Consider the following 57983-nt stretch of genomic DNA (forward strand, 5'->3'; position numbering starts at 1 on the left):
AAAGAAAGGGAAAGAGAGAAGAAGGGAGGGAGGAAGGAAGGAAGGAAGGAAGGAAGGAAGGAAGGAAGGAAAAAAAGAAACACAGAACCTTGACTTACACCATAAACAATAATTGACTTGAAATGGAGGGTCAAAGACCTAAAATCTTTGTGACGTTGGGTTAGCCTGTTTTTCAGATAGGACACAAAAAGCACAACCCGTACAAGGAAAAAAATCAATAGATTGGATTTATCAGAATGAAAACCTTTTGATTTTTAAAAGACACAGTTTAAAAAATGGTAAGGCAAGCGGCAATGGGGTAAGAAATATTTGCAAAACATGTATCTGATAAAGGACTTGGCTCCAGAATATTAAAAAAAAAAATTCTCCCCACTTAATAAGAAGACCAACAACCTGATTAAACACTGGGCAAAAGATTTAGAGAAACGTTTCACCCATGGGTGTAAACAACTGGCAAATAAGCGCATGAAAAGATGTTCCACGTCACTCATTACTGGATAGACATATATTAAAATTACACTGAGATACCACTGTACAGCCGCTAGAAAAGACTGATTCTACCCTGTGTTGGCAGGATGAGGAACAACTGGAGGTCGTATTTAGTTCATGGGAATGCAAAATGGCACAACCACTTTGGAAACCAGTTTGATAGTTACTTATAAAGTGAAACATACTCTTCTCTCTCACAACCCTGAGATCAAGACCTGAGCTGAGATCAAGAGTCGGACGCTTAAGCAACGGAGCCAACCAGGTGCCCATGAGGTTAAACATATTCTTATTATATGACCCAACAAACCCACTTCTAGGTATTTACCCAGGGGAAGTAAAAATAAACACACGAAGACATTTATGTAAATATCCACAGTAGCTTTGTCTATATTAGCTGCAAATGCAAATACTTAGATGTCCATCAAGTGGTGAATGCATAAATACATTGTGGCTTATCCATACCACGGGATACTATTCATCAATAAAAAGGAACTTCTTATATAGGCAACAATATGGATGAATCCCAAAAACATTATTCCGAATGAAAGAAGCCAGACCTAAATGATTATATACTGCAAGATTCAATTTATATGAAATTCTAGAAAAGTTAGAACCATGGTGTCAGAAAGTAGACTGATGATTTACAGGGGCTAGGGGTGTGGGTTTTGCTACCAAGGAGCACAAGGGGACTTCTTGGAGTTCTAAATCGTGCTTCTTACCGTGGTTCCAGAACTTCACACTTTTGTTAAAAACTCATGGAATTGTTCCCTTTAAATTAGTGAATCTTATGTGAATTATGCCTTAATAAGTCTGATAAAAGGACACCATTAAGAAAATCAATAGGCAGGCCACAGATTTAGAGAAAATAGTCAGAAAACATATATCTGATAAAGGACTTGTTACCAGAATATATAAAGAGCTCCTATAATTCAATAATAAAAAGGCAAGCAACTCCATTAAAAATAGACAACAGACTTGAACAGCTACTTCAGAAAAGAAGATATGTGAATGCCAATAAGCACACGAACCATTGCTTGACATCCTTAATCATCAGAGTGACGCACGTTACAACCACCACACACCCACCAGCATGGCTAAATTTTATTTTATTTTGTTTTTTAATTTTTTTATGTTTTTATTTATTTACACAATCTCTACACCCAACATGGGGCTTGAACTCATGACACCGAGATCCAGAGTCGCATGCTCCTCCGACTGAGCCAGCTGGGCGCCCCTAGAATGGCTAAATTTTAAAAGCCTGACGACCACCAACTGTTGACCAGGCTGTAGAGCGGCTACAGTGCACACACGTTGCTGGTGGGAACGCAAAAGAATGCAACCACTCTGGAACACGGTTTGACAGTTTTTTATAAAGCTCAACGTACACCTACTCTTTGGGTAATTCCACTCTTAAGAATTCGTGTGCTTGTCTGATCCCTCCTGAGGCTGAGCAGGACGGACTGAGTCAATGCGGGCCTCCCGTGGCTACTACCATCGTCGGGTTAGTCGAACAAGAGGAAAGGAACATTAGCTCCCGGCAGTACGGAATGAACAAGGTTGGAGCTGAAGACCTCAAGTTGTGTGCTTTCCCCCCGTTGACCGGATAACTAGAGCTGTGATGTCTGCGCAGCGTGGGGTTTTTATTATATTTATCTAAAGATGTCCCTGCTTAGTAATTAACGTGTGTGTGCACATGCGCCATGTGTGTGTGTGTGTGTGTGTGTGTGTGTGTGTGTTTAAAGCTTGGTTTTTCTCAATACATATTGAAAGGTTTTTAAATCGTTTTGTATCTGGTCAAGTTGAGATCTTTTAAGAACCTCGTTTTTAATTTGTAATAAAAGTTACAATTTGATTTAAAAAAGTCAACAAACAGCAACACCTGTTAATAAAGGTCTTCAGTAATAATAATAATAATAATAATAATAATTAAAAAAAGAGATTAGTTTGGGGTGGAGGTGGGTAGTGGGATTGACCGGGAAGGAACATGAGAGAATTTTCCAGTGAGTTGGTAATGTACCATATTATGACAGGGACGTGGGTTACTTGGATAAAAGATTTATCAACATTCCACTGCTAATATTTGTACATTTTAATGTATGCAAATTTTTCTAAAAAATAGCGATGTCAATAATAAAAATTGAGTGGGTGAAAATGTAGGGGAAATAGAGAGAATGGCACAGCTTAATCATTGTTGAAGTGGGGTGATGGGTACCTAGGGATCTAAATTATACTATTATGTTTACATCGCGTATTTTTGAAGTTTTCCATAATAAAAAGTGAAATAGAAGGGAAGGAAAGGATAATTGTGCCTTGCAGGGCTCTTGTGCGTGTATGTGAGACAATGCTGGGGAAAGGGTTTTGTAGGCTGGGAAGTACATTTTGACGTGAGCTTTCTCCCCTTGATCTGCCTCCGTCTCCCTCTCATTTCTGTTCTCTGGTTCTTGCTCTCGGCTGCATTCCAGCTTCATCGTTCCTGCTGCTCTCTGTCCCATCCCTTGCCCTTTCTCACCTGCCTGGCTACCTCCCCTCCCCGCCCCACTGCCCTTTGTCCACCCGTGGCTCCTGTGGGCTGCCGAGCCAGGGCGCTGGGGGCGGCCGTCTGGGTCAGGGCGTTGTCTCGATGTTGGTGGCTGCAGGGCCAGTGCCCTGCTTCGGGGAGATTATGGAAGGCGCCACTTCTTGCCTTTCTCCTCTCCTGCTCCCGCAGCTCTGTCACCACCCGCCTTCCCCGGGAGCACCTGCTCTCGCTGCACACTGCCCTGTGCGTGCCAGCGCTCTGTAACAGGACGGACAGGCTGCCTTTGCCCAGACATGTCTCCTCACCCGGCCTCCCTGAAAACTGTCCGATTTGAGGGGAATCTGAGCCGGCTTCCCAGCCCTGCGCCCCGGTCCACCTCCTTCCCGGAGCCGCCCCGCCCCACCCCGTCTTCCTTCCATCGAGGGGTAACTGCCTTATGCTTGTTGTCAGTGTTGTTCTTGCCACCAGCCAGCTGAGAGCCTGGCACGGCTCCGGAACCCTCGTGCTCTAGGGCAGGACCCAAGATGCCTACAGTCGGCTCTCTTTTCTTCTGTTCTAACCACCCATTAACTCACCAGGAATTCACTGAGCACCCACTGCGTACTGGGCCCTGACTTAGACGCTGGTGGCCATAGACGTGGCCCAGAGTGGGCGGAGGGGCAAGGCAGCAGCAGGTGAAACAGCCCTAGGGTGAGTCCTCAGTGGCAGGGCCGCCTGGAAACTGCAGAAAGTTCCATCTGGTTAGACCCTGAATGAGAGGTGTGGGCCTGGCCGGGAGCGGAGGACTGCTCCCCCGCCGGAGGGGCCATACCCAGCCTGCCCTGTGCACCCCCGTCCCCCTGGGCACTGCTGCTTCTGCCCGGATGGATCGGGAGGACTCCCACGTGGGAGGGAGTTGGTGCCTGGCTGCGCCCCACCTGTTCCCCATCCTCCCCTCAGCGGTCCTCCCTCTAGACAGCCCTCAGGCTGGGCTGTGACTCGGGCGGAGCTGGCCTCATCTTCGTCCCTGTGACTTACACCTCTGCCTCTGGGGCATCGGGCGGCCTCCTCTGCCCCCCTTGCCTTTCAGGGAGTGCTCCGCCTGGCTCTGGCTGTGTCTCTGTGTCTGGTTCCAGTCCCAGTTCTGATCCCGGCTGTGGCACTGGTTCCGGGTCTGGGTCTGGTTTCATTGTGGCTCTAGCCACTGGTCTGACGGTGCTGTGTCTGGGGGTCTGGCTCTGGTTCCCGTCGGCTCAGTCACGCCCCCAGGTGAGGCCTTCCCCAGGAAGCCAGACCTCGCCAGGGCCAGGGCCGGGAGGGCAGATCTGCCCTCACAGCCTCCTCCTGGGGAGGGGGCCTCCCCCATAGCTGAGCCAGGGTGGCGGCAGGGGCAGCCATGCTGTGGAGGAGAGACTGGAAAAACATGGAAGACATGGAAGGAATTTTGGGACACCACAGACGTAGCTGCTTCTAGGTAACCCTAAAATCTGTTAGGGTGCTTAGCTCCAGGGAAAAAATTAATAGTATGGTTTAAGGGGTAGGAAGGAGAGCTCTGCCACCAGATTCTATGGCGTTCGAAACCCAGTTCTGTTACTTATTAACCTTGTGACCTTGGGCAAGTGACTTACCCTCTCTCTGTCTCAGTTTCCTCCTCTGTTACATGGGGAGAATGAAAGTCCCTACGTTGTGAGATTATGGGAGCACTGAGGGAGCGAACCCATGTTCAGGGTTGAGCCCAGGGCCTGCCACATGGTAAATGTTTAATAAACAGTGATAGGAATGCTATTTATTAATGTTACACTGTCCGATCCTTCTGATGGACAGGTGAGTGACCTTTGCCTGCTATCCACTGGGGGGTTTTCACAGGGATTTATTGCCTCCCTCTGCGAGGATGAGAGACCTGCAGACTTGGGGGGTGCCCTCCATCATCCTCAGATTTTTTGGGGGAAATGTTAGGTTTGGCCGCTGGGATGTCTTCATGACTAGTTCTCGGTCTTGATTTCCTCAATGGTAACATGGGGACAACGCGCTCTCACTGGTTAGTAGGGAAGTTTGGTGTGGCCTGGATGGATGGCACAGGACTGAGTCCCAGCTGTGCTGTGTGACTGTGGGCAAGTTGCTTCACCTCTCTGGGCTTCCGTTTCCTGTTTCCTCAGCTGAACCATGTACCATACACCAGGGAGAGTCGTGAAATTAGGGATAATCCATGGAAGGGGCCTGGCAGAGAGTCTGCCCTCGGTTAGAAATGGTAGCTCATATCGTCACTGATGACGGAGATGGGGAAGAAGCTCAGGGGTCTGGGAGGCCACTGGACATGTCTGCATGTTACTTGGAAGAGAGAGCTACCCTACTGCAACCTCAGGATGAAAAGTACATTTGCGGGGCGCCTGGGTGGCTCAGTCGTTAAGCGTCTGCCTTCTGCTCAGGGAGTGATTCCAGGGTCCTGGGATCGAGCCCCACATCGGGCTCCCTGCTCCACAGGGAGCCTGCTTCTCCCTCTCCCACTCCCCCTGCCTGTGTTCCCTCTCTCGCTGGCTGTCTCTCTCTCTGTCAAATAAATAAATAAAATTTTTTTAAAAAAAGAGAAGAAAAGTGCATTTTATTTCCCTGGATGCCTTTCTGCGATGTTAGCACTGTTGGAACGCAGGCAGGTTTGGATTGAATGTGCGTGGGAGGGGGAGGGGGGAAAGCAGGTGCCTTCCGAGGTCTTGGGAGCAGCCCAGGGCACAGACTTCTTTTGATGACAATCCCTGCTCCGTGGAGTTCGAGCTGATTGACCCCCTCCTAACCTCTGGGCCGGCCTCACCGCACCTGTTCAGTCTGCTCTCAGGTTTTTCTTTTCCTTCTAGCTTTCACAATTCTGGGGAAATTAGTTTCCAGAAATCAAACAGCAGGGAGGAAACCCAGAGGTCACCCAATCCATGGTCAACCACAAGGCGGGTCCGCAAATCACCCTCCCCGTCAAAGGAATGGGTGTTAGCTCAGGGGAGACGGACACCCCGCTGTCCGACTCCAGTCCCTCTGGCTGTGCTGTGCGCCTGTTCCCTCTTGTTTGCCCTCTGGAGAAGGGGAGAGAAGCTGGCCAGCCAGCGCCTACATCCAAATAACCCCCCCTGGTTAAGAAGGGTGTTATTAAGCCACCGTCTCCAGGCTAAATAATCCCAGTGCCTTCACCCTTTCCTCTCCGGTTGTGTTTTCCAAGTCTTTAATTATTTTCACTGCCTTTCTCTGTGGGATGCAACCCTATAATCATAGAATTTCAGAGCTGGAAGGTACCTGGGAGATGCATGGGGGAGAGCCAGGCGCAGAGGGTTAAAGGCCTCGCCCCGCCCAGGCTGGGGGACGGGCGGGGGGGCAGGCGGGAAGGAAGCCCAGTGTCCCCTAGACAACTCCTTCTCCCCCATTCCTCCTCCAGCAGAGGTAAGCCCTGCTCGTGTTTCCTTTTTTTTTTTTTTTTTAAGATTTTATTTATTTATTCGACAGAGACAGAGACAGCCAGCGAGAGAGGGAACACAAGCAGGGGGAGGGGGAGAGGAAGAAGCAGGCTCATAGCGGAGGAGCCTGATGTGGGGCTCGATCCCATAACGCCGGGATCACGCCCTGAGCCGAAGGCAGACGCTTAACCGCTGTGCCACCCAGGCGCCCCGACCTGCTCGTGTTTCCTTAAACAGATCCTTGGTGAGCAGTTTTTGTGACCTGTGCACCGTCCGGGCATTTTCACAACTGTTACCTCCTTAATCCCTCAACAGTCCTGCCAAGGAGCTGTGATTAGCCTCATTTTGTAGGCCAGGAAATTGACTCCAAGAGATTAAGTAACTTGCTCAAATTCACACACCTAGAGAGTTCCAGGGCTCCTCCACCCAAACCCCGCACCCCCTACCCTGCATCCCCTACCCCCCACGCTACTCTCACCCCAACCCGCCTGCACCCACAGAGCGCCAACCCCCTCAGGCCCTGATGGAGGGTCCCCTCTCATGAGAAGCTTCTCAAAGCCCCCAGGAGACCGGAGCTGGGCTGTGGCAGGACTCGGCCAGGATTCTGTAGAGAAATAGAACCTATAGGATATATATTTATATAAAGAGATTCATTTCAAGGAATTGGCTCACGTAATCGTGGGAGCTGGTAAATCCGAACTCCAGAGGGCAGGCTGGCAGGCTGGAGACTCAGGCCGGAGCTGCTCATTCAGTTTTGAGGCACAATTTCTTCTCCTCCAGGAAACCTCAGGTTTTACTCTTAAGGCCTGTCAACTGGTTCAATGAGACCCAACCACTTTATAGAGGATAATCTTCATTTAAAGTCAACTGACTATAGGTATTAACCACGTCGACAAAAATCCCTTCACAGCAACACCTGGATTAGTGTTTGATTAAATAACTGGGTATTAGACCTTTGCCCAGTTGACACATAGAGCTACTGATCACAGCCTCCTTTATGGGTGTTGCTGGGGAGCCACGGCGAGAAGTCTAGCCTGATCCAATGGGCCTTTTCCCCAGAGTCCTAGGCAAGGGTCGGGTAGGTGCCAAGCCAGGGGTTAGCGGATCCCTCTGTGGACCTCCCCATTTTGAAGGTGTCCTCGGTCAGGGTTATGCCACCAGACCCAGGCCTGACCACTTGCCCCTGGTGAGGCCCCTCCTTGCTTCTGCTGACCTTGAGGGCTACAGTTAAGACCCAGTGTCTTTTCAGGGGCAAAAGGCCTGGAAAGAGCAAAGGAGGGGCCCTTGGAGTGGGAGGAAGGGTAAGAAGACTATTGCTTGAATCCTGAGGACCCAGTAGGCCAAGGACCCTGGAAGGTGGGGACAGTGTCTCATGTCTTCTGCACCCCAGGCTGGGTCCATGGCTCACTCAAGATGTGCTACAAGCGTCTATTCCTTCCCCTTCCGTTGCCCCCTCCCCTGCAGGTGAGACAGGTAGAAATCAGTCCTGTTTGTAAAGTTGTTTTAAGAAGAGAATTTGAAAGCAGGAGTAGTCCCGCCCAATCCAGAGAATTCTTCTTATACACAGTCTACTCTCCAATTTCAGGATACTCCACACTGTTAGGCTAGCAGAAATGAGAAAGCGAGACTTCTGAAGTTTTCTTATTGCTATGAAGTTTTGAACCACCACAGCCTTCTTGCTGCTGTCCACAGCCAGAGGTACTCCAGGACAGAGATGCTGGAAAGTCAAAAAACCACAGAAGCACTGGACGAGATCTGTCCCCTCCTGGACACAGTTGCCCCCTATCTCGCCCTTTGCCGGGCTGAGGATCAGTTCCTCATCTCTAACTCCCTTCCTTATAGAATATTTAAGTTAGACTCAAAGAAGAACTTCCGGCAGCCGACAGTCCTCAAGCTTGACGTGGATAGCTGAAAGGGGTGGTGAAATCTCCTTCCTTGTGAGTCTTTCAGAGGACGTTTCTAGATACAGTCTTGTTCAGAGGTTCCCGCCCAACCCTGGGATCCCAAGGAAGCCAGAGGAGTTTCCTCCTTGTAAGGGGTTTCTTCTTTTATCTGGAGGTGATTGGTGATGGAGTCAGGTGCTAACCAGCCACAGCTGTGGGTGGGTGAGGCCGCGTATACCTGCTGAATCAGGGGAGGCTTCTAGGAGGGGAGCAGCTTTGAGATGCCTCATGAAAGAAGCCTGGGAGGAAGCTTGGGGTTGGCAGGTAGGTGGGCGTGGGACAAAGCGACTCCGTGGGGGCTGGCTGGGCCTGCCTCGTCTGAAGAGGCAGACTTCACCCCAGCTCCATAAGGACACGTCTCTGGAGGCCACACCTGCCAGCTCTTCTCAGCTCCTAAACCTGCAAGGGCTAGGGTAGGGCCGCAGCCAAACTCCACCCGCACCTGGCATAGGGAGAAGCATGGTAGCCAGAGGGCTTTAAGCAAGGCTGGGGGGTGAACAGGATAAGATGGGAGATGAGTGACCAAGGGGGCTCACGGGATCCATTTCTTTCAAGGCCTTTAGAAACGAAAACTTTCCTTTGCTGCCAGCCCTACTCCCAAGTCACGGGCGTGGATATGTCGGCCTTTGGCGGGCTTTTTGCCAGTTTGCACATGACACATAGGCTCTGTAGGGTACAGGAAAGGCGTTTTTTGGGTTTGGAGTTGCAGAGGGGTGGGACCTGGGCAAGTCAGGTTGAGTATACTTAGGCCCTTGGGTGGGCACTAAGGGCAGAGTTGGAGGGAGGGGTCTGGGAGCGGTCTGAGGGCGATCACTTCCCATGGATGGTCTTCAGTGCCCATCCCGGACCTGAGTACTCCAGCGGGTAGAAATCCTTGCCTTCCTGGTTCAGCCCCACGGGCTGATGGGCTTGGGGTAGTGTGTGAGGGCTGTAGGCAGCCTGGAAGGACAGCTGTGTCTTTGGCTTCTTCCCCTGAGGTCTTTTCAGCCCCCGGCCTCTGGGGACCCCCAGAAGACTGTACCATCCACCAGGCATTTACAGGGAGCAGTCGCCCAAGGAAGGGTCTGGGGCCCCTGCTCGGGAGGACCAACAAGCCAGTCCACCAGCACTGACTGCAAATTGAGCCAAAAATGTATCTGCTGAGTCAAGTCCAATACTGCTTATGACTGGCGGGCAGGCTGTCCCTGGGCACGGGAAGTGAGCCCTGCTCGGCCTGCTGAGAGGGACCGGCCTCTCAGCGTGTCCTGGACTTTTCTCCTCTGGGTAGCCCGAGCCATTCACACAGATGTCTCTCATTCTCTGTTCATGCCAAATTCAAACGACTGACTCATTGGTCTGTTTTCTCACCAGACGGACTGTAAGCTTCCCAACGGTGAGGCCCGAGACTCGTTCATCTCTGTGTGATCAGTTCCTGTTTGGCCCCTGGCACATGGAAGGATGCTCGAGAAATCTGTGTGAGTGAGTGAATCATTGACAGCGTGGTGTGGTCTGAGCTAAATGCCTCTAGCAGGACGGATAGGGATGTGACGGGAGCTCAGAGCACAGTGCCATCGCTGAGGACCTGTGCCAGAGGGAAAGCCTCGTGGAAGAGAGAAATCAGCTTTGGTTTCCATTGCCTTGAAATCCCTTGAACCTGTCTTTCTCCCTCAGGACAATCGAGAGCAGTATTCTCGGGCATCTGTGTTTCTGTCTTCCCCCCTGCAGTCGATTTATCTACCTCAATCACCCACCAATCCTCTGTGGTGTGCGGGAGCCGGCTTGGGAGCCAATAGTGTGGGTCTGTTCCCAGAACTCCTCATGTTGGTAACTTGGAGTTGGCCAGGGTGGGAGAAATCAGCAAATGCTACAGACCAGTGCTTTTTCACCCTGGAGGGGCCAGGGCTCAAATTTGTCAGTGCACTTACATACCTACTACCTACCCACCTCCTTCTTCCCCTTCCCTTCCCTTCCCTTCCCTTCCCCTTCCCTTCCCTCTCTCTTTCCCACCTATCTTCCTTCTTCCCTTTTCTTGTCAATGATTGTATCCAATTTGCCAACTATCTACTCATCCCTCCCACCTACCCATCCATCATCCACCCCACAGCCATCATCCATCCATCTTCCATCCAGACATCCACAAATGTTTTCTGAATATCTACTCAACTTTTTTTAGAGATTTCTTTTATGTATTTGAGAGAGATAGAGCACGAGTGGGGGGCAGGGAGAGAGAGAAGCAGGCTCCCCACTGAGCAGGGAGCCCGACACGGGGCTGGATCCCAGGACCCCGGGCTCATGACCAGAGCCAAAGGCAGACGCTTCACCGACTGAGCCACCCAGGCGCCCCACCCTCCCTTCTCTTGTCTCTTCATGGGCTGTTCTCATAGGAGGGGGGCAACACTATCAGGGGAAGAGGGAGGGGCATCTCCCCATCCAGCAAACTAGTATCTCTCTTGCTCTACCTCTCCCTCCACGCCTCAAGCAAGAGCCCAGGGGAATTGGGCCTGACTTTTTGAGACAGGGTTCTCCACCCCAGAAGGTCCCGGGAGCTCCTAGCCAACTTACCAGTGAGTACCAACAAGAGGGAGCTTGGCGAGGCCTGGGGCCAGAGACCTCAGGTAAGAGGAAACCCCATCATGAAGCCAGTTCGCTCCAGCTCCAGCACCACCCACATCTCTTCTTCAAACTCGGGCTGCTCTGTGAGAAGCTTGTCTCTGCTCCTGTTCCCAGGGGCTGTGACTGCAAAGGATTAGCGAGTTCAGCCTAGTGAGCCGAAGGGGCAGGTGTCCCAGGACTTGACCCAGATGGTAGGGGAGGAAAGGGACACCGACTCCCCTCCACACAGCCCGGAAACTGCCACCTCGCTGGGCTCCCTCCAGCCCTTTCCTCAATGGGGGGTGTTGGCTTCCCAGGACCATGACAGCAGGTTACAGCCAGAGATGACAAAGTGACATGTCTTGACAAAAGCTGAGGGTTCAGAATTCCTGCAGTGGTCAGAACGAGAAAGTGGTGGGAGCCATTTTTCTCACTTTGCTCCCTGAGGTCTGTATTTATACAATTGTCATTGTCCAACAGCTCGCTTCGAAGATGACCGGAGGGCCACACGTTGCTGGCTGCGTGTTGGAGGGTATCGCCTCTGGCCTGGCCCAGAGAGGGCAGGTGGATTTCCTTCTGAGTCACACAGCAAAACTGCTGTGGAGACAGAGGAGAGTGAAGTGTTTGGGCCCTGGGGCCTCAGCCACCTGGCCTGCCGCTGCCTGCATTCCCCTCATTATTGTTGCTCTGTCCTTTCCGTCCAAACAGGTTCTGACCTGCTCTGATGGCAATAACAGAAGAGCCGACAAATACCATATGATTTCACTCCTATGTGGAATTTAAGAAACAAAACAGACCAGCGAAGGATAAACAGAAAAAAAAAAAAAGGAGAGAGAGAGAGAGAGAGACAAACCAAGAAACAGACTCTTAACTACAGAGAACAAACAGCTGGTTCCCAAAATGGGGGGTGGGACAGAGGAGGCTGGGTGACGGAGGGCACTTGTGGTGAGGAGCCCCGGGTGATGTGTGAAAGTGTCGAATCACCAAATTCTACACCCGAAACTAATATCACACTGGATGTTAACTAACTGGAATTAAAATTAAAAACTTATTTTAAAAAATCTGAAAAAGTCTGAGAAAAGCTCCAATTAAAAAAAAATGAAAGAAAGAAATGACCTACAGGCTGCGTGCATCTCGGCAGGGTCGCTGGGCCAGGCATGACTTCTAGATGTCATCTTCCATTGAGATGTGGGTGGCTCCGTGATACCTGCCCTAAAGAAGGAACTTTGGCAGCTCAAAGGTCTCGGGTTCAAATCTCAATCACACCACTTGATTGAGGCCAGCGAGGTAGCTGTGTAGTTTCGGTTTTCTCGTTTATGAAATGGGATCATTGAACAGGTTGTGTTGGGGATGAAAGGAGGCCCTGTAGGTGACAGACCTGGGACAATGCCTGGAAGTTGGCAAGGAGGCTTCAATAATCAGTAGCCACTCACTGCCTGTCGTCCCATCCAAACCCAACCAGACCCGCCTTTCTCCTTGAGGCCAGGAGGGACTCCACAGTCCCAGGGTGGGAAATCTCTCCTCTGAAATCCCGGCCCGCAAATTACAAGGCTATTGGGCTTGTGTGACCCACTTAACAGCCCTCTGTCCCGTGGGCCTCGGCAGACACCTCACCTTTCGCCCCAGGGGCCCTTTGGCTCAGCAAAGCCTGCCCACCCGTGAAGACAGAGGTCCCCCACTTCCCCAGGAGAAGAAGGTGCGTCAGAAAGAAGCAGGCCGGCTTGTTGCTGAGCTGTGGAAAATAATTAAACCAGGGGAGAAAAAAAAACCCCACGGCCTTTAGAAATCAGGTTAGGTATGAATGTGCAGGGCGTGGCCCCCCGTATTATTAGCTGCTCTGCTGGCTCTGGGAGCCGGCCGCCTGCTCTCCCCAGGCCCGTTGCGTCAGGCTTGGGCCCGCTGCCCCTCCTCTCCTCTCCTCTCCGCCTCCTCCTCCTCCTTTCTCCTCCTCCTCCTCCTCCTTCTCCTCCTCTGCCTCCTCCTCCTCCTCCTCCCCCCTGTTCCCTATAGGTGTGTCTCTGGGCTCAGGCTACCTGACCCACTCCCCGAGGAGCCGCCAGCCCGAGAGGTCACCCACCTGCAGCCCCAGCAAGTCCCAAACACGCCAGCCAAGGGACCGGCCATGGAAGCCACAGATGCCTCCAGAAGCAATGGGGCCAGCCCGGAAGCCAGGGATGCCCGCAGCCCCCCGGGCCCCAACGGCACCCTGGAGAATGGGGCCAAGGCCGAAGGCCAAGATGCCAAGACCACCAACGGGCACGGCGGGGAGGCGGCCGAGGGCAAGAGCCTGGGTGGCGCCCTGAAGCCAGGGGAGGGCAAGAGCTCCCTGTTCTCGGGGAGCGAGTGGCGACGGCCCATCATCCAGTTTGTCGAGTCCGTGGACGACAAGGCCTCCAGCTACTTCAGCATGGACTCTGGGGACGGCAAGAGGTCCCCCTACGCCGGGCTCCAGCTGGGGGCTGGCAGGAAGCCGCCCCTCTCCTTCGCCGAGAAGGGGGAGCTGCGCAAGTCCATCTTCTCGGAGCCCCGAAAGCCCACGGTGTCCATAGTGGAGCCCGGGGAGGCCCGGCGGAACAGCTACCCCCGGGCCGACAGCGGCCTCCTCCTGCGCTCCAAGTCGGGCTCCGAGGAGGTCCTGTGTGACTCCTGCATCGGCAACAAGCAGAAGGCCGTCAAGTCCTGCCTGGTGTGCCAGGCCTCCTTCTGCGAGCTGCACCTCAAGCCCCACCTGGAGGGTGCCGCCTTCCGCGACCACCAGCTGCTCGAGCCCATCCGGGACTTCGAGGCCCGCAAGTGCCCCCTGCACGGCAAGACCATGGAGCTCTTCTGCCAGACGGACCAGACCTGCATCTGTTATCTCTGCATGTTCCAGGAGCACAAGAACCACAGCACGGTGACCGTGGAAGAGGCCAAGGCCGAGAAGGAGGTAACTTCTCTACGGGGGCCTTGAGTCTCCCCTGTCCATGGCTCTTTCAGAATCCACCTGTCGCCCCTCCACGCCCACAGGCTGGGGGTCAGAGGCCATTTCCCTAATCCCCCAAGGCCTCAGGAGACGGGGCACTGCCTCCAGGAGCACAGGGAGTGACTGGGGGCTGGACTGAGGTCGCAGGATAAGTTTAAGTCAGATCGGAGACTCCACTGGGGCTCAGCCCTGGGCTCTGTGCCTGGCTGCAATGTCTCTTCTTTTTTATTTTGTATTTTAGGGAGCGGGAATTCTTACCACCTGAACAGGACTGACTGCTGGGGCGGGGGTCATGGGTGGGAGGGGCATCTGGGGGCCACTTAGATACTTTTTTTTCTTTCCTGACTTCAGAGTCTGCATTTGCTGCGAGTGCAGTGGCGTCTTGCTGCTTATCCGATCCCCCCGGCCAGTCTCTGTACGTCCCCAACGGCCTCCTCTGTCCCCTTCGCTGGGCTCTGAGTGTTTTGTGTGTGTGTGGTTGCAGGTGCGCGAGCCTGTTGGCGCACACTCGTGGGGGGGCTGCAGTCTGTGTGTGGCCGGGATGTACGTACGTGTGTGTTGTATGGATATGTGGGGCATATGTTTGTATACGTGATACGCAAGTGCACTTGCATGACTGCCGTCTGCGTGATCGTGCCTGGGCCTCCTTGGGGAGGGGCAGAGGCGTGTGGCGGCCTGTGAAAGTGCTGCACATGGAGAGAGGGTGTTCTGGGCCACAGGCTCGGCTGTGGTTGCTGCCCCTTGCCCCACAAATGCTGGGCCTTTTCTCCCGCAGCCGTCGCACAGCTCGGTCATGGGCGGCCCCCCTGCTGGGGTGAATCTCCTGGTGCTCAGTGTGGGGGGGACTTGGCCTCCTTCGGCAGCTTCTCTCTACTGCTCCGAATGGGGCAGCTCCGGACCCCTCCCTGCCCAGCCTTCCTGACCTAGAGTGGGCTGATGACTCTTGGGCAGGGAGAGACAGGTTACAAATGGGAAAAGACTCAAAGATTGTTTTCAGAAGCCTTGTTGGGCCCAGGAAGGTGTTCCTAATTCCCCGACACCCCCACCCCAGCCTGGCTTCAAGCCTCAGGCTGGGAGACAGTGATGGGGCAGAGCCATGGAACCCATCCTTCGGGAGCTTTCTTGGGAAACCAAACCAGAACCGATGGGCAATCATCTTCACCCCTGCACCCCAAAAAACTGCAGAGCCTCAGACTGGGTTCCGGGAGACCCAAACGAGTTCCAGCCCTGGTTTTTGCCTCTAGTTAGCTGTCGGACCACAGACAAGTCCCTTCCATTCTTTCTGTCCTAGTTTCCCTATGTGTGACCCAAGGGGTTGGACTAGATTGGTGGTCTTCAAATTCCCCATGGAGTCCCAGGATTCTTGGAAATGTCAGGGACAAGGAGGGGAACACATTGGTGTGAAGAAGGCAGTGGCTTGAGGCGCCCACTTCCCCTGCAAGCAATATACACTCCTATTTATCGGTTTGGTTTTTTTTAAAGATTTTATTTATTTATTTGACAGAGAGACACAGCCAGCAAGAGAGGGAACACAAGCAGGGGGAGTGGGAGAGGAAGAAGCAGGCACCCAGCGGAGCAGAGAGCCTGATGTGGGGCTCGATCCCAGGACCCTGGGATCACGCCCTGAGCCGAAGGCAGATGCTTAATGACTGAGTCACCCAGGCGCCCCCCTATTTATCTGTTCTATACATAGGGTTTGCCCGCAAATTGCATCTGAAACCAGAGTATCACCTAAGGAAAACCCAAGTGTCCCTGGAGGACTGAAGGGTCTTGGGCAGCCCTCTGTGGAGGCACCGGGAACTTGGAGTTCACCTTCCGGTGCCTGGGGCCGCCGTAGGACTCAGAGACAGAGCCCTCGCCCTTGAGGGCTCACGATGTAGGTCAGGAGGCAGAGCTCAGACGCACAAACAAGCCTGGGGAGCATCCGCCCAGTCACACAGAAGCAGCTCTAGGTCCACATCCAATCGCAGCGGGCGGGATGGCAGGCTGGCTGGAGTCCCCGTGACCTCCTCAGTCTCCTCCTTCACCTCGCAGGTGGGGACACAGGCCCCGGGGGAGGGAGGCACCTGTCCAAGCTCATAGAGGGGGAGGAAGACGTCCCCTAACTCTCTTCCAGTATTTGAGAGCAACTGAGGGGAAGGGCGCCCAGGAGATGGGATTCAGGATACGTGTGCTCTGCAGGGGATTTTGGGGGGAAATGTCTGATCCACTGGAATGACTTTAACAGTGGGAGCTTCAGACAGCGTGTGTGTGTGTGTGTGTGTGTGCGTGCGCACGTGTGCGGGCGTGAGTGCCCTGGTGGCATAGGGGTGGGCACGGAGTGGTGCAGGGTGGCCAGCAGGCAGAGCTGGAGCACAGCTGTTTGTCCAGGCTTGGCTCTGCTGGAATGTCAGACGTGGGGGACGTTGGCACCGAGCAGGGTTAGTGGGTAGACTGGTGGAAACGAATAAGCGTGTCGATCCTGGCTTCCTCTGGAGGCATCCCTCGCAGACCCAAACCTCAGCCCACACACAGTTTTTTGCAAGGAGCCCCATCTAGAACTTGTTCTGCAGGCCAGCTGGTGAAGGCCCGGGTGAGGTCATCTGAGACTGATCTCGAACGGTTGCACAAGGCTGCAGGTGACAGCCAGGGCCGAGGGTGCTCATCTCCTGGGTTTCGACTCTACCTGTAGCCTCTGAGCGGGGGCCGTGTTGGAGCAAAGGCCACTTGACATGAAAGCATGACCATCCTTCCTCTGGTGGACCTAAGGTCCATGCCGAATGTGCGAAGGGGCCCCACAGATGCCCGCTCCCCTGCCTCTGGACATTTCCCGGGCTGGATTAGGCTGATGAGATTGTCCCAGGTCCATGCCGAATGTGAGAAGGGGCCCCACAGATGTCCGCTCCCCTGCCTCTGGACATTTCCTGGGCTGGATTAGGCTGATGAGATTACAATGTACATCTCCATCCTTCTCTGTGTCTCGTGGCCCATCCTTCTGTCTATCCCAAGTCCCTCCTGCTGCGTCAGGTCAGGATGGATCCCGTTGGGGGCTGGGGGAGGCCCTGCTCTGGGACAGGGTGGGCAAGAAAAGAGAGGGGTGACCTCCATGGGTACTGAGGGGAAGTAGTTTATCTTGTAAGCTGTTTAGACACAGGAGTCAGGGGAGGAAAGTGACAGGCAGGTGGCAGGAGACATTCTAGTTTTTATGGAGTACCAGCTGTTTACCTGTTACTCCTGACAACAGTGCCGTAGGGCGTGGGCTACGCACCTATTTTAGAGATGAAGACATAGGCCCAAAGATGCCAAGAGGCTTCTCCAGAGTGCCAGCCCGGAGTGCCAGAGCCGGGATTCCGACTCCTCTGTTGTAGCTCTTATCTCTCCACCATTTTACACTCTGTTTTCACAGGATGGCGGCCTCTCCGGGGTGGGGGGGGTCCTGGAATCAGCTGGAGAATCAAGACACAGCTGCCTGACCCTCTCCCCAGGAGGTTCTCGTTCAGGGGGGTGAAGGCCTGGGATCTGTATTTTTAAGTCTCCCTTGGCGATGCTGATGTGTAACCAGGTAGGGAATCAGGCATCTCGTCCAACGTCACCAGGAGGACATCGAGGCCTGGTAAAGGTGGGGTGACTTTCTCGAGGGCCCACCGCCAGTCTGGAGACAGCCTGGGAGCTACTCTGTCTCCCCCATCCTGCCCCGTCCCTGTGCCGACACCGGAGGAAGCAGAAGGGACTGTGAGCCCCCATCATGCAGACCAGTACTGGGCTATTTGACATCTGGGTGGAAACGGGGAAATCTCTCCAGCATTTCAGATTCTTATCCAGGTAATTACCATTTGTCTGAGAGTACAAATTTGGCAATTAACTGGCTCATTTGGCAAATATCAGAGCCAACGGCCCATGTGGTTAAATCAAGCCGTAGGAGGATCACAGCCTCTTCCTCCTTCCCTGGGGGCTGTGCGGGTAACCCATGTCCGGGGGAGCACTCAGGTTCGTTTGCACCGGAAGGCCCATCGGACTGGGGCGCCACCCGCCGCTGTGCCATCACTCTGCTCTCAGGGAAAGCTCTGCTCCCCCAAGGCCAGAAGGATTTGCAGGCAGGGTGGCCTCCCGGTGCCCATCCCAGGCAGCAGGGCAAGAGGCAACCAGACAGGTTCCCTGAGAAGGGAAGAAAGGAGGCATTTAGGGACAGGCCTGGGCAGGGTGGAGGGAAGGAACCGAGAGTAGGAGTAAGTGAGGAGGGAGGTGTAGACGGGGATGGAGGGGTGGGGAGCTGAGGCCCCATCAGATAGCAGGGGCTTTCGTCAGATTCCAAGGGAGGAAGGAGACGGAGAGAGAGCTGGGGCCTCAGGGGGCGAGAAGGAGGGTGTGGGGAGGAAAAAGAGGTGATAAGGAAAGAGGCAGGATGGCCAAACTATACCATCTGTGGGGTAGGGGAACCTAGGCAGGCTTAACTTAGCAGGAGTGAAGGGGAGGGACAATGTCCTGGAGGATTCGGGGTTAAGAGACCACAGAATGAAATCTGAGTCCTGTTGTTACATCTTGGCCTTAACGGCTTTCTAGCTGTGAAAACTCAGGCAAAGTTCCTAACCTTTTGAGGCCTTAGTTTCTGCATCTGTAGAATGGGGTAACACCACTTGCAGGTGAAAAAAGAAAATGGCCGGCACTCAGTAGGTGCTCAGTAATACAGTGTCCTTTCTTCTTCTAGTTTTGTGGGGGAGCCCAGTATCTTGGAAACTTCCTATGTTATATTCTTTCCTACATCCCAGCTTTTCCAGCTTCATGCAGTCCTGTTAGCAGGGAAAAGTTGCCAAGAGCCACACAGAAGCTCGATACACCCCCAGGGGTCTCGCCCCATGCCCTCCTCCGAAGAGGGGGCCCTCATCCCAGAGGAGAGAAGGGACCATTGGTAGCCACGCAGAGCCCCCAGTCCAAGGCCCCTTCCCCGCTCCCACTGTGTCCTGCAAGTCTGGTCTTGCGAGGCCCCCTCCCAGCCTGTGTCCGACTTCCCCAGTGCCCCAAAGAAATAAGGAGCCGAGTCTGTCTTCCGCCCTGACTGAGTCTTCCGCCCACTGCTGCAGACAGGGTGTCTCTGCTTTTGACCCTGCCCTCACATGCTTCCAGATCAGCTGCCTGCCCCTCCTCCCCTCCTGGGTCACTGGCAAACTCCCCTGGCCCTCCTCGCCACACCTCAGCCAGCCCTGCTGCCCGCTTCCCTCCTTTTCTTCTGCAGCGTGGACCCCCAGGGTCTGATTCCCTGAGCTCTGCATTGTTCTAACCCCCTTCGTTTGTACTCCCTCTTGGCCGGTGAATCCGTGCTTGTCTGGTGAGACTTCCCACCTGCAGCCCCCGACCCAGCCTCATGCTCCCATGGCTCCTGGCAGGTACCCCAGCACCTCTGCTCACTCCACATGGCTCCTCTGGCCTTAGCCTTCTCTGGCCATGCCTTTCCCCACTGGCAAGTTCAGCCGACCCTCACCCCCCTCCCCTCCCTCTGCTCTGTTCTCCGCAGTGTCCTCCAGGCGTCAGTTCACGACCCAGGCCTCTGGGCCCGCACTTCTTCTCCCTGTATCCTGACAGCGTGCACACTATCCCCAACCCAATACAGTGGCACCTGCCGTCCTCACCGCTGAACACCGCTGAGGCCTTACCTGACTACACCTGCACCCCGCCCCCGCTCACGTGTACCCCATTGGCCTGCTCGCCACACTGCCCCCTCTTCTCCATGCCTGGTGGGAGCGAGAGCATCCGGCACAGCTCCTAGCCCACGGACGGTGCCCCACACAACACGATGCTGGACCGCTGGCCGGGGCTCTCTCTGTGCCGCCACTTACTGAGAGCTTCACTTCCCTGCCCCCAACTCATCCCATGGCCTCTGGGGGGCAGTCCTCTTACTACATCCAGAGAAATAGAGCCACTGAGACACAGAGAACTTAAGGCACTAGCAGAAGCCGCCTGCCTGGCCGTGGTGGTAACTGGATTCAATTGTTCGGACTCCCAGTCCCAAGTCTCGGTGGGCTCCCTCCTGGACCCCCCATGCTCCTCTATGGGAGGGCTGCCCTTTCCCCCTGCCCGCAGGCCCCAGGGGTGAGAGTGAATGCACTTTTGTTCTCTGCTTTCTGATCCATCAGGCCTTGTTCTGGGGGTGCTGAGGGAGGGGTGAGAAACCCAGGGACCCATGCCCCCCCCAACCGAGTCAGGAGGTGGTCAGCTGCAGTGGGGCGGCTTCCTGCTGTCCCCTTGACCTGGCGCCTTGTTCAGGAGGTCTCCTGGGATGGGCAAGGTGCCAGGCACAGACCCATCGTCCAGCCATTTGTCTCTTCCTTATGGCTCAGATCCTTCCAGGATCTTCACTATGTCCTGGGCTCTCTGTCCTCTGCTCTCCACCTTCCCCAGCACTGTGTCTATCGGCACCTGGCTTTTCCAGAAACCAGGCCAAATCCCATCCTCATCTCCTTTCACTCCTTTCCTCCTGACAATCATTTTCCAACTCTGTTGATGGCATATTCCATGTAGCAGGATTTGCAGCCCTTTGCTGGTGGGGCAGATGCTTCTTGAGAACCTGGACACTCCTTTCCTGGAAAGCCCAGGAGTGTGGGCAGAGAGGGGGTATGGGGTGGGATCAGGGGCTTTTCTGTCCGGGACCTGTACAGCTCTTGGCCTGGGTCTTCCTCATCTTCTCCACCAGCTCCCTGACCTTTGGGGCATGATTTCCAAGAAAGCCAGGGAAGCTCTCTCCACTACCAATCCACTTCCCTGGGTGTCTGCGGAGGGACCCCAGTCAGCACCCCGTCGGCCTGGTGGAGCCCTATGGAGGTGTGACACGTCTGTACCCCACTCAGGACTCCTTGCCAACAGAGCTCACATTCCTAGTGGTTTGTGGCTTCCTCATCTTGACTTTTCTTGTGGATTCCTCAAAGAGATAGCTGGAGAAAGGCGTGGAACTCTGCTCAAAACCCAGGGTAGTGGAGAGACCGTGAGCACCCTGAGGCTTTCTTAGTCTTCCTGCCTGCGGGGTGGAGAGCACCCCCCAGTCTTTCCAAGCTGGAAAGTGCTTTGAGAGCCCTGGCAGGGGTCCCAGCAGAACAGAGAGATGTCTCTTGGCCTTAGCTTCATGCCTCCCCTTTTGTCTCTGTTGTAGCTGCTTTTCAGAGAAGGCCTCTCCCCAGCTGGAAGGAAAATACTATCCATACTTTCCGTATCCATTAGAGTTCAAGTCCCAAGGACTTGTCGGTCCTCTCCCCAACCCCACCCCCAGGCCCCAGCAGCCTGTGTCCTCCCCTGAGCGGGGATCTCTGGAATCTCCGTTTGTCTTCTCCCATCCTCCCTTCACTGCCCCACTCACTGTCAGCCCCCCTCCCCCAGGGACCCTGAACAGAAGTCCCTATCTTGCCCAAACTGCGCACTGCACTCCCTTTCCCATAAACAGGTTTATAGCTGTGCCTGTCCAGACGGAGTCCCTGCTGGTTGCAGCCTGGGCTCCTGCTTGCAACACAGGCCCCACGTCATGGCATAGAAACGCTGCACAGTTACTGCCACGGGACACTCCCTGGGCTGGGCCGCACTGAGCTGGGCTGGGTCCCCTTTCTCCCCAAAGCTTGAAGGAGGTAAGAGCTTCCTTCCCTCTCCCTAGTGGCCTCAGGTCCATTGAAAAGAGTGGGAACCCCATAAATGAACTAACCTTCCTGCTCACTTGGGTGGAGGGACCTGGCAGAGGGTTCAGTCCTTATAAAGGACCGGCTGGGATGCCGCGCCCCAGAGACCCAAGTTGACAGCAACATACATCCGACAGTTTGACTTGTTGCCAGATTCCTGATGACGGGCGTAGGGCCTGGCGTCTCTGAGCTCCCAGTGACTGTTCGCAGAATGCAGGCTGAAGGGCTGAATGGCGAGCCCTGCCCAAGCTGGCTCCCTGGCTGGGCCCACTCCCGGATTCTCTGATGCTCTTCCCCCTCCTCCCCCAGACTTCTCTAACCCTGGCTCCTTCCCCACAGACAGAGCTGTCACTGCAAAAGGAACAGCTACAGCTCAAGATCATCGAGATAGAGGACGAAGCTGAGAAGTGGCAGAAGGAGAAGGACCGCATCAAGGTGAGCCGCCCCTGGGCCTCGGCCTTGCTGTATGCCCACCCCGCCTGTTCTGCCTGGGAGAAGGCAGGCGTCAGCTCCTGCTCCAGGCCTCAGGTCCCCATTTATACCCCACACTTATTCCTTCTGGGTTCTCCCACCCCTCTGGCATCCCCACCGATTCCCCTTCTAAGTCGGGGCCAGGCATTCAGGTGGGATCTTGTCCGTCGGCTCATGCTCATTTGACACCATCCCAGCAAATAAAGGGATCAGCCTGTCTTCTGGCACGCCCTCCAGTGTGCTCCATTGTCTACTCTGTCCACCAGACCACCCAGCCACCAAATGCATGACGTTGTCCTTTCACTGGTCCCAGTATGGCTGGATACATGTCTGCCGTGGTTTGAGTAACTGCAAACCACAATCTGAAATCACCGACTCTTGACTCTGGCTACATAAACATTCTGTCAATTCACTTTCTGAATGATGTTGGGTTCTAGCTGAGGTTTCATTGAGCACCACCTGACTCACGGGGGATCTTCTGGGTCCATGGAGTCACCCAAGGTTGGAATGATGGCTCAAGTCAACCTACCCAGGGGAGGAGTCACAGACAGATAAAGAAGAGTGGGCTGTGAATGAACCTGACCATCTCTGTCAATAGATGGCATCCTTCAAAGATGCCTTTGAACGAGATCCTTAGCCAAACAGCCTTACTGGGTTGGGGCAGTAAAAATGCTCTGACTCTGGGTTGGGAACCGAAAGATACACCCCACTTGGGAAGTTTTTAAAATTCCTGAAGCCCTCCTTCCTCTCTCCTCTCACGCTGGACCCAGAGCTTCACCACCAGTGAGAAGGCGATCCTGGAGCAAAGCTTCCAGGACCTGGTGCGGGACTTGGAGAAGCAAAAGGAGGAAGTGAGGGCTGCACTGGAACAGCGGGAGCAGGATGCCGTGGATCAAGTGAAGGTGATCGTGGATGCTCTGGACGAGAGGGCCAAGGTGCTGCATGAGGACAAGCAGACCAGGGAGCAGATGCAAACCATCAGTGACTCGGTGCTGTTCCTGCAGGTACAGAGCAACTCCTCCACCATGCGATCCCTCGATCCTCACATCCACGTTCCCAGAACCCTCACCCAGCACCCACCAATCCATCACCCGTTTTTGTACCATCCCTCATCCATCCGTCCATCCATCCATCCATCCTTCCAAACTCCATTCCATCTGCCCATTTAATTTTTCCATCCAAGCCATTTCCCTACCTACTCTAAAGATGGCACGCAAATATCACCTTGTACCAACTTCATTTGATATGTACTAACAGTGCTCCAGGCTCAGTAGGAAAGAGTTCTGGGATTGATTAGTGAGGTCTGCTTTGGGTGTGGGGCATGGTGTAGAAGTGCTGCCTATGTGTTATCCTTGACCTTATCTCTCTGTCTATTCATCTGCTCATCCTTCCAAGTGCTAGAGTGTTTTGGGTACCACTGCATGCCCAGGACTCTGGTAGGTGCTGCGAAGAACAGAGAAGTACAAGACGTGGTTTTCGCCCTCAAGGAGCTGCAATCCAGCTGGGAAGATAAGACATGTACAATTAGAGAGCAATATAGAAGAGTATGTAATTAAATGATAAAGCATGTGGTTCAGGAGATAAGTGCCTATGGAAGCCCTGGGAAGGGCAAGCGTGCTGGAGTAATCTAACACAGCTTTGTGGAGGAGGTGGAATTTGAACTGGGTCTTGAAGGCCCATAAAGTTTTGAGAAAGAGGAGGGACTCTCCAGTGAGGAGGGAAGGGAGGTGAGAAGCACAAAGTGCAGAAGCAGGCTGTGAGTGTAGTATGTAAAGGTAGCACCATGACTGACCCAGAACATTCTAGAAATACCTTGCATCTCCTTAGTGCTTTCACTCCCAAAGATGTCACAGCCTGTGTCACTCTCAGAAAGCCTGTGGGGTAGGATGATGTGTCCAGTTGTAGAGGCTCGGACCACGGACTCACATACCTGACTACTAGAGCTATCAGGGATGTTACCATCTGGAGCTTGGTCAGACCATTCATTTTACAGAAGGAGACACATATGAGGACAAGTGGGGCTAGTTCGTAACAGAGCTGTGTCTAGAACCCACAAGGCTCCTAGCATTGACCCTTCCAGTTGGACTAAGAGCTCCCTGAGAGAAGTGTCCCCATAGCTACTAAAGACCTGGAAAGTTAATGGCTTCTTTCCTTCCTTGGTAGGAATTTGGTGCATTGATGAGCAATTACTCCCTCCCACCACCCCTGCCCACCTACCATGTTCTGCTGGAGGGGGAGGGCCTGGGACAGTCCCTTGGCAACTTCAAGGACGACCTGCTCAATGTGTGCATGCGCCATGTTGAGAAGATGTGCAAGGCAGACCTGAGCCGTAACTTCATCGAGAGGAACCACATGGAGAACGGTAGGTGTCCTCTGGGGGCCTGCCCCACGGCCACGGGCACTTTCCTTCCAGGCCGATCCCCACTGCCTGGGCTGGCATCTAGCCAGCCAGCCCCTCATTGCTCCAAACCACCCGTCCTCCCCAAGGTGTCGGGACTAGGATTCAGGGATTGTAACCCTCCGTTGGACGGGCTGCCAAGGTTATGCGGTGTTAGAAGGGCCCCCAAGGGCAGCGAGCATCTGGGCACCGGCTGCACGAATGCCTCCTCTCCGTGGGTCATGCATCAAACTCAGGGACTAATTTCATTCAGAGCTACATCTGATCACGGGGCCCGACCCAGCAGCCGTGTGGGTGCTGCCACTTGTAAGCGCCAGATGCTAACGTGGGGACTTTGCGGACTCCAGCAGACATGACCCAGAACCACATCATGCTGGGACGGAGACCTGGCCCGTCACCATGGCCGCGCGGAGCGGTGTTGAGCCCGGGGCCTGGACCTGGCCTCAAGGTCTGGGCTGGGGACGATGGGACACATGTGTCTCCGTGATTCACTGGCTGCCCTGAAGTCAGCTTCTCTTCTGAGTCACGCTGTCCCCCACTGAGGCCAACTGAATCACCTCACCTAAAGCCTCCTCATCTGAGAAACGAATCCATTAAGTCTTTTCTCACCAGCCCAGCCCAGTCCCTTCAGGGCCCGAAGCCAGAGCACTTTCCCCCAAGGCCCCACCCGCTGGCCCAGGCCCAACACAGGGCTTTAAGGGCACTTGTGGCCACAAACACCCTAAGGAAGCAGACCCTGTCTTTCGTCTCCAGGCGGAGCATGGGATTCTTTGGGCATGAGGAAGGGATAATAGTGTGCAGATGTGCTGAGGTGTAGGGGGGCATCCATAGATCTTGGTGATGGTGACATCACACAGTGTCCCTGTGACACATGAGGGACATTCAGCCACACCTGGGGATCCATGAGCCACTGCAGCAAGACAGTCATTTGGCTTCAAGTGGCATTGGGATCCTGAAATCCTCCTTCTGCTGACAATGGTGATGACATGAGCGGTCGCGGCTGACAGTGACTGAGGACTCCCGGTGTGCTGGCTTTGCGTGAGCTCTTTCCTTACCGCGGCTTCCCTTCCCTGCAGGACGCACCGCATTTCACAGATGAGAAGGCTGAGGCTCAGAGAAGTAGCTTTTCAAAGGGCCCGCAGCTGAGTAGGGGATGTGGTTAGGATTCACACTCTGCCACTCGGCCTCCCTCCCGTGTCTTCCCATCCGAGGAGCTGCTGCGGTGGGTGGCCGTGCAGGGCGGTTGGGGGGTGTGATGAACACGGTCCCTGGGGTACAAACCCAGGGCTGGAGCCCCTCTGCTGAGGTCCGGCCAGACCGATGAGGACGGTTATGACGAGGCCAGGGCGGCCCGTGAGCCTTGCAGGGACCTCTGCCTGCCGCCCGTCCACTGTGCCATTTCTAGGTCACGATTGTGCTGGCCATGGCCTCTGAGCAGGTGTGGCCCTGTGCCCTGTGCAAAGTGTGCAGGGAGGTGCTGCCCAGAGCAGGATGGGCGCTGCTGATATCAGCGGCCCCGCACCTGTGCCTGGGGCCCTGGCCGCCATGTTGGTTTGTTGGTTGCTGCTGTGTTGTTGTTGGGAGTGTGTCTGACTATAGGATGAGGTGGGGGCGAATGGGAGGCCAGTGAGTCAGACCTCCTCTCCTCCTGGATGCCAACCTACCCATGAGACCAGGGACTCAGTCCTACCCCAAAGGCCCAGGACTGATCCCCATCATCCTGAGCTTGCAGGGCGGGCAGGGGGTAGGGAGCCCTCGGGGGAAGGTTGGGCCAACACCTGGGAAGACAGGTGTTTGTCGTGGAGTGCCCTATTGTGTGTCAGGCCCCTGCTAGGTACAGGTGATGGAGATGAAGGAGGAGGGCCTGAGCCACTCATTCCTCCTCTTGCCCAGGGGAGGGGGAGAGGGAAGGGCAGAGGGAATGTAGAAGATGGGGAAGTAGCAAGCGGAAGGAATGGGGTGGGGGCTGGGAAGGCAAGCGTGGCACCACCGATTTGTCTGGGTTTGGGGGTAGACTGGTGGCTGGGGGTGGGTGGGAAGAGTCAGTGCCCCTCCCTCACAGCTCACTCCCCTCTGCATGCCTCTGCTCAGCCAGCTGGATCCCCAGCCATGGAGGCCGACCCTAGGATCCCCTTGGGCTGCCGACGGTGGCTGGGACAAAGTGAGGAAGTAGGGATGAGGGCCCACGCCGCAGCTCTGCCCTTATTGGCCATGCGACACTGGGCAAGCGGCTTCACTTACCTCCTGAGCCTCAGTTTCCTGGTCTGTCACGTGAGGATCTCCATTCCAGCCCCAGGGTCGGCATACACGACAAATAGGACAGGAACGTCGGTAGCACCTTGTAAACCGCGAAGTGCCATGCCTACGGTCTTACGAGGGTCAGTCCAAGAAAGCAGATGGCTCCCTGCAGACCTTGTCAGCTCCTAGCAGCTCGGGAGCAGAGCGGATGCTGGGCAGGGTGCTGCCTTCTCTGAGCCTGGAGAACCTCGTCTCTGCCTGGAACGGAGGGGTGTGGGCCGACTCAGCAGAGCCCAGGGCCGCCAGGGGCCCGCGTCTCCTCCCCTGCTGCCCTCTGATGGCCGACCTCTGTCCCTCCCAGGGGCTGACCACCGCTACAACTACGCTAACAGCTATGCGAGCGAGTGGAGCGCGCCTGACACCATGAAGAGATACTCCATGTACCTCGCGCCCAAGGGTAAGAGAGAGCGTGCTGCCCTCAGGGCCGTGCACCGGGAGACTCAGCCAGTTCCGCCTTGCAGAGCGACCCTCCCTGGGTTTGCCTGGGGAAGTCCGGGCACATACCTGCTGTCCTGGCGGAACCAAGTGCCCTCTTCCTCCCTCAGAAGCATCCAAGTTAGAGAGAAATTACCAGCACCCGCCCCTCCTGGCTCCCCTCCCCTCCGGTCCCTGCCTCTAGTCCGAACACGTCCTTCCCTTTCCTTCTAGAGGGTCTCCTGGCTGCTGTTCTCACCAGCAACCATCTGCCGGCCCGAGCTGTGTTCTGCTTCCGCTTGAGTTGTTGCCCTCCTGGGGGGGCTGATCCTCCAGAGCCATTCTGGTCCGCAAGGGCGGGAGACGGGCGGCTGGTCTACCTTTCCTCCCCGCTCCCTCCCAGCACACTGCCTGGCCCTTAGCCCTCCCTCTCTGGGCCCTGGACTTCCGGCCTGTGCCAGCCTGGGGGGAGGCAGAGACCAGAGCCTGCCTGTCTTCGCCCTGGGGAAGCCCGTTGCACTCTTTTGCACCAGCAACAAACCACAACAATGCCTGTTACATAAGGGTGGGTGTGCCAGGTGTGTCAGCTCTCAGATAGAGGGTGTGTGTGTGTGTGCATGCACGCGCATGGGGGTGGTCTTCAGAAGAGTGGGGGTGTGCGGAAAAGTGAGAAAGGAGACAGGGAGATGTGGGGAAGGAGCTGGGGACGGGGGAGCCCTCAGGCCTGCATGCTGATTCACACACCTCCGACACACACACACACACACACACACACACGCACCATGGGAAGGGCGTAGGGGATTTAGAGAGATGAGCTCAGCAGCAGGAACGTCTGTCACTCCACCCAATTTGAAAACAACACCTGGGCCCTGGCAGAGGCCTGGCGAGGCCCCTGGGCACCCCAGTCCCCCCTGCCCCACATTCCTGGTGTGGGCCAGGCCAGCCAGCCTGGCCCCTTCCCTTCCCAGGGCGCTGTCCTTGGGGTCCAGTCCTGTGAGCGGGTGAGCGGCACTAGCCAGCGTCCCCAGGGTCCCTCACCCGGGCCAGTCCTTCTGAGGACCCCGATGTGCATGGATCCCCTCAGCTGGCCCCTGCTCGGCTCCCCCAGCTCTGTAGGAGACTTAGGGGGGTGTGGGTTCCGTTGCAGGTTGTGGGGAGGAGAATAGATCAGCAATTGGGGTAGAGGGAGGAGCACAGAACTGCCAAGATGTTATCCTCAAGCCAGGACCTGCAGGCCTTGGGCAGGTCACTGCCCCCTCAGTACCCCCACCTGAGAGGAGAGAAATGCGGCTCGGATGCTAGGAAGTCTTTCAGCTTGTCCCTGAGTCAGGCGGTGACATTTGTAAGTAGAAAACAGGTTCATCCGGTGTCCCTGCCCTTGCACTGAAGACAGGAGGAAGGAGGAAATCTGCCCTCTGGGAGCTCCCAGGCTCAGTGTAGAGGCAAGGGAAGGGCCAGCGAGAGACAGCAAGGGGATCAGGACACAAGGCCACCCGAGGGCCACTGACACGAGGGCTCAGGCACGGTGGGCTCAGGCCGTGACGCTTCCCAGTGGAGGCTGGCTTCCAGGCCCCTGAAAGAGGGGCAGCGTGCTCAGTAAAGGGGCCTGGCCATGATGGACGGAGGGCAGCCAGGGGAGAGGAACCACAGGGCAGAGGCCGACAGAAGGACCCGCAGGTGCTTGGCCGGCCGGGCCAGAACTGGGAGCGGGGTGCTGGTTAGGTGGGAGGGGAGGCGCTGAGCGAAGGGCCCAGACCCATGTGGGTAGCATGTCTTCTCCATCTGTGAAGTGGGGGTATGGATCCCAGTCTGCCAGCTTCTCAAGATCGTTCTGAGAGGCTCCTGAGCAACGTGAGGTCCCGTCCCTGGAGGGGGAGCACCTGGGAGATGTTGGTGGCCACCGGCCATCATCACTGGTGAGCCCTCTCCTGGCCATGGGCCCGATGCCTGTGCCCCCCCATTGCTATGATCCTCCTTTGTAGCAGGCACCCCATCTCCCAGCTCCTGGGGTCTCCAGCACACAGGGACTGGCTCAGGAGGGAGGTGTTCACTTCTGCGGCCTTGGTGGCCCTCAGAGCCGCCCACGACCGCACGTCCCTATGCAGGCGGCTCCAGCTTTACACCCGAGGCTCTTGCGTACTCACCAGCAGGCTTCCTCTCACTGTTAAGTGTCCTGGTTGGAGGGCGACTGAAGCGGCTGCCTATCCTTAGTGGTGGAACCCGCGTCCTGGGACAGGCAGTGGGAGCAGTCTGGGGACAAGGAGTCCCGCGTAACCGGCCTCAGTCAGAAGCCACGGGCCTGCCTTGAAGCAGACCCAGCTTCTGCGACGACGGTCCCTCCTCATCTGCTTCACAGGTGGGGCCAGGACGTCGTACCAGCCGGGGTCCCCCAGCCGCCTCTCCAAGGAGACCAACCAGAAGAACTTCAACAATCTCTACGGCACCAAAGGTGAGAGAGTGACTCAGCGCGAGGGCGTGCAGGGCCCGTGGGGGGCGCGCCGTGGGCCGGGGGGCTGGACTGTGCGAGGGGAATGTGGGGAGCTGGGATGGGCTAGGGGCCCAGAGACAGGCGGGGAGGAGTCCTACTGAGCTCGAAGTGTGTGTGTGTATGCGCGTGTGTGCGCATGCACGTGTGTGTGTGGTGTGTGTGCTCACGTGTGTGTGTGAGAGAGATGGTGTGTTTGTGTGTGTGTGTGCATGTGTGTGTGTGTGATGGTGGGTGACATCATTAGTTAGGCTGCAGCAAGGCAGCCGGGCACCTGGGCGTCCCTGGAAATCCCTGAGTCCGTACAATCTTCTCCTCCCTGAAGGGTGAGTCAGGGAAACTGGAAGTGGGGGTTAGGTGTGGACGCTTCCCTTAGCGAGGGTCATGCCCCAAGGACCTGCAGAGGACCCAGGCCCTTTACTGATGGGTGCGTGTCTGCGTTGAGACATCATGGTGGTTAAAAGAGACGAGTGTAGCTGTAAACGGGCTGGGTGGCAGGACATGAAGCGGGGCCGTCCCTGGAGATCCGGGACATACCACTGCCACACCAGGTGAGGGACGTGCCCTTAAGACCCAGAAAAGGTGAGAGAGGACTGCTGAGCACAGACACCCCTCTGCCCAGTGCACCGAGGGCTCCCTTGTGCCAAGCGTAGGGCCACGCACTCGAAGAGCCCAGGTTTTTGGAAGCTCTGGGGTGCCAGCCAGCCGTGTGCCAGGAGGGAGGGCCTGGGGCAGCTCCACCAGACATGGCCCCGGGAGGTCTGAGGAGGTGAGTGGGGGGCCTGTTCAGTGAGGACATGGGCCCTGAGAGATGGGAGGGTCAGGGGCACCCGTAGACAGGACAACGGCCAGGCCTCTGTGTCAGGGTAGGATTCCCACGGTTACTCCCACATGCACGGTAGACTGCGCGCGCCGGGAGAGCAGAGGCTCGGTCTGTCTGGCTCTCACTGCTGCAGTCCCAGGGCCCAGAAGGAGGGGCTCAGGGAGCACAAGTTGAAAAAGAGGGATGGACAAACGAGTGAATGAAAGGATGGGCCTCTGGCCCCTTGCAGCTCTGGGTGGATGGGCTCACTAGGGGCCATGCAGGAGAGCCCTCCCGAGGTCCCTGTGGCAGGGGCTCACAGTGGGGTGGGCAGGCAGCCCCAGCCACCTCTGACCACTGAGCCCCAATGTCAGGCCCCTGGCCTCCTGCAGGTGGCTGTGGGAGAGGACCACCAACCAGAACTGGGCCCTCTGCCACGGAGTGGGGGCTGTGCCGCTGGACTGCTGAGAGGGTGGGCCCGGGACAGGTGCGTCATCCATGGGGGGCTCTGAAGCCCCCAGACTCGGGTCCCCTCATGGGGTTCCTGCTGTTCCTTCTGCACCCTCCCTGCTGCCTCTCTCCTCTTGACTGCAGGGCTGTCCTTCCCAACGGACCCTCGTCAGCCTCTTCCACTTGGCAAACAGAATTTCAGGACTTGTACCAGCTGCCTCTGTCCCCAAGTTTTAGCATGTGTTTATATTTATTTGTTTATTTGTTCTTTCATTCACCCATCAACCACACAAAGAAATCTTCTAGGGACCAGGCTCCGCACCAGGCGCTGGATATGATGCTGGGCCAGACAGGCATGTCCCCTGCCCCCAATTAAGCTTGCCATTATCAGCCAGGGGTTCAACAGGGGAGCAGAGTGACATGAGGCCCGGGGCTGAGGCCCATGCACTCGGGGACGATGACAGGGAAGCTGACAGCAGAAGACCCAACACATTTGTTAAGGACGTACCCGCACCGTGCCTCGGGCAAGAGAGAGCCTGTGGTGTGGGGGAGCTCAGAGGCAGCCCGCGTGGAGTGTGGGGTGTCAGAGAGGGGCTGAGGGAGGTGAAGCCAGGCAGTGGGGGTGGTGGCGAGGGTGAGGGCAGCAGCCCCCGAAAGCGCTCTGTGCTGGTTAAGGACTTGGTACCTGGGTCTGAGGGTAGTGGGCCTTCAGGTGGGGTGGGGACTGGTGGTCCTTGGTGGTTTAGGACAAGTTGGATGGTGGGAAGGATTGGCAGGAAGCATAAGCATGCAGGGGCGGGGGGCTGGGCGGACGCACAGAAATGGTCTGGTCCTGCCCACTGCCCCCCACGCCGGGCTGTGCAGTCTGACCCCTCTTGCCGCCCCGCCAGGTAACTACACCTCCAGGGTCTGGGAGTACTCCTCCACCATCCAGAGCTCTGACGATGGGCCTGCTGTCCAAGGCAGCTCCTCCTTCTCCCTGAAAGGTGAGCTCTCCCCACCCTGCCCTGCCTTTCCTGTCTCTCCCCAAGCTCTGCGCTGGCCCCCACTCCCTCCCTCAGCAGCTGCCCACCCTGTGGGGAACAGAGCCGGGCCTGAGAGCCGAGGAGCCGCCTCCATCCCTGTCTCAGCTGTCAGGGGAGGCTGGGCTGGGGCTTGTTTCAGCAAACACTGGTCCCTAACAATGAGCTGCATTGTCAGGGAGGGGGGGATGCCACACCCTCGACACCCCTGCCGTTGCTTCCATCAGACCTAACTTCTGAGTCCTCCTCCTGCAGAAAGTGTAACTTCTTCAGGCAGCGATGGCGGGCCTCTGTTGACTCTAGATTCTGTGGCCACGTAGCGGCCACCAACATCCTCCAAAGAGCGTCCTGTCAGGCGCTCTTTCAGAAACACAGGACTAGATCATCTCTAAAGCCTCCCAGTCTGACCCCGCTCCCCAGACCAGGCTGAGCTGGCCAGGCCCCTCATGTCTCTTCTGAAAGGCCCTAGGGACAGCCCAGTGGGCTGTGGTGTAAGCCAGTCTGTCTTCTGACACCCGAGACATCTGGCCTGGAAGCAAGGATACCAGGCTGGCTGGGGTCAGGGAGAGGGAGGAGAAAGGGCCGGGCAGGCCCGCAAACAGTGGCCTTGGAAGGCGGCCTTATCATTCAGCTGTCCCTTCCAGGCTGGAATCCCAGCCTATCTCTGGGGCAGGGATTCTTGGAAGGACCAGCTCACCTTGCTCAGCTTAGAAGATGAATATGACTGGAGGGTCCCAGCCTGTAACACCCCTGGGGATGTCCTCTCCCCAAGCCAGGCCTGGGAAACTCTGGCACATGCCTTGATCTGTCTGGCTCCCAGCAGACCCTCCCTGTTCTCTGGTCAAGCCTAGATCAAAGGCTACGAGTCAGGGAAGAGGGTCACCCCCTCCATGTGATTTGGAGCTTTCACGCTCCCCAGTTTCACCCCATCGGCTTGTAGTGCCCCCTCACTTCCCAGCAAAGGCCTTGCCTTAGGAGAGCCCCTCCTCAAATACACCGAGCCCCAGAGAACTAGCCCAGGAACACGTGTGGTCATCAGATCACCTGGGAATGGCCTTGGATGGGGGCTTCTGGGCAGGGACCTGCCTGTGTAAGCAGAAGTCCACCTGTGAGGATGGCCCCCACCTGTTCCTACCCCAGCAGCCCTGGAGGGAGGCAGAGCGCATGCTCAGGGCTCCCTGGCTAGGGCTGCCAGCATAGCGGTGCCCCGGGGTGAGGTGTGACTCCCTCTGGCCCCTTCTGGGACCAGGCTGTGCTGCTAATGCCTCTCTCTCTCCCAGCAGGCGCTGGGAAAGCCCCCTATCAGTTCACCACCTTGGGACAGGCCACCACAGAGTTTTCCAAACCACTGGACGGCAGTGGGCGATTTAAAAATAATCCTGGTACCTGCCTGTCTTCCCTCCCCTTCTTTCACCCACAGCAGGGCAGATGGGACATCCTCTGGGGCTCTCTGCCACTTCTAGGGTGTCCTGGTCCTCCTCCCCAGAGTTGCTGGAAGAGGGATGCATCCTCCCCCTCCCCAGCACCATCCCTAGCTCACCTTTCCCCTGGACTTCTGTCTGCTGCACAAGGCTGGTCTTCTGGACCACACCCCTGCCCCCATCCCCATCCTTACCTCTCTTGTGCATGGCTGGCATGGGTTTTTCTTTCTGGGAACTGAGGATTGAGATCTGAATTCCCCCTCTCTCCATCTCCCATTCAGGACCTGTGGAACCCTCTCTTTCCAAGGCTGCCCCCCCACCCCCAGATGTAGGGAGAGACATGGGTTCTCTGCTCCATCTGCACCCTCCTGTTAAATGCAAACGGAGGGAAGGGTCAGCCTGGCCGGCAGCCTGGCAGTGCTGAGCTGGTTTCTGGGACTGACCAGCTCATTCTCTCTTAGAGCAGCCAGAATGGGGCTCCGGGCTGTCCCAGCCGAGGACAGACCCTATTTATTTCTCGAGCTTCTCCTGTCGGGGTCATAGTCCGTTCCTTCCCAGGCCCTGAGGCTTGCCCCTGCAGGCCCATGGCTGAGGCTGAGGGTGCTTTCCAGAGTTCTGTGGCCCAAGCTCCTTACAGATCCCACTGGGCTGAGGGGGAGTAGGGCAGGTGGGAGGACCGGGCCCAAACAGGGCCCATGTGCTCCGGGCCCCGTGGGCTTGCTGTCTTAACCGTGGACCTTAGCCACATGGCAAATGACTGCCTGTCCCTGGGCCCAGCTCCTGTTCCTGGAACAGGCGAGAGGCCCTGGAACTGGGCAGGAGGAACACGAGGCTGGGTTTCGGCATCCAGTGAAACCTGGGTTCACATCCTGACTGCCGCTTCCTGGCGGTGCCGCTCAGGGCAAACCGCTCCCAGAAACGGGGTGAGGGTTAACGAGAAGACCTGTGCGAAGTCCTGCACGGTGGTGAAGGGGAATCACTGTCCACACAGCACGGACCATCAGAAAGGGCGCCTCCTGGTGGAAACCCTGGCCGGTTGTGCTCTTGGGAAGGGGCGGGGTCAGTGGTGTGAACCTTCAGGGCATGGGGTGGGGGGGGGGCGGGGGGGGAATCCTTGCACTGTAATGTGGTCCTGATCCTGACCTGGATTTGGGGGCAACAGTCCCCGGCTGCCTGGCCCAGCCTACCTGGCCTGTTCCTCCTCTCTGCCTGGGTGACTCCTCCCTCTGGCCAGCCTCCCCAGGATTTTCCGCAGTGCCCACCCCCAGCTGCTGCACTTGGTAGTGGGCTGGCTGGAGCTTGGTGGTCACTTTGGAGATGGTACCCGTGCTGCTGTGGCCCCGGAGGCCCCGACGGCCAGCCGTGCTCCCTCCGACCACCACCTCCTGTCTCTGCAGGCTATCCTTCCCTCATCAGGAGCCAGAGCCCCAAGGCCCAGCCCCAGACTTGGAAATCTGGCAAGCAGACTTTGCTGGTGAGTGAGGGGCTGTCCTGACAACCTGTCTGGGCATAGGCATGTCCAGAATGAGCACTGAACGGGGCTCCCAGGGGCAGCTGGTCATCGATCACCCAGAGGAGGTGCTGGGAGGATATGACCTCTCTGGGCCATGGGACAGAGGGAGTGGGCAGCAGTGGCCTGAATTCTTGCATTCGGCAAAGGGTAGTAGAGACCCAGGGCTAACAGGCCGTGGCTCTGGGTAAGCATGTACTTTCTGGGCCTCAGTTTTCTAATCTATAAAATGGGCAGCCCTGATTCTTTCATTTGGCAAATGGTTGCTGGCTGTCTGTGCTTGCTGAATGAGGACTTTGTCCTCATCAGCTCCAGGAGTGTGAAATTCTCAGTCCGAGGGACAGACGTCCTAGTAATAACCATTCCCCAGCTCTGACAGCACAGAGGCCGTCGGGGTGATAGCGTGGCGAGGCAGAGGCTGTAAAGTCAGGAATAGAGATATTTAGGGGTTCAATGGCTAATGCCCCTGAACCGGGAACTGAAGAGCCACACAGGAGGGAAGCGTGGCCTTGGGGTCCAGCCAGCTCAGGGGACCCTAGGTGAGCCGGAATCCCTCTTTGAGACTGTGTTTCTGCAGGTTTTGGAATGCAGTACTGAGATGCGGTGGTCCCTAATACCCTTCAGACCTGACCCCTCCCCAGGACCTCCGTGAGCAGGGCCTTCCTTCCCGGGTTGGGCCTCCACCTCCCTGAATGCTTCTTTCTTAGAGCTGAGGGAGTCAGCCAGCTGCCCTGGGATATGGGTGGCAGCAGGGGCTCGGCTGGGGAGAGGGGCTGGTGTCCCCAGCTCCCTGCTGTCTTTGCAATTGGAGGTCAGAGCATGGGGAGGTGATTTGCTCTGGGCCACGGCGACTGGGGCTGGTTTAATTGGAGAGAATCTTTAATTTGCTGGCGATGGGAGTTAAGTGATCGTGTGTGTAATTTGGAGCTGGGCCCAGGGGCATTGCAACAGCAGGACTGCAAAAAGCAGATATGGGGAGGAAAAAAGAGGGGTTTTGTTCCTGGACTCAGTCCTTGCCCTCCCTACCACACACTCTTCCACCTCCCAGGGCCTGGGTCCCAGCAGAGAAAGCTCATTACCGTCTTGAGACCCTTGCTTGGCAGGGCAGGGTTCCGATGTCCGCAGCTGGCACGCAGCACAGGAGGAACGGAGGCAGGTGCTAGCACATGCAGGAGGCTGTCTTGGGAGTCAGGATGCCTGGGGTGTGGCCCTCGCCCTCCGACCCACTTGCTGTGTGACCTCCTGTGAGCCATTGTTTCTTTGTTGCAGTTCCCCCAACTGTAACAGGAGTTGGGTGGCCTGGGTGATTCTACAGCCCGTCCAGCTCTGACATGCTATGACCCTGAACCAGGGAGGGGACAGGGGCAGTCTAGGGAGTTGGGGAGAGCACCCTGCCCCGAGGCCGCGGAGCTCTGTTCCTGCCTGCCTACCACTCCAGGCTCTTCATGGGACAGCGCCATTCACTGACCTGTGATCCACTTTATTGACCCAGCCTTCCAGAAAGAAAGGCTTGAGCCATTTCTATGTCTATTATTGACTACTGTAGGGTCCAAGCCCTGTTCTGCCCCCAAGCAGCTCTGCGGCTCTGGCTAAGTCCCTCTCCTTCCTGGGTGCCTCTGCCTCCGGCATCTGTTTCATAAGTGGTTTAACCAGGGTCTGAGCTAAGGACTCAGCCGCCGCATTCCACAGGCCCCCCCAGCCCTGCTCTGGGCCAGACGTAGGCAAGGAGCGACGAGCAGATACAAGTTTCCGGGCAGGCAAGGTTGAAGGCAGGGGCTGGACACATCCTTGGTGTCTCCTACTGGCATCAATAGAATGTGAGTGGGGTTCTGTCTCTGACCCGCTCAGGGACAAAGCCACTTCCAGAGCCCCACGGAGGGCTGAGGGTGCTCACGCAGGCTAAGCAGCAGCTAACCCGGCCTCCTTGTTGCTGGAGGGAGTTTTCTCACGGCACCGAGGAGCTGACTAGGAGCTCAGGGGGATGCCACACCGAGCTGGTGGGAAGGTTGTTGCTGGCTCCGTGCTGAGGCCAATCCATGAGTGAGGGGCCAGGATGAGAGGGGCGAAGGCACTGAGGTTGGGGAGCACACCTCTGTGTTGGACTGGGCAGTTCTTTGCCTTCTCTGCACCCTCTCTGTCAGGGGACTCATGCAGAGAGACCAGAAGCGAATGCTCGAAACCCTTGAGACTCAAGGAGTAATGCGGAGATGTGGATGGGCTGTGGGGGCTGGGGGGAAGCTCTGGAGCTGGACTGCCAGGGCTCGAATCCCAGCTCCCCTATGCACCAGCTGGGTGGCCTTGGGCAAGTTGCTTAGCCTCTCTGTGCCTTGGTTTTTTCATCTATGAAATGGGCATGATGATAGTTACCCACTTAGTAGGGAGGCTGTAAAAACTCCATGAGCCCTTCCATACAAAGCACTCATAACAGCAAGGCTAAGAGCAAGGCACAGTCCTGGAGAGGTGAGAACGCTTCTTGAATGGGAGCTATGGTGCTGCTGGGGCGGGGAGGGGGGCTCCTAGGCCACGGAGAAGGGCTCCTAGGCCACGGAGAAGAGGTGTGATGAGGGGCCAAGGTTCATGCTCACTGACCGACTGGCAGGAGTGAACTCCAAGTAGGATATGAACCCCAAGACTCTGTTAATATTGGGTAGATGGAGACTGCGGATTGGGCCACGGGCCCCTAGGACCTGCCACGGGCTTCAGAGGACTGCTGCTTCCCCGGGGACAGGTGAAGCTGGGGTGGGTCTGGCTGGTAGGCTCTGCTGCCATCTGCCCTCCCTAACTATTCTTGTTTCTCTCCCCCTCCGACAGTCTCACTACCGGCCCTTCTATGTCAACAAAGGCAATGGGATGGGGTCCAATGAGGCCCCGTGAGTTCCAGACAGGCAGCACCGAGGCCCTGCCACCCCTGCCCTCGCCGGCTGATCCTGCTGCTCTCTACTATGCTCGTCTGGGTGGAAGGGGGCCACCCCCTCCTCCCCCACTGTCAGCCAGGCCCCATCCAGGCCCCTCTCCAGCTTTGGGACTTCTAATGGTCACCATCTTTCCTGTGCTCAGAGGCCACTATCGCAGGGGTGGGAGATAGGTGGGCTTCTCTCCCTAACCCACCACCCTCCTCTTGGGTGGGGTTGTCGGGGCCCACATGGGGGCAGCCCACCTCTCCTGCCCATGCCCCTGCTGCCTTGAGGCCTGTTGGCCGTTTCTCTCCAAGGCTCCTTCCCCGTGATGTGGTCTGGATGCTTGGCCAGGAGAGTTGCCCATCTCCTTCCCCCCAGCCCGGCCCCGTCAGGAGACTGGCCCTGAGTGCCCAGCCTGGCCGTGGAGGGGAAGTTCTCAGTGCCTCGGCGTCATCCTGACCTTTTCGGGCGTCACCATAACCACACAGAGTCCGAGGCCCCGGGAGATGGGCTCTCCTGGCTGCGAGGATGGTCTTAGCCAAGACAGGTCCTTCTTCTACCTGCTGAGATAAGCAATCCCTCAACATGATATAATCCAGCCATGAAAATAGTTCCTGGCCCAGCTGCCCAAGGACATGCCATTTCTCTATGGAATCCTGGTCGTCCTGTCGTTCTGTGTCCTCCCTGGCAACGGCAAGTGAGCAGGCCGGGGACGGTGTGTGTCACGGCTGGTCACTTGCAATTTCCAGGTAACTGCTGCTGTTATTTCTAAGGGTGGCTTACCCACCGGCCCCCACCCTCACCCACTGCCCCCATCAGTCTTCCTCCTCCCTCTGACTACCTTCCATATCGCATGCTATCATGGGGCTCAGGGCCTAGAGAGGGACCAAAGTAGAAGCAGCAAGGTGGGGCCCTTCCTCCTTTCACCATCCCTCCCGAGGGCCCCGGGGGCTGGGGTGGGGGGCCAGCTGGCGGGGGTGGGGTGGGGAGGGGGACATTCAGTTTGGGCTTTCCCCTCCTGAATAAACCATTGATCACCGACTTCTTTTGTATTGAACAAACATGTCTCAAGGGTCCCCAGAGGGACTGGCGGCAGCTCCTCTGAACTCTTTCCCACCCCTGATTAGTGTGGGGTCATCTTTCCTCTTTCCTCCAGAAGACGTGGCTCCTTTAAGTCTCTCTCTCACCCCATCAGAGCCCCTGGGGTGCAGTGCAGGAGACTGGACCTTTGTCAGGTGTGCCTCGGCTAACAGTGAACCAAACGGAGGATGGGGAGGGTTAGGGCACCCTGGGGTACGTTGAATACCCTTAGGGTTGTGAGTGCTCAGACCACCCCCGTCCAGTTCCTGGCAGGGAGCAGGACCCCAGAAGTGGTTGTGCACGGGCTGAGTGGGGATGTCCCTTGAGCACCGTGCTCCCCCCTCACTCCCCACCAGTTCCACTACCATTGGAGCTGTGATTAGAAAGCAATTGGGGGAATCCTTTCTTGCATTTCTTGAGAATGCCTCCCTCTGCAGCATGAATGAAAACATCGGACCATGGCAGGCCCCGAGTGGCTCAGGGATGGGAGTGAAAGGGAGGGGGGATGTCTCTCCCTGGAACAGGAGAGAAAGAAGAGTAGCAAGACTGTTTCCATTCTTGTTCCTCTCAGTCCCAGCCAAGTCCTGGTCCATGCTCCACTGTGTCTGGACCCCACCCTGGGCTTTAGGCAATTCCAGGCATGCTGTGGGTAGCGCCTGGCAGATGGGAGACGACCCTCCAGGGTCTGGGGTCTGGGCTGGGGGAGGAGGGAGGCAGAACTGGGGCTCAGCAGGGAGCCCTAGCCAGGTAGTTTTCTTCCTGGGAGTTCTCTTCCTGGCTCAGTCACTTTGGGCTGTGTGATCTGAGCCAGCTGCTTGCCCTTTCTGGGCCTGACCTTCCCCATCAACAGAAAGAGGTAGTGTTTTCACTGGATCATTCCTGAGGTCCTCTCCCAGCTGTAATAGCTTGTGAGGTAAGGATCACAGCAGCAAGGATGGGTGGGAGGGACTGGAAAATTGAGCTTCATTCCAGCTGGGGCTCCATGACCAGGATGGGGTGGAGAGCCAGGTGGATCGGATTCTTAAATCCTCGCGGTGCCCCTTACTCAGCCCAGCTGCCCCTCCTCAGCTCCACACCCTGACAGTCAGGGCTTGGGCCCTTCCCCAAGCAGAAGCCTTCCCTGTTCACAAGGGTGGGGAGCAGGGGGCCTCGGAAGCATGAGTCCCGCTCTGGGCCCAGATCTCCAGGACCCCCAGCAACATGGACTCCATGACATCAGGGGTTATTCCTTTTTGTTCTGGAAGGGTGTGGGCATGTGGGCAGGCCTCAGAGGCTAAGAAGCAGTTAATGAGGGGGTATCTGGGACATTCCTGTGGGGAACTGACACTTGGAATTCAGACTTTGGGTGACAGTTTGGAGCCAGACTGCCTGAGTTAGAATCCCGTCTGTGGCACTCACCAGCTGTGTGACCTCGGCAAGCTACCCAGCCTGTCAGAAGCAAACAGCATCTCAGAGGATTGCTGGGGACAACAAAACAATGTGCAAAGCACCTGGCCCCAGCAAGTGCTCAATAATTGAGACACAGTAATATTGTTGTCGCATTAACAACAGCAACAGCAGCAAGGACAGCATCCCAACCTGGGACCAAGCTTGATTCGATTCTTGACTTCCCCAGCCTTTTTATCTTTCACCCTTGGATGCTGGATGGGCCGGGGGAGGGGGGTGCTTGCAATTTTGCAATTTCCACTCCCCCAGCCCGGAAACAAGCCCCGCAGCTCCCTGCAGTTCTGAGACATGGCCAGCAGGTGGCAGCATTTCACTGCAGTTAATGGGCACTCAGCCTCCCTCCCCAAGCTGCTGTCAGGACCCCGGCCCCACAACCCTTCCACAAGGAGAGCCCCTTTCTCCACTCCTTCTGCGTTAGCTAAATAGACCTTGCCCTAGACTGTGGAATGTGTGATTACAGGCCTGCAGTCCCCCAGCCGAGCAGGAATGAGGCTTGCTGCTCAGCCTGGCATGGGGGCTGCAGGGTGGGGTGCAGCAAGGGTCTCCTCTAGGTGGGGGGCTGCGGCTCTTGGGCTCTCCCTGCCGGTAGGCAGGCTGAAGGGGAGGGCCTGGTAGGCATGTCAGGTTCAGTTCTGCAGCCCCTGAAGGTTGAGGGGACTCTGTACAGGGCAGGCCACCACGCCAGGTGGTAAATAGACAGCCAGAGTCTTCAAAATACAAGGCGAGAGAAAATTGAGGGGCAGAGTTCCTTGGCTTCCTTCAGCCTCAGATTTCCTGCCTGCAAGGTGGGGAGATCGGTATCATCTTCCTGATCGACTGTGCAGGAGATCAGAAGGGTAGAAGCTGGGGCCAGGAACGCGTGTCCAGAGGGGGCGGGGTCTTGGAGGCAGAGGTCTGTGCCCAGCTCCTGCCCAGGTCTTCCCACCAGATCCTCAAGTCGCCTCCCAGGAGGGACCCAGGCAGTTGTATCTTTCTGAGTATTGACTATTAAGTTTGAAAACGAGCTGTTGTTCAGCCACATAAACGAGGGAGATAAACACTAATTGCCGGGTGCATGTGCCAGCTCCTGGTTCCTAATCCATCACCCCGCCAAGGCGGAGGCTGAGAAGGGCAAAGATAGGGAAGAGGGGGTGGGGATGAGGATCGTGGGAACCACTAGACCCTCTTGCAAGAGGGGGAGTGGTGGGGAGGCAGGAACCCTCCCCAGGGGCTGAGAACGATGCCCTAGTCCCTGGGGCTCTCCAGGGAGGACAGGAGCCAGGCTGGGGAGGACGAGGAAGTCTTTGGCTCGCACGCGGGGAAGAAATTCACCCTAAATGACGAATAATTTGTTTCCCCACTGGCTTCGTGGTTGGCCTTGGGGGGCAAACTGCATTTCTCTGAGGTTGGTTCCATCCTCATGTTAGACCCTCAATGGACTGCAAACCCTGGTCCTTCCTTACTGGCAACTTGCCGAAGGCAGATCCGTCAGTGGAAGGCGTGGCCTGGAGATCTTGTCCCTGAGAAGGATCATGATTATTCCTTGGGAGGTGAGGTTGTTGGCTCCGGTGGGGACCTGCCTAGAGGGGAACGTGGACCGGATGACCTGAAGCCCCGGATTGGGTCCACTGTGCAAGCCCAGGTGAGAGAGGAGGCTGGGGGGAGGATTCAGGATGGTGGGACAGAGGGGGCTTCCTCATGCTTTCCCCAATCTTCATGGCGTACCAAGACCTCAGCACAGGGAGGCAGGAGGCATGGCTCTCCATGGACCTTACAGGCCGGCAGGGAAGCCGAGGATAAACTCATAAATGAACATGGGCTGATTTAGATGCGATAAGTACCCTGCAGAGGGACGTGGGGGAGCAGGGCTGAGGGAGGAGGACTCTCCCGGGGGAGGCAGTGGACTTGGGGGTGAGGATCGTCCAGCAGGCAGGGGCTAGCTGGCTGGGGCTGCTGAGGAGGGGACATTGGGCAGCGTGAGGCGGGCGGGGGTCCCATCACACAGCACCTCAAGGGGAGTTGGGGTTTCCCGTAAGTCTGGCACTGCCACCGCAGGACAGTGAGTGATCAGATTAGTGCCCTAAGAAGAGGGCTCTGGGAAAGATGCGGATGATGCTGGAGTGGAGAGTGAAGGTCCAGCTGGAGCATGACAGCCGCCAGAGGCATGGGCAATGGGGTTGAGTGCAGCAGGGGGAGATGCGGGGGGCATTCCGGGTGGAGGGACAGGCAGAGACGTGGAGGCTAGGAGTATGGGAGGATGTGGCAATTTGGGAAGGGGGGCTATGGGCGGGGGAGGTGGGTGGATGAGCAGGTCCCAGCTGCAGGGGGAGGGAGGCCACGGCTCAGCTGCTTGGGCCACCGGTCTCCGGGGGGAGGGACTCTGCCATGGGGCATGGAAGGCACCTTTGGGTGACGTGACCCCGGAGAGGGCTCCTTGCCTGTCTGTCCTCCTGGGAGGCCGCGTGCTGCCCTGGATCTGAATCCCGATGCTGTCAGGTAGCAGCTGGGCCAATAGAACAAGGTACTTATTCTTCCTGGTTCTCAGCTTTTTCGTCTGTGCGGTGGGACTCATAATAGAGCCCACTTGGGGTTTTTGTGAGGATCCAATGAAAGGAAGCTAGTAAAGGGTCACGACAGTGACTGGCACCTCATATCACCTGGTAAACAAGAGCTCAGTTGCCAAGAACGGGACAGAGGGTGGGCCCTTTACCCCCTTGTGCCCGTTCCCTTCCGGCCCCTGCTTTTGCTGCTGGTGGAGGCAGAATTCGAGCTCACCATCCCAGGGAAGGACCCGCTTATCTGGCAGAACCACCCGGCTCTCGCTCCTGGGGCCGGGCTGAACTGGGGCCCTCCCGGTCGCGTCTGGCTGGGTTACCAGCCTGCAGGAACGGAATCTAATGCTTGTCTTCCCCGAGTGCGGGGCCGGCTGCTACATGCACGGGTGGCCGGGGTAATTAATTTACACATTTCATCCTGCTTAAACTAATAAGCTGCTGTATCCTCCTTCTTCACTGAGCCCCAGACTTCACGCTGGGCTTGCCAGGGATGTCATCCAGCAGCGATGACTGCCATCACTGCCGTCCCGCGAGCTTGGCCCAAGGCTCCGAGGCCCTGTGTCCACGCTCCCACACCTGCTGGTCCAGGTCGGCTTTGGAGGCCGTCTCAAGGCACCCAATCAACCTCATGGCCATCTGGAGGGAACAGGGGGACCCTGCAGTCCATCCTCACAGCCCTCTGTCCCACTGGCTCCCATCCTGGAGCTGCAGGGCCTGCCTGGTTCAAAGATGATGGGAATCTGAAGACATCCCCTGCAGGGATGAGAACCGTCTCCAAGAAAGGTGGGGAGGGGAATAATGTGGAATGTGTCCTGCTGTTTTGTTAAGAAAGGGGGAGATGGACGTCCCAACCTGCTTGGAGAACGGAGCCCGGAGGGATACACCAGAGACTGGCTACCCTGGGGAGAACCGGGGCCCTGCAAATCGGGGTGGAGGGAGACGTCCGCCCCAGATCCTTCTCTACTTTTTGAGTCTCAAGTGCTGTGAATGTATGGCATATTCAAAATGCATCAGCCGTCCAAAAATCAGTACAAATGTAGCGTCAACACCCCATTTGTGCAGCCCGTGTTTGCTGGAGCTCTCTGTGCACCTAGGCATAAGGATGAAGGAGAGTAGATCATGTCACTCCCTTCCAAGAGTGAGAGGTGGGGACACCAGGTCATCCTTGAAGAAGATAACCATCGGTGAATGCAGCATCCCGAAGTCCAGGCTCCTTGGGTTCAGGGTGGAATCCGAGTGGAGCTCAGGGCTTCCTGGAGGAGGGAGGCTTGAGCCAATTTGAAGGTAGCGAGCGTAGGGTTGACCAGATGGAGAAGAAAGGAAGGGCTGGATGGAGCTGAGGTGTGAGTTCCGATTCTGATCGTTAAAATGTAGGACGTACCGGGGCCCTGGTATCCACGCCTGTAACGTGGGAAGAGTTTGTTCAGGGAACTTCCAGAATAATTACCAACCCCCCATCACTGTCCTGGAGCCTTTGGTAGGAGCTTTAGGACCCAGGTCTGTGCTGGCTCTGCCTTCACAGAGAGGCTTTCTCGTTGGCTGAGGACAGAGGGCCAGCTCCTTCCTGCGGCTTCCCCCTACTTATGGATTCCATTTGTATGCTCCGATTCCAAATCCTGCAGGATTTAATATCCACTCTGTAATCTACTGGCACCAATAGGTATTATCTAACTAAACCTTAAATTGAAAATGCTAGGCTTCCATTTTCCCCACGCCGTCGGGAGAAGCCGGGGCTCTCTTCGTCCGATGTAATTTACTCTTCCGCTAATTAAAGTTTGTCGCACTGCTGTCCTTGGAGGCCCGCGGCCCACTCCCCCTCCCCTGACACAGCCCACGGTGCAGCCCGGGGTGGACACCACCAGGCAGGGACTCGGGCTGGCCAGTCTCGGGGCCGCAAGATCTGTCCTGAGTCTATCCCAAGTATCTCTTGCTTTAAGTCCATTTCATTGCATCTCTGGAGAGGTTACTAGTTGACTTGCTGTAATGGACATTTGTTCATTCACTTACTTACTCATTCCGTCACTTGCGCATATATTAGGCACTCATGGCGGGCAGGGAAATTAAAAATGCTAAACACCTAGTCAGGCTCTTCTTACCCCCCCCCCCGTTTGCCATGACAGTTTTATATGATGCCAATTCCCAGGCCACACCTATTCATAGAGGAGCCCAAGGTGATGGGGAGCACGAATAGTGAATATTATAGATGCTCATTCTTCATCAGACATAAAATAAGTGTTTTCAAAAAATTGAGCTTTTTGAGACAGTTGAAGATTCACACTCAGTTGTAACAAAGAGCACAATGAGATCCCATGTTGCCCCCATAACAGCATCTTGCAAAACCAAGTATGATATCACAAGCAGGCTACTGACGGTGACATGGTCCAGGCGCAGAGCATTACCTTGGTTTCCATTCTTTTTTTATTGTATTGTATTTATCTCTTTGAGAGAGACAGAGCACACAAGCACGGGGTGGGGGGAGGGGCAGAGGGAGATGCAGAATATGCAGACCCCCCACTGAGCAGGGAAGGGAACCCGACCCCAGGACCCTGGGATCATGACCTGAGCTGAAGTCAGATGCTTAAATGGACTGAGCCACCCAGGCGCCTCCTTGATTTCCATTCTTTCCACGAGGGTCTCTTCTCTTGTCCTTCCACAGATATCCTCACCTCCCCCTGCCCCCTCTTCCCTGACCCCTGGCAACCACCTATCTGTTCTCCATTTCTTTCATTTTGTTATTTCAAGAAAGTCCAATAAATAGAGTCACAGGGTATGCAAGCTCTTGAGATCGGCTCGAAGGACTCCTGTGCGCGGCGAGATAAGCATCACTCATCTACCGTTCACAGAAACCAAGTTGAGGCCGGGGCAGTGAAGTGACCTGCAGGTTGGGATTCGAGCTTGGCTCACCCTGGCCCCCACCCCAGGCTCGAAACTGTCACACTGACTTGAAGGTGTTGTTGGAACCGATGTCTCTCATCGCTCCCGGGGTCAGGGGGAGCTCCCTCGGCATCCAGCACACGGCCAGAGGTCCTGGGTCTGGATTGTTGAGGGTCTCAGCCCCAGAGGCAGGAGGGAGCAGTCCCAGCCTGTCCCACCCGCCCTGACTCCTCAAGGGCAGACAGAAGGGGTCCCTGTCCTGGGACCCCTGCTGTGGTCAGGTGGCTGGGGCAGGATGATTCCTGCAGACAGGCAGACTTCCTGTAGTGTCTGGAGGGGCCGGCAGGTGACTCGGGTGCGCTCCCCTGCCAGACTTCACGACAGGCTGGTTGCGCTGCCATGCGGGGAGGGGGGGGGAGGCTCATGCCCTGAAGTCTCTTCCACCCCCTGCCCACCTGCCCACCAAGTGCTGTGGAGGCCTCACAGCCTGAGACTGGGTCTCACAGCCGTCTAGTCAGGTCAGCCTCGGGGCCACGACTGGTCAGCTCCGAAGCAATGTCACTTACAGAGCTAGCCAAGCGTGGCATTGCTCAGATTGCTGGAATGAGCGTCTCCCCGTGTGCACCCCCTCCCGTCCGCCAGCTCCCACCTGCGTCCTGCTCCTGCCGTAACCTGACCCGGTGGCGGGTGGGGGTTACAAAGCCAGTACCCGTGGCTCCCACATCACTGTGACAGGAGCTTCATCTCCCTGTGGAGGCCTTAGCACCTGCTCTCTAGAGAGGGGGATCTGGCTCTCTCTGTACCGAGGGGGAGGTGGTCACTGCCCAGACTCAGCCCTGTGGTCCCTGGGCAGGGCTGGGCTTGTGCCTGAGGATGTGAGTGGGGGAGGGAGGGCCCCTCCGGATCCAGGGAGTGGAGGTAGCCGTGGTGACCCAAGCCCCTCGGCATCAGGAGACGGCTACGGGGCAGAACCACGGCCAGGGGGAAGGAGGTATGATAAAGGGCAGGCAATGTTAACTCAGTGAAAGAGAGAATTTTGCAGGAACTAGAAGCATCCCGCAGTAGAGCAGACTGCTTCGTGGGGTAGTAAGGTGTCCTTGTCAGTGAGGTCACTCATTCATTCAACACACCCTGATTGTCTGCCTTGGGCAGGCAATGCACCACGGTGGCTCTCAGCTCCAGGATCTCACAGATGTAGGGTCACTCGAGTTCTCTGGCCTCAGTTGCCTCACCTGCAAAATGGGAATAATACTGGTTCCTTATCTATCTCAGCCGAGCCCAACCCTGCTTCCCATGATGCCCACCACACCCTGCTCCGGCCTTGTGCCTGACGACTCCGCAGGGCTGACTCTGGTCAAAGTGCTGGCAACCAATACTCCCATGTCACCCTCAGGGCAAGTGTCTGCTTAGGTGGGAATGAGTATCATTCACCCCATCTTACAGCTGAGGAAACTGAGGGTCAGGATGGGTTTCCAAACATACAGAGCAGCTGCCTCCCGCTGGCTTTGGAGAGCAGCCACTCCCACGTTCTTGGAACCTTCTAGACTCCGAGATGCAGCAGACCAAAGGCCCTGCCGTGAAAGTGGGACCCTGGGAGGGGCTGAGCGTGAACGAGGCGGTGCAGGCTGGTGGGTGGAACGCGGGTGGCTCCGGCAGCCCCTTCGGTGGACGCCAAGGCCTCTCCCCGGACCCGTGGGCAGAAGAAAACCGGAGGCTTCCCCGCCCAGGGAAGGTGGCTCCGTCTCAAAAGGGAATCACACAAGCACTCTTGATAAACAGCAGGTCGCCCCGCTCCGCAAGTTAACAGGATTAATCTACACACAGACGCAGCTGGGCAAAATCAAAACACAGAACCCAGGCTAAATTACACCACTTACCAGCGGAAACCTCAGAGTCTCACAACACGTCGCCTGACCGGCTGGCCCTCCGCAGGGGTGAGGATGGCAGGAGGAGGCCATGTGCCATGCCCGTGTGTGGCATGGAGGCCAAGGGGACCCTGGAGGAAGGCCAGGGACCAGGGCACTCAGGCAGCTGTGGAGGGGGACAGAGCAGTGGCTGAGGGTCATAGTGTCCGGTGGGTGGGTACCTCCTGAAAGGTGGAGGTGGTCGCCATGGCCTGACGAGGTGGGAGAGGCCCCTGCGTGCTCCTGTGGCCGGCACTCCCATCTGTCAGTCCTGCCTGACTAGAGGGTCCCGGCCCCGGCAACCCTACCCAAGGACGTTTACAGAAACGGAGACCGGGTCTTTCGGTAGCTCTGCCTGGTGGTCTGGCCTCCACGGTAAAGGAAGGGAGGGAACCCCTTTACCAGACAACCGCATACAATCCTCGCTACGGAACTATAACCCCACTTTACAGTTGAGGAAACTGAGGCAGAGCTAGCTTTCAGATCAGCCGCAACCCAGAGCTCATGCTGCTGGCACTGCCCCAAGCTTCCTCCCAAGTCATGGCTTCGGTGAGAAGTAGATCTTCTTTCCTGGGCCTGCCTTGGGCTCCGATCAGCTCCAAAACCAGGGTCCAGATCCCTGCTTCCCTCCGCTTCAGGTCAGGACGCCCATCACCTTGGTGAAGTGAGAAAGACCATGGAAAGGACTTTCTGGGTCCCTCAAACTGGAAGAGAACTGAGTTGGGGGGCAGTCACCACATCCATCCCTCGGCCTCTAGTTGGCAAGCAAACCAAGGGCACGTTCCCTTTTCCTCGAGGCTTAAGAATGAGAAAGCCGGTTGCTGGCGTTAATTGAGCACTTACTCTGTGCCGGGAGTTTGCTGAGTTCTTGATCCATTATTTCTCCAAACCCTTCCAAGGGACCCCAGGACATGGGGGCTGCTTCTATGACCTCCATTATACCGGGGAGTAGCTGAGGCCACTCCACTGGTAAGCAGGACATTTGGGAGCCAAACCTGGACCCTAAAGTCCTGTGACACCCCCCTTCCCAGGATTTGGCTTGTTTCCTGTTTCCCAGTATCTTGAGTTGAGGCAGTAGAAAGGGAAAATGTGTTTCTTGTTCCTGCTTCCCCAAACGACCTGGTTCGGCGGCCTGGGGCAGCCCTTTCACCTCTAGAAACGGAAAATTTTCCGTTTGTAAAACCAGGGGAAGGATCTCCGCCTTACCTGCATTGCTGCCTTGTTGTGGGAATCAAATGAGAAAAATCCGCATGACTGGGGTTTTCATGCTGTGAGGCACTAGGTAAACATGAGATATGATTCCACGCCCCAGAGCAAGCATGTTCCAGAGCGTGCTGGGTTTTTTTTGTTTTTTTTGTTTTGTTTTTTTTTGCTAATGCTGTCAGGAACGATAATCACTAATAACAATCCCATTGCTTAGGTACACACCTCTGCGTGGGGACCTCAACGCTCCTGGGGACGTTCTCTCCACACAGAGCCTAAGAGGAGGGGGCCAGTGTTCCCCATTTTGCAGTGGGGTAAACTGAGGCCCCCCAGCAAGAACAGAGAGCTGACCAAGGTTCCCAGCCCTCCAGGAGAATGTTCTAGGCTTAGAATGTGGGATTTCTAGAATCTCCTCCCTCCAGCTGGGAGGGCTCGCGGGTGCTCCTGAGAGTGATTTATGGCCAAAATTCACAGACAGAGGGCTGTGTCAGCGCTTTCTTCCCCTCCTACCTTCCCATTCCGGTGTCGGCCTCCCTTTATCTGCTGCTCACCCCTACTCCTCCCAGCCTGCAGCTCACCTCCCACTGCTTCTCCCCTCCAGGAGTTGCCCAAGGCTGAGCTGGGCCTGATTTCAGCTCCTTCCTGGAGCTGAGCTGCCACTAGTGGCTGGGAAATTTGAGGCGGTGGGGTGGGCAGGTAGGGGAGAGCAGGATGGAGACGCGCCCCCAGTCCCAGGCAGGCAGTCCTCTGTGGCCCCGGGTGATCTTCCATAAGGCCCCGCGTGAAAAAGGCGGGAAGGAGACTTGGAGGGAGAAAAGCCCATTGCTTGCTTGCCCTCAGTAACCACTGTAGCAGAACCAGCTCCGAGCCCCATGGTCTGGGGGACCCCCAGGCCCACGTGTTGCCTCATCCCCAAGGATGGTAAAGTATGGACATCACGAGAGTGGGCAGAGCTGGCCCACTCAGGGCCACACAGACCCTGGTGTGGAGCCTGTGCTCGCAAGGCGTGAGCCACAGGCACCCAGATTCCAAGTCCCATTGGGGGAACGAGCTTCTGGACTGAGGAGTGGGGGGCAGGAGGCTAGACGGAGACACTGGGCGGTTCTTCCCAAGCTTTCACCAGGACTGGTGAAGCAGGAGACCAAGGACGTTTAGGGAGGCAGACAGGGCCAGCGAGTGGATGCTTCCCAGACAAACAGGCGGGTTATTAGATAGTTAAAAACAACAACAAACAAAGGACAGATATTAAATTTATGAAAGCCAAGCACGCATTGTATTATTAGCTTATTTTTTAACACGAAGAAACTGGAAACTCAGAGAAGTGTTTTAATCCGCTCACAGTCACGCAGCTAATGGATTCAGAAGAGATGGCTCTGGGCTGGGCGGTTAGAAGCCAGGGTGTGGGCCACTCTCTGGCCAGGCCCTGGCTCCTCTCTCCCGGCAGCCCTCGCCTCTTGCAGGATCCAGCACCTGAGGACACCTGCTGTGCCTTTGACTTCTGAGCTGAGCCAAATTCAGGGCGAGCGTGCTCAAGGTCACTGCTCATCCTCTGATTGTTCGGGAGGACACACTGCTCTCCCTTCACGTTCAAGTCCTGGGTCGGAGCTCGGGAGGGCCTGACATTGCTACGATGACTCTCACTTCGGTGACCCAGAAGGTCAAGTCTGGGGGCACTGGTGAGTAGAGAAGGAACTTGGGGAACTGAAACAGGACGCTGAGGGTTTGAGGGGGATGAGGCGGGGGCTGTCACGGGGGAGAGCAGGTCCTACCCGGCAGGTGCAGCTGTGATCCTTGGGCTGCCAGCTCCTGCCTCTCCACCCCTCTCTTGGCCCTTCGCTAAGTTCTGGGACAATACAAGACTAGTGCCCTGGGCCCATGGGGCCAGACACTCCAGCGGACTCCCTGTGGCCTGATCCCCATACGCTGACTCCGGGAGCAGGCTGGTACCGGCAGACCTTCCATCACATGGACGAACTTGTTATGTATGTTGATTGGCGGGTGATTTGCAGCTAATTCGTTAATCAGCCACGGCCTCCAACGTGGGTTTGGCTGCCTCTCCCAAAGATGCACCAAGCAGATCGCACTCGAAGAGGGGGGCCCAGGCAGCGTGAGGGCAGCTGGCGGTGGCAATGTGAGCGTGGCCTTGAACTCCCTTGCATCCACAACCTCCAAGGACCTCACCGCCCTCGTCCAAAACTGCCTCTGGCTCTCTCGGATTACCCCCACCTTCCCCCACCCGAGACCAGCCACTCCTCCCTGAGGCCACCCTTGCTCTAGGACCTCAGCTGTGTCTCACCTCACCCCCTCCGCCCCAGTTCCCCCATTTCTTGGACAGGTAGCTCCCGGATCTCTCAGTAGGGAAGATGGGTGATATCTGAAAAAGTACCCCACAGTCGACGGGGTGCTAGAGCTGCCTTGAATTGGCTCGCGAGCACCGATTGTTAAACTTACAGTGAGTTTGCAAGCTGGTTGATACGGCCATTATTAAAAATTAAATTATACACACTTACAATCCAGTAAGTTATATTAAACACAAAGGTAATAAATACTCAAAACTCATCACTAAGTCCTAATTATTTTACCCCATTTTACTATTATCTATATTCCTAGGTTATTTACATCAACTGTATCTGTATGTTGGAAATACCATATAATGGCACGTGGGTAAGCATCTCTTTCCAAATCCGTGTCCAATGATGTCACGTTGGTAGATTGAAATCAGCCAGGGTGGGAGTCCCCACACCATGGAAATTAACAGATGCTTTAAGTCGGGTCTTCATTTACTGTTTTGTTATGTGTTTAGACGCACATAGTGCGTGATGGGGAAAATCTTAATAATGCAGATTGAACTTAGAAGTGTTTCGTGTGTGTAGCTATTACATTGTAAATGGCACCAAAAATTGAGGAAATATTCTTGCAGTAATTGAAGACTATTATCAGAGGCAGGGAAGAAGTCGCTCCCATCGGTGACAAACAGAAAAAATTCCAATGAACATCTTGGTGGTTTCTCTTTCTTTTGACCCGTTAACGTAAATGCAAATATCAACCAACATTCAGGTGGTAACTACTCTCATTTGTCAGTTGCAACCGTAGGTTGGCTACAGGTTCGAGTTTTGCAAAAATCAACAGAAGCATTTCGTGAGAGCCCACTGGCTCTGCAGAATTTACAGTAAAGGGTAGTGTACATTTTATCGGTATTTGTAAAATATATGCAACCTATTTTTTATATCAGCAAAATTATGCACATACGCCCACCTCTTTTTTCCTGGAAAGCCAGTCGTTGAACACTCATCAGCACACCACTGACTGTGCTTGGCCTTCTTATCCTCCCCAACTCTGTCCATAAAAACTATTCCTAGCTGTGACTAGGGATATCCGGGGCGGGGGGGATGACAAAGGTGTCTGTAAGGCATGTTCCTGGGCAGAGAGCAGAAGGACCCAAGACCGGAACATGCCTGCTCCGCTCTGGGGGCTCCTCTCCACCTGCTGTCTGACTCACTCTGGAATCTGACCACTGACACCACCTTGGGCAGGGCCACCATCCTCTCTGGCCTGCATTTGGGCAAAAGCCTCCTGACTCCTCTTCCTGCTTCTATCCTTGACCCTCCCTGTAAAAGGGGTCAAAGGACAGCCAACGAGATCCCTTTAAAGCCTAAAGCAGATCGTCTCCTCCTCTGTCAGAAGCCCTGCCAAGGCTCCCCTTTCAGGGCTTTCCAGTGACCCCATGCCCTCCCGCCTCTGCGACCTCATCCCCGTCACCTGCCCCTCTGCCCTCTCTTGCCAACCACACTGGCCTCTTTGGGGTTCCTTGTGCCTGCCAGGCATCTCTCCTCTCAGGGCCTTTGCACTGGCTGTTCCATGCCTGGAGTGCCCTTCCTCCAAATCCCTGCTGGGTGTCTCCTTTGCCCCCTCCAGCTCCCCCTCAAACCTCACTTCCCCTGAGGCTTTCCTGGATCTCCCGACCAACACCAGGTTTGTCCCCCACCTCGCCCCACCCAGTCCCCCTCACCCTCGGCAATCTTCAATTTCTCCATATTATTTCTCGCCTTGTAATATATTATCTAATTTCCTTATTACATTTGCCATGGAAACTGAGTGGCATGAGGGCAGGGACCTTTGTCTGTTTCATTCACGGATATCCCCATACTCCAAAAACAGCGCCGGCCACAAGGCGGGTGTCAATGAATATTTTTTGAAGAAATGCTTTGTGGGAGAAAGGGGAGCTTCTGAGGAGGAGTCCTTGCCAGAGAGCACAGAACACTGCCTCTCTTGATTGACGCCGGGTTGGGCGGCCTGGCCGCCTCAGCCTGGCTTTGCAGCTCATCTCCCCAGTCAGGGCCTGTGCAGGACCCTGTAAGAGTCAGGATTCTGCAGAGGAACAGCCAATAGGTATAGACACAGATACATCGAAATGGAGAGAGAGTTACAGTATGGAATTGGCTTACGTGATTATGGAGGCTGACAAGTCCCAGACCTGCCATGGGCAAGCTCGATCTGCAGGAGAGCCGGTGGGATCCGTCCAGCCCGAGAGACGCTAGGCTTAAGACCCAGGAGAAGCCGATGGATGTTTCAATCCAGTCCAGAGCAGGGGAGAAGGAAGTCCTAGCTCCAGAGACACAGGGCAGGAGTTTCCTCTTACTCCTCCTTTTTGTTCTATTCAGGTCTTCCATTGATTGGATGAGGCCCACCCACGCGGGGGAGAGCAGTGTGCCTGCTTCCTTCTCTGGGTTCAGATGGTAATCCCCTCCTGTAACATCCTCACAGACACACCCAGAATACTGTTCCACTAACTGTCTGGGCTCCCCATGGTACACAGAATTAACTGGGCAGGCCCTTTATCTGCCCCAGGCCTCACAGAGCCAAGGGAGAGCAGAGCACAGCAGGCTTAGTGACACGCGACCTTCTCCCAAGTGGGCAATGTGTCCAGTTAGCACCACTGTCTCTTCTCCTGCTCTCCGGGGGCTGAGAACCTAGGTAATGAGGAGAGGAAGGATGGCTTAGAATAACCTTTGTGGCCCTGGCCTAGCCTCTGTGTTCTTTTTTTCTCCCCCTCTCAAAGACTTTATTTATTTAATTGAGAGAGAGAGAGAAGGAGTGGGGCAGGGAGGGGCAGAGAGGGAGAACCAGACTCCCCATTGAGCAGGGAGCTGGACACGGGTCTCGATCACAGGACCCCAAGATCGTGACCTGACACAACCCACTGTGCCACCCAGGCACCCCCTAGCTTCTGTGTTCTCATCTGTCATACGGACTTAATATCTCACAGCCGCAGGGTTCGAGTGAGAAAATGCTTTGTCAAATATGAAGCATTTTGCAAGCCCAAGGTATTTGTCTTGCAAGCTTTCTGCTCTTACCCAACTCTGGCAAATTCCCATCCCTGCCCAGGGAGGGGTTAAGCCTGCCTTCGTATTTATTCGGTGTCTTTTGTCCTAGGAGGAGGAGCAAGGAACAGAGGCATAAATAGAGGCAGGGTCTTTGAAGACAGCAGCAGTAACAGCACATGTATTTGAGAAGCTAGGCTGAGAACTGATGCTGGCTCCACCCTGAGCCCTGGAGAGAATCATCAGATTGTTGATTTCCCCACTCCTGTGGCCTTGCCCCTAGGGAGAGGCCGCAGTTCTGAAAGTGGTGGATAGATGTGATATCAGAGAGCTTCCTGTCTGGGGGCTGTGGAAGAACAGGTCTGTCCCAGGTGAGCTCTGTGCAGGCCCACCTGGAAGCAAGGGGGTGAATGGGAGACCCAAGCTCCTATCTGTCCAAAACAGGTGTATTCCCATTGCTGTTCCCCCACTGCCATTAGCATGTCCCTTTCCCCTGGCCCTGTGTAGTTAGGGATGAGAAATCGGAAGTCACCTTCCTTTCTAGATCTCCTTTCTGGTTCCTCCATCCAGTCATCTGCTGAGCCAAAGTTCAGGTAGAGACTTGTCTGGCAGGATTGCCAAGATTGCCAAAGCCCTCTGCTGTCCATTTGCGAAGATGGAGCATGGATGCCTGGGCCATGATAATGGGTGCCAAGAGGCACGGGGCATCCTAGCACAGGGGCTAGGGAGACGCATGGCTGATGGGAAACTTGCACTGTGGTGTGGTGGGGGCAATACCCAGCAGACAAGATGGCAGGCAGTCCCTGCCCTCCTGTACCCTGCAGAGAGCAGAGGGCATGGGCACACCTCCCCCCTGCCCCCTAGGAACATCACACCCCAATGCCCATCCTTAGCTACTCTGTGCTGGGGTCTTCAGGTCGGGGGCGGGGCTGTGAAGCTCTTTGGTGTCATGACATAGTGATGATGGGGTTCATTCATTTATTCATTCAATCATTTACAGACTTATTAGATATTCATTGAAAGCCAATTCTGTGCTTGTATGCCGGCACTGTTTTAGATGTGGGACCCCAGATCCCTTTGCCATGAGCTTACAATCTAGTTGGGAGACAACTGCGTCCATGTAAGCAAGTGTAAAGAGGGAAACTGGATGGATATGGGTCTGGGCCTTGAATATGTCACTTACTAGCTGTGTGACCTTAGGCAAGCTACTCAACTGCTCTGAACCTCAGTGTTCTCGGCTTTAAAGTCAGGATGATAAAAATACTGATTTCATAGAGTTGTGACGGTTACTTGGAAGAACATATATGGAGAACATAAGAGAGAGTTGGCTGGTGGTAGATGCAGCCCGGATGCATTCTTGTTATTATCAACGTTGCGTATTCAGAAACGGAAGAAGGAGCAGCCTCTCGTTCAGCAAAGTGACACCCTGGAAGAGGTGGGTCCAAAGCATCCTAACCTTTAGTTGGTAAAACATCAAAGAGAGCCACCTCCTTGAGTGTTTGGCAACAAACGCTCTGACAACTGACATTTTTTTTCCCCATTGGTGGGATCAGGTGGTTATTTGAATTAGATGAACCAACTGGTGGTTCTAATTGGATGAATCCATTCATTGTTCTGGCATCACGGGGACCCAATCTGAGATTGGTCACAATTTGATCCAAGGTCCTGGGTGCTTTGTTTCACAACGCATCTTTCGGCCTGGTTTTGTCTTTTTTTTTTTTTTTTTTAAGTTTTTATTTTAATTCCGGTTAATTACCATACAGAGTTATGTTAGTTTCAGGTGGCCTGGTTTCGTCTGAATTTGATAACTGTTAAAGCTATGCGATTAAGCACGAGGACGCGCACACACGTACACGCGCACACACTCACACAGGGAAAAGCCGTGCCAGCTCACGGTCATCCCTGCTGAGTCGGGACCAAGAGAACCCAAACTTTACAGTTTGCCAACAGCTTCTACCTCTTCTCGGCCAGTTCCTTTCCACCGCAGAAGCCAAAGAGCCAAATGGCATCGTCTGAGTTTGGTCACTTTCCTGCCAGCCACTGGCCAAGGCTCTGGCTGCTGGCGCACTGCCCTGCTGCCCCTTGTGAGGGAGCCTCGGCGCTGCCTGGCAGGGACAGGGGAGCTGGCACTGCCCAGCCTGTAGGTGCTTGCAAGAGGAAGCAGAGGATGCTGGTTACTGGCAGACAAACCTGTTGCCACTAAAACTTGGCACGTCTGGGTGGCTTTAGCAGTCCAGACAGAGAATTAGCACGGAGGGAGAGCCTGCCCAGCCACGCCAGCCTGGCTCCTTGGTGCTGCCCGTGAAAAGGTATTTCTTCCTGGGCAGAGAGCGTGGGACAGCTCCGAGGCAAATTTCTGTGAAGTGGGATAAAGGGGATCCCAGCATGACTCTGACCCCTTCCTCAGGGAAGGTTCTATACATTCCTTTTGGCTGCATGAGTGGGAAACCTCCATCTTGTGAGTTTTTCTAGAAAGCAAGAGTAGTGAATGCCACTTCTGAGTTCTTGGAAATTGGCAAGCTGATGCTGTCTTGAGGATGTCTCCTGTCTGCTCTGGGAGCGGTGTCTCCCACTGTCACCCCCAGCCCTTGATGGGGTGCATAAGCACTCTGCCTTCCTGGGCCAGGAGGCAGACTGCTTAGCCAGGCTCCTTCGTTCCCCGCTGCTGACCGATGGTGCCAGAAGACCAGCATTCCGGGACCAGCACTGCCTTTTCCCAACCGTGGGATGTGGACAAGTTGCTTAACTTCTGCGGGCCTCAGTGTCCATCGGCCCTAGCCATTGTGGCGAGGACGGAGTGCAGGCATGCAGGATAGATGGGTATACCTCAAACCCATGCAAAGCATTAGATTATGCTCTCCACACACAGCCTTTCCTTCAGACTAGCCCCCTGTGGTAAGTGTTCTCATTGCATCTTCTCAGAAAGCTGCTGGGGCGCCTGGGTACCTCAGTCGTTGAGCGTCTGCCTTCTGCTCAGGGCGTGATCCCGGAGTCCTGGGATCGAGCCCCACATCAGGCTCCTCCCCTGGGAGCCTGCTTCTTCCTCTCCCACTCCCTCTGCCTGTGTTCCCTCTCTCGCTGGCTGTCTCTCTCTCTCTGTCAAATAAATAAATAAAATCTTAAAAAAAAAAAAAAAAGAAAGAAAGCTGCTTACTTGGATATAAAACCCTCAAGAGTAGCAAGATGTCCGTCCAGAGGGATCCCCACTCCCACCTGGTCCGTCTGTCTTGATCCATAGATTTCTCTGCACACCGACGCCCCCAGCCTACTCCAAAGCCCGTCCCTGGGCAGGCACAGACTTGAGGAGGGGAAGGGCGAGTGGGAACAACCACAGAAACCAAAGATTCGGGATTCTCTTTCTATTCTTTTTTGGGTTTCCTGTTCTGAGATGGGCGAAGCAGCTTGATTTATTTTTGACAAACGTTATCTGCATTATGAATTATACTGGGGATGGAATTGTTACATTAAATCAAAGTTAATTTTCGACTTCTGTTCAGGGCGCCATAAATAATCAACTCCAGGGTAAGGTTATGGACTGAAGTCACCCAAATTATGCTAATGAGGATGATTAAACTTTTGAATTCTAAGTTTCTGTAAGAATAACAATCAGTTAGCATTTACATTTCTGCCATGCCCTAGGATTTGCTGCTTTTTCTGAAGCCCCTATGAAATATAAATAACAATACCATTTTTTAAAGCCAAGTTGAGCCCTGTGGGGCATATTTAATTCTCTTTCCTGGCGCTCAGTTCCGGCAGATGTGGGTGGGGGCTGAGGCTGGGAGTCTGAGGCAAGCAGAGCCCGCAGCGAGGGTGGGACAGAGTGCCCCAGGACTGTGTATTTGCATCTGTCTTGGAACTACAGAGAGATTTTCAAGTTCTAACAGAGAGAATAATTCAATTTTGCATTGGTCCATTTGGTGAGGAAT

General features: G+C 55.7%; 1 protein-coding gene across 1 annotated transcript; it reads left to right on the top strand.

Annotated features, from left to right (window-relative positions):
- Positions 1-13056: 13056 nt before the first annotated feature.
- On the top strand, positions 13057-38622 carry TRIM29 (tripartite motif containing 29). Its single transcript, XM_008689964.2, has 9 exons — positions 13057-13860; positions 21867-21962; positions 22769-23002; positions 24162-24360; positions 26996-27091; positions 29465-29557; positions 31736-31831; positions 34686-34762; positions 37610-38622. Exons 1-9 carry the CDS (start codon positions 13057-13059, stop codon positions 37670-37672), a joined length of 1758 nt encoding a protein of 585 aa, XP_008688186.2. The 3' UTR covers positions 37673-38622.
- Positions 38623-57983: the final 19361 nt, after the last annotated feature.

This window comes from Ursus maritimus, unplaced genomic scaffold (genome assembly GCF_017311325.1).
Source record: "Ursus maritimus isolate PB19 unplaced genomic scaffold, ASM1731132v1 scaffold_16, whole genome shotgun sequence".
NCBI lineage: Eukaryota > Metazoa > Chordata > Mammalia > Carnivora > Ursidae > Ursus > Ursus maritimus.

Excerpts from the sequence above, each read along its gene's own strand:
- TRIM29 (XM_008689964.2), top strand. The coding sequence starts at position 13,057 with ATGGAAGCCACAGATGCCTCCAGAAGCAATGGGGCCAGCCCGGAAGCC. Across the intron at positions 27,092-29,464 it reads CATGTACCTCGCGCCCAAGG|GTGGGGCCAGGACGTCGTAC; the intron begins GTAAGAGAGAGC and ends TCTGCTTCACAG. Across the intron at positions 31,832-34,685 it reads CTCCTCCTTCTCCCTGAAAG|GCTATCCTTCCCTCATCAGG; the intron begins GTGAGCTCTCCC and ends CTGTCTCTGCAG.